The sequence below is a fragment of the Triticum urartu genome, chromosome 3 (assembly GCF_003073215.2).
Source record: "Triticum urartu cultivar G1812 chromosome 3, Tu2.1, whole genome shotgun sequence".
Taxonomy (NCBI): domain Eukaryota; kingdom Viridiplantae; phylum Streptophyta; class Magnoliopsida; order Poales; family Poaceae; genus Triticum; species Triticum urartu.
In genome coordinates, this window is record NC_053024.1 from 130489449 (window position 1) to 130561049 (window position 71601).

Here is a 71601-nt window from a genome sequence, read left to right on the forward strand (position 1 = left end):
GTCAATATCTCTCCGTTTTGAAATATTTAGAAAAATAGAAAAATAAGTAGCGGTCCGGCAAGGACACGAGGGCCCCACGAGGGTGGTGGGTGCGCCCTACCCCCCTGGGCGCGCCCCCTACCTCGTGAGCACCTCGTGTGCCTTCCGGACTCCGTTTTCTTGCATGATACGTATTTTGGTCGGTAAAAATTCATTATATATTCTCCCGAAGGTTTTGACTCCCGTATCACGCAATTATTCTCTGTTCTTGTTTCGAGCTGTTTTTCTGACAGATCTAGATTATCATGACATGCCCAAGTGCTTCCAACGACAAGTTCTTCGAGAAGGTCATCAACCCTTACCTCGCGGAGGTGCTGCGACACCCTCAAACCATCGAGATGCGTGCTGGGTTGTTGCACATCTGCGATGTTGAGGGACCAAAGGGAACCAGAAGCGTGGAGACGAGGCTCGAAGCAATGGAGCAACAAGTTTTCAAGTGCCAGGGGATGGTGGAGCGTGGAATCAACGCTAGCCACACGATGCTCGTGGAGTTCACTAACAACTACAAGCCGGATGCCAAGAACACCGAGGAGGCCATCTTCAAGCTATATGAGAAGATCGAGCACCTCCAAGCCCAAATCTATGACCTGCAAAACCAAAACTGTGAGTATGAATATAGATTCAAAAGAATGAGTTTGGCTGCAGATTCGAGGATTCCGAAGTCTCGATCATCCTTCTATGATGGTGAACCTATGCCTTGGAAGATGGATGACAAGCCCGCATCATCAACAACACCTCCACCTTCTTCACCGACAAAGGAGATATAATCACATGGGTATGGGCACTCCCCTTGGCAACTGCCAAGCTTGGGGGAGGTGCCCCGGTATCGTATCACCATCACAACTCCTACCTTTACCGTTTTTCTTACTTCGATCCTATTAGTAGTATCTTGATCTAGTAGAATAAAGTTTATGGCATGATCTAGTTTTGAGTTTTGCTTTATGATCTCTCTTTGTAATCGAGTCCGTGAGCTATATATAATAAAGATTAGTGTTGAGTCAAGGGCTTGATTATTTTTCCATGATCTTGGGTGAATAAAAGAAAAGAGAAAAGGAATAAAAAGAAACAAAAATTTCATATTGATCTTATTGAGAGTAATGACTTCACATAGAAAGAGTATTGTCGTGGTTTTGTCACGGCAGATGTCCTAGAGAAAGGACTTAGTCGTGGAGCCATCGCGACGGGTTAGCTTGAAGGGGTTAAAGCGGACACAAGGACGCAAGAGAGTTTATACTAGTTCAGCCCCTTCGATGAAGGTAAAAGCCTACGTCTAGTTGTGATGGAATTGATGGGGTTTCGATGACTAAGGAGCAAACAAGCTTCGCCTATGTCTCCAGTTGTTGTCTGTTGTCCTTGAACCACCGCCGGGTCATCCCCTTATATACACGAGTGACTCTCATTGGCTTATGGAGTTCCAATACCGGCTCATAGATGTGTCCGGTTTGGTCTCTTCTTATTCCTAACTTACAATACAGGTTAACTACTAACGCCGGTTTACGGCTGCAGGCCTTGAGCCGACCATGGGCCTTGAGCCCTCCTCTGTCTTCTTGGGCTTTAACTTACTTAACTACTGACGAAGTTAACCCGGCCCAGATAGGCCGGTTTACGCCCAGTAGTAATATCCCCAACATTAGGCCCCAGATTGATTTGAACGGGTTCATGTCAATCCTTTAATAAAAGCTTCATCTTCAACATCTCCTTATAAATTGGTAAACCGCCATGATGTCATCTTCTCTGACTGTTGTAAACCAGAGTGACGTCACCTGTCATAACGAAGCTATCCATTATGCTTTTGTTTAATAGATCGGCGGAAATCGAGGCGACAGCTCCGTTTTGTGGCCCCTTGATTGTCGCGCCTGACTCATGTTCTTTCGCCTTATAAATAGGACCGAAGGGTCATTTCTTTTCTCCTTACATGCCTTCTTCATCTTCCTCGCGTCGCCAGCCTCGGGGCTCCGCCGCTGCCGTCGACCTCTGCCTCATCCTTGGCCGCTGCATCAACCTGAGCGCACCAGAACATCGCGGCAACCTTTCACATCTTCCTCAGCTTCGGTAAATCTTCTATCTTTTCCCCCGCAGATCTGACCTAGGGTTTCGCAGTTCTTCATCGTTCATCGTCTACTTCTTGCTCATACGACAGATCTTTAGCTGAATCCGCAAATCTTTACTCTGTGCAATGATAGTTGTTTGATCTTCGCCTTCACTTATGCATCTCAAAACCATAGATCTATATGAACGTTTTGCTCATTGGTTCGGTATTGCTCCTTTGAACCTCTAAGTATTTATCTCTTTTCTGAACTTGCTTCAGATCCAATGCCATAAGGAAATCTTGTAAAACCTGTTTCTGCGTACTTGTCTATCCAAAATGCTTAGATCAGGCGGTTTAACCTTATAGAATTTTTTTCCAAACCGGTATATGCCATTAGTCCCCTTGTTGAACCGCCAGATGCTTGTTGCTTCATAAAACTCCGGTTCTGATAGTTCTGCCTCCGGTTTAACAGTGCCTATACAAATGTATCTTGATCAAATGTATTTTTGAACTGGGATCTTCTACCTTGTAGATTCCATCATGGCCAAGCAAGTGTATGAGTGCAATTGGGTTCCTTCTCGCATCACAGAGGCTGAACTGGACGATTTAGTCCTGATTGGCGCTTTAGGCAGCAAAGATACCATCCATTGGAGGGTTCCTGGCAAAGAATGCCCTCCCACACCTCGAGAAGGAGAGGTTGTTGTTTTCGTAGATCACTTAGCCCGGGGCTTTAAGCCGCCCGGTTCTAAATTTTACCGGGATGTTTTAGCCGATTTCCAGCTCCATCCACAAGATACTGGCCCCAACTCTGTTACAAATATGTGTCACTTCCAAGTGCTCTGTGAAGCGTTCTTTCAAGAGGAGCCCACAGTGGAATTGTTCAGAGACCTTTTCCATCTAAACCGTCGTACTGAGTTTACTGACGGCTCCAATACGGAGTTGGGTGGCGTGGCGATTCAGAAAAGGAAAGAGGTCACATACCCTCACGCCAAACTGCATAGCCACCCCAAAGAATGGAATCAAACATGGTTCTACTGCAAAGACACCTCCCTTGCTGGTGAGAATCCCTTGCCTGGCTTTCGACCGGAGCGGCTCAGCAACACACACCCTTTTCCACAAAGATTGAATGCACAGGAGAGAAGTAAATATGCTCCTCAACTGTCAAAGCTCAGAGCCTTTATGGCCAACGGTTTAACAGGGGTTGATCTCGCTCGCTGTTGGATATCATGGAGCATACTGCCCCTTAGTCAGCGCTCCGGTTTGATGTGCGAGTATATTGACAGTGTTGATGACCCACTGCGACATTCAAAACTCCAGCTCTCCGATGAAGAAATCACAAAGGCTGTGCATAAGATACTGAATGAACCGGAACACGTCTGCGCTAGAACCGGCCTGCTTCCCTTCTGTGCCACCAACAAACCGCCAGCTGTAAGACTTTGATTTTTCTCTTTGATGAATCTGTTATTGATATGTCTGGTCATTGTTTTTAATATCAGTGTCTGCATAATCAGGGCAATGATTCGTTTTGGAGTAAAAAACTGCCGCAGGAGAAACCAGAAAAACCAGACAAACCGGAAAGAGCAACCCGGCAAAAGACTAAAGCTGTGAAGAAGACTGCCCACATGAAAAGAACCACTACATCTTCTAATCCGTCCGCTGATGATGATGTGGATAATCCAGACTTTGAGGTAGAGCTTGACCCACTTGGTTTATTTTTCATGCGTCTTATTGATGATGATATTTGTCAGGATGATGCCGAAGCCAGCCACGCGGATGTTGCAGAGGTAATTATTCTCTCTTCCGATTCAGAAACTTTGCCTTCACAAAAAATCCTCCAGGCAAACCAGAAAGTTAAATTTTCTCATCCTCTTGCTTATTTGGATCCTAAATTTCTTATGAAGACCCAACAACACGAAGCTCGTCGCACAACCCGGCACAACGGCTAGGTAGTTACCTCCGCCGGTTTACCGAATAGTCTGGTTCGGAAACGCCATTTAGAGGTCTCTAATTTGCTTATCAGTGCTTGTCCTAAAGCCGGCTGCTTTCGTCAACCTCTTAATCCGTCTGACTCCGATTACCAGGTTACTTCCCACTCATCTTCTGGCGAGTCCTTGGCTACTCAGCTCCCACCGCTTAAAACGGTGCTTGGGTAAGCTATACTTATTGTGATGTTTGCAGTACATCGCCTTAGAACATATGTTGTATTTGATTTTATTATTCTTCTCAGGGCCAAACCTAGGCCAAGCAAGAAAGCCCGCCTGGACAAAGCGGCCGAAGAAGATGTCGTTCTTGAAGCAGACAAGACACCCAATGCTGAAGCGGCTATTCCTGAGGATATTCCCAACGATCCACCGCAGCAAGATGATGATCTTATTGCTGAAGAGAGACCTACTGATACCTTAGGTCCTATCTATCAGCCCACAGGTTCCATCCGGATTGAAAGCTCCACCGGTCCAGCAAAACCTACTGACAAGCCAACAGCTCCAGTGCAAACCGGCGGTACCAAGGATGATGAGGTTGTCATTACTGGCACTGGCCATACCGAGCCAAGCAATCCTGTCGCTTTATCCAAACATTCTGCCAAGGAAGAATTTGCTGCCTTTGGCAAAGGCAAGTGGAACGCTGATCTGACGACTTACGCTGCTCTGAACGCCCAAGATATCCATTCCGGCTATCTGAACCGGCTGTATACCAGCCGTGACTACGAAGCTGGTCTGGTTAATATGATGAAAGATAAATATGAGGTAACTTCCATATGCTCCTTCCTGCTTGTATGCTTCCATCCTTGCTGACTCTCCTAGCCCCCAAGGGCCGGTTTGAAATATTCTTTCAAACCGGGACTTAATAATATAAATCTTGATGCTTTGAAATTTGCTGATGTAGCCCCCAAGGGCTGGTTCAACTTAGCGTAGTTAAACCGGTACTTTAAGTAATTGAAACTGCCGCATCAGAGTATATATGATCAAATAGCCATTAGCCCCCAAGTGCCAAGTTGAATACTTGTATTGATCTTGGGACTTTGTAAGCAATTGAAAGATGAAGATCGAATATGCATTAGCCCCCAAGTGCTAAGCGCATAACTTGTTATGTGGTTGGTACTTGAATCCTTCTACCGATTTGTTGAAACATATATCTGTATGCATGCAGGCGGAGCTGAAGACGAAAGAAAACCAAGTCATCGATCTTCAAGAAAACCTGAAAACCCAACAGGCTGAAACCTCCAAAGCAAAAGAGGAATTGGCCAGTGCTTTAAGCGCCATGGAACAACTTAAGGAGAACTTCAAGAAGAAACAGGCGGATTGGGCCACTGAAAAGTCTGCTTTGATCAAACGAGCAGAGGATGCCGAGGCTGCACTAAATCCAGTGATGGATGCACTGACCAGCATAAAGCGGCACGTTCATGCCATGACAATTGCTATCTTTGGTAAGCCAGCTTGCCTTCTGAATTGGCTCTGCCTTCTTACAGAGTCGCCGGTTTATTAACCCTTTATGGTATTTTAGGGACACGCATTGGTCACTTGGGGTCAGATGTGCGGAAGAAATTGAAAGCCGCCTATACATTGGTTGAACAATTGTATACTGGTGCCCAGCGGATCATCTGTACCGCGTCTCATAACAAACCGGCGCCCACTTTGATTCAAGATACTCTGATGAAACTGTCAGTGCTTCCTGCCCGGGTTGAAGAGCTGAAGAAATCTGCTGCTCGAACCGGTGCAATCAATGACTTAATCCGGGAAAAAGCCTGGGTGCCGGATTTTGATCCTATTGAAGCGGCTCAGGGCTATCCCAGCTTGAAGGAAGACGGGTCAGAATTTGGTGAAGCCGATATGCGAGCAATAAACCGGGAGGTACGTCCACTAGCTTGTCAGTTGGCTGAGGAAGCAGACTTGTCTCATTATCAAGCGCAATATGACAGTCAGAACAAGCGAATAGCTGCACCAGTCCATGAATCGGAAAATCTGATCCCTCCAATCCGTAAGCATACTTACGCTCCCGATATTGACCCGTCATTGCTGATCCATGATGAAGCTGTTTTTCGAGCATTAATGGGAATCGACTGGACAACTGTGGATTTCCAGCCACTGGGTAGAGAAACGGAAGCTGAAGCGGCGCAGGATGACCCACAACCATCAGGCCAGGCTGGTGACCAAGCTTGAACCGGAAGCCGGTTTTAAAACTGCCTCTCCTTTGTGAAAAACAATTATATTATTATGAGCACCATGTTGCCTTGTAATAGGCTAGCTGATACCTTTGATGTTGATATGCCTTCATGCACAACTTGTTCTTCCTGTGGTAATGAACTTTCCAAAACACTTTCTGAAATGAGAAATTTGTCAAGTGCCACCGCGGTTGTACCGTCAGGCGGAATATGATGTCTGTATATATGAAATCAAAACATCCAAAACAAAATTTTAAGTATATGATCAAATTTTTGAGATACATAATACCTGCCATCGTTGAGTGTGAAGTTGGCTTGGCCAATCTTGAAGCGGAGTTTTGCAAACCCACACTGTTGGAGGAGATAACAACTCATGTATATATATATGACGCTGGTTTACCATGTAAACCATGCCGGGTTATAATAAACACCGTGTTACTCCATAAGAGGATGTTAACAACAAGGATCAAACCGGACAAATAGTCTCCGGATTGACGTGAACTGTGTTCTGTCAATTGATTGGTTAAAAAACTTTGTCGGTTTAAAAAACACAATGAAAAGCAAAAACCCCCCTTCAAAGAAAAGTGTGAAGCAAAAGCAACGACAAAACCATTTGCCAAAAAAGGTTTATTTAAGCTGATCAAATGGCGTTACCATGGCCAAACACGACCAAGCTCCCGTTAGGTGTAACTATGGTTCTAGTCAGCTAGGTCCCCAAATGAAACCGTGGCATTTATGCCGACCAAATGGCATGGTCATGGTTCGGGTTTGACCAAGCCCCCAAGTGATTATGTGGCCTTAGGCCGATCAAGAGGCATGACTGGTTCAGACATGACCAAGTCCCCAAGTGATCTGGTGGCTCTCGCCTATCAAGAGGCATGGTATTGGTTCGGACACGACCAATCCTCCAAGTGATATAACACGATGCTTTTAGCAAAGCGAACTCAAGGGGTAAACTAGAGGCCGCTTTAGAGCAACTCCATGTAACCTCACATGATGTAAAAGAACAGATACCCCGCTTTAGCTGAGGTTCCGGTTTATTATATTTAATCATAATATATACATTGTCGTAATATGTACATAAGTATAGCCAATGGCTCAGGTATAGTAAGGCCGAAGATGAGCTATATTCCACGGCCTGTTAGTCTCCTCCTCTGATGTACATGAGTCCTTATGCTCTCGAATATCGATCAGATAGTACGACCCGTTGTGCAGATTCTTGCTGACCGCGAAAGGCCCCTCCCAAGGTGGGGATAACTTATGCATATCAGTCTGATCTTGGATGAGCCGAAGCACCAAATCTCCTTCCTGAAAGGTTCTGGTTCTGACCCGGCGACTGTGATAACGACGAACTGGTAAATCGCCGATCGGGCGGCTGCGATGTCACGCTCTTCATCCAACCGGTCCAAAGCATCTTGCCGTGCTGTCTCGTTGTCCGCTTCAATATAAGCCGTGACACGAGGTGAATCATGACGGATATCACTGGGGAGAACCGCCTCCGCTCCATAAACCATGAAGAACGGTGTGTATCCTATTGATCTATTGGGTGTTGTATTGATGCTCCATAACACAGATGGTAATTCTTCTACCCAACAACCCGGCGTTCTCTGCAAAGGAACCATGAGCCGGGGCTTGATGCCTCTCAAGATCTCTTGATTAGCTCTTTCTGCTTGACCATCGGACTGTGGATGTGCCACTGATGAAACGTCGAGCCGGATGTGCTCCCGTTCGCAGAACTCCTTCATAGCACCTTTGGACAAATTGGTACCATTATCTGTGATAATACTGTGCGGAAAGCCAAACCGGAAAATCATCTTTTTGATGAACTGAACCGTCGTGGCCGCATCACACTTGTTAACAGGTTCTGCCTCCACCCACTTTGTAAACTTGTCAACCGCCACCAGGAGGTGGGTCTTCTTATCTTTGGACCTTTTGAAAGGCCCAACCATATCCAGCCCCCAAGTCGCAAATGGCCAAGTAATTGGAATCATTCTCAATTCTTGAGCCGGTACATGAGCACGCCTTGAAAACCTTTGGCAACCATCACATCATCTGACCAGATCCTCCGCATCAGCATGAGCAGTTAACCAATAAAAACCATGGCGAAATGCTTTAGCCACCAGAGACTTTGAACCGGCGTGGTGACCACAATCTCCTTCAGGAGACACGCAGCGTTGAAAAGCTCCTGATATACTGCAATGATGCAACTCGCCGTTGATGATAGCCATGCACTTGGATCGCCGGATTATCTGCCGAGCTAGAATCTCATCCTCTGGCAACTCACCCCGGTTCTTGTACGCCAGGCAAGGAAGCGCCCAATCTAGAATAACATGAAGAGCCGCCACCAATTGAGCCTCCGGATCAGGAATAGCCAAATCCTCTTCACCCGGGATCTTGACCGACGGGTTGTGCAGCACATCCAGAAAAACCTTGGGTGGGACCGATTTGCGCTGAGAGCCCAGCCGGCTTAAAGCGTCTGTCGCTTCATTTTTCCGCTGATCCACGTGGTCCACCTGATAGCCTTTGAAATAACCTGTGACAGTATCCACCTCACGACGATATGCTGCCATGAGTGGGTCCTTGGAGTCCCAAGTGCCAAACACTTGCTGAGCCACAAGGTCCGAGTCACCGAAGCACTTAACTCGACTTAGATTCATCTCCTTAGCCATCCGGAGACCATGGAGCAAGGCTTCATACTTAGCTGCATTGTTAGTACAAGGGAACATTAAACGGAGAACATAACAAAACTTATCACCTCGTGGGGAATTTAATACGACTCCAGCCCCCGAGCCTTCCAACTGCCTGGATCCGTCAAAATGGATGGTCCAATACGTATGATCCGACTTTTCTTCAGGTGCTTGCATTTCCGTCCAATCATTGATGAAATCAACAAGTGCTTGAGACTTAACCGCTGTCCGAGGCACATACTTCAAACCGTACGGCCCCAGCTCTATGGCCCACTTTGCAATCCGGCCAGTTGCTTCCCGGTTCTGGATGATATCTCCCAAAGGAGCAGAACTGACCACCGTAATTGAGTGCCCTTGGAAATATTGTTTAAGCTTCTGGCTTGCCATAAAAACTCCATACACCAGCTTCTGCCAATGCGGATACCTTTGCTTGGACTCAATGAGCACCTCGCTGATATAATAGACCGGACATTGAACCGGATGCTCCTTACCTGCCTCCTTTCGCTCCACCACAATAGCTACGCTGACCGCCCAAGATATCCATTTTGGCTATCTGAACCGGCTGTATACCAGCCGTGACTACGAAGCCGGTCTGGTTAATATGATGAAAGATAAATATGAGGTAACTTCCATATGCTCCTTCCTGCTTGTATGCTTCCTGGCCGCCCGAACATTAGCAGCAACATATAGCAGTAACGGCTCCTTGTCAATGGGAGCGGTGAGCACAGGCGGATTGGCCAATTGCCGCTTTAAGTCCTCAAATGCTTCATCAGCAGCAGAATTCCAGACAAACTGATCCGTCTTTTTCAACATCTGATACAAAGGGATTGCCTTCTCACCCAGGCGACTAATAAACCGGCTTAGCGCAGCAATCCGGCCTGTCAGGCGTTGAACATCGTTGATACACTTCGGTTTAGCCAGGGAGGTGATAGCCATGATCTTCTCCGGATTAGCCTCAATTCCCCTGTTGGACACTAGAAAACCCAATAGCTTGCCCGCCGGTACACCAAAGACACACTTGTCCGGATTAAGCATCATCTTGTATGTTCTCAGGTTATCAAAGGTTTCCTTCAAATCATCAATCAGAGTCTCCTTCTCCCCAGATTTAACCACGATATCATCCATGTAAGCATGTACATTACGGCCAATCTGCTTGTGAAGACAATTTTGTACACACCGTTGGTAAGTTGCCTGGGCACTCTTGAGCCCGAAGGGCATAGACACATAGCAGAAGGCTCCAAAGGGAGTTATAAATGGTGTCTTCTCCTGGTCCTTAACTGCCATTTTGATCTGATGATAGCCAGAATACGCATCCAAAAAACTTAAAAGCTCACAACCCGCTGTAGCATCAATAATTTGATCAAATAGGGGGTTGGGCAAAAGGATCTGCTGGACAAGCTTTATTAAGATCTGTGTAATCCACACACATGCACCAGGTGCCGTTTTTCTTGAGGACCAGCACCGGATTGGCAAGCCACTCAGGGTGAAAAACTTCAACAATAAAGCCAGCTGCTAAGAGCCTGGCTACCTCTTCTCCAATCGCCTTGCGTCTTTCTTCGTTAAACCGGCGGAGGAACTATTTCACCGGTTTATATTTAGGATCCACATTAAGTGTGTGCTCAGCGAGTTGCCTCGATACACCTGGCATGTCGGAGGGCTTCCATGCGAAAATGTCCCGATTCTCACGGATGAACTCGATGAGCGCGCTTTCCTATTTCGGATCCAAGTTGGCACTGATGCTGAACTGCTTGGACGAATCGCCAGGTACGAAGTCAACAAGCTTAGTTTCTGCTGCCGATTTGAACTTCAGGGCCGGATCATGCTCCGTAGTTGGCTTCTTCAATGGAGTCATGTCCGCCGGATCAACATTGTCTTTATAGTACTTCAACTCCTCGGTGGCACAAACCGACTCTGCATAAGCCGCATCTCCTTCCTCGCATTCCAAAGCGATTTTGCGGCTTCCGTGAACCGTTATTGTCCCCTTGTGACCCGGCATCTTGAGCTGCAAATACACATAACAGGGCCGAGCCATAAACTTGGCATAGGCCGATCGCCCAAACAGGGCATGATATGGACTTTGGATTTTCACCACTTCAAACGTCAATGTCTCCGACCTGGAATCATGATCATCCCCAAAGGCCACTTCCAGAGCTATCTTACCAACGGGATATGCTGATCTGCCAGGCACTACACCGTGGAATACTGTATTAGACGGTTTGAGATTCTTATCTGTTAGTCCCATACGACGGAAGGTCTCATAGTACAGGATGTTAATGCTGCTCCCTCCATCCATGAGCACCTTGGTGAACTTATAACCTCCCACCTGAAGCGCCACCACCAGAGCCAACTGACCCGGATTATCGACCTGGGGTGGGTGATCCTCTCTGCTCCATATGATTGGCTGTTCAGACCAACGTAGATAACGGGGTATGGCCGGTTCAACAGAGTTGATTGCCCACCTCTGAACCTTCCGGTCTCACTTGTCCAAGCTAGTGGTGAAGACATGGTACTGCCCACTACTCAACTGCTTTGGGTTGCTCTGGTAACCTGACTGTTGCTGCTGTTGGTTGTAACCACCCTGGTTGTTCTGACTATTTTGACCATTATGTCCGCCCAGATTACCATTAAATCCTGAACCGGAACTTCCTGCACCGTAACCCGGCCCGGATCCTGAGCCACCGCCAGATTCATGATCATACCAGAAATTATTAGAATTCTTGAACTCCTGCATAATAAAGCAATCCTTCCAAAGGTGGTTTGCTGGCGCCTCCTTCGTCCCATGTCTTGGACAGGGCTGGCTTAGCAGATAGTTTAGGCGGTTTGGGTTAGGGTTGGGTGCTCCATTATGATTTTTTGGCCTACCCTTGCGTCGCTGGCCATTGTCCTGTGTGTTGGTATTAGCCACAAAGTCCATGTTACCATCCGCTTTACGCTTGCCTCCTCCGCCATTGCCTACCCAGTGATTCTACTGACCTTTGGAGCTACTGTTCTTCTTCCCTTTCCCTGTCTTGTCATCATCAGATTCGGGATCCTTGGTACTATCAGAATCAGCATATTTCACCAAAGCGGCCATGAGGGTCCCCATGTCGGTGCAATGACACTTCATCCGTCCCAATTTCAACTTCAGGGGCCCAAACCGGCAGTTGCCTTCTAGGGTTAATACTGCGGTGTCAGCGTTGATGCGGTCTGAGGAGTGCAACACTTGTGAAACCCGGCGCACCCAATGAGTCATTGATTCTCCTTCCTCCTGGACGCATGCAGCTAAGTCCACTATCGACATAGGCTGTTTACAGGTATCCTTGAAATTGCTGATAAACCGGGCTCGTAATTGGGCCCATGAACTGATAGAATTAGCTGGCAAGCTTTTTAACCAAGTACGGGCCGTTCCTTCAAGCATCATGGTGAAGTATTTCGCACACGCCGTGTCATCCATATCAAGCATCTCCATGGCCATCTCATAGCTCTCCACCCATGTCTCTGGAGGTTGATCCGCCATGTAATTTGGTACCTTGCGCGGGCCTTTGAAATCCTTGGGCAGGCGCACGTTGCGTAAAGCGGGGATAAGGAAAGGCACCCCCAAAGAACTAGAAGTAACACCAGGTTCGATCGAGATGGTTGGACGAACCGGCATGAGCTGCCGAGCCTGATGCTATGCGGCTAACTTGGCCTCCCTGCGCGCTCGGGCCCGGTCCACCACTTCCTGAGTGTCATCAGCACCACCCGTCGGGTTGTTGCCACGGGGTGCTCCACGTCGTTCATTACTCGACACTGCTGGTTCATCCATATGTCTGCTATAGCTCCGGCTTGGACGGGGGGTCGAGTGGATCCGGTCGCGGCTGTACGAGTACGCTTCCTGTTGGGCCAAAGCTGTCCTTAGAAGTTCCTTGACCCGTCGCGTCTCTACTGCCTGCGGCGAGTCACCTTCAATTGGAATGGCCTCCAGCCGTGCAGCAGCGGCAACAAGATTGTCCATTGGGTTGGAGTAGTGACCCAGAGGTGTTAAAGCATCCTGAGGTATAATGGTGTTTTAACGAGGCGGGTCCATCTGACGAGGCTGAACCGGTGCACCGGTCCCAGGGGCTTCTGCCCGGTTCCCCTCCAGCGGATTGCCGGCTCTTGGTCCTGGAGTGTTGAAAAGGTCTCTGGCCTCGAAAACCGGAGGTAAGCGGGATCGGTGCTTCCTCCTCATGACTTCATGCGACGCGCTCTGGTCCAACATAAGCCTGTAGGCCTGTGCGTCTAAAGCGGCCCGCTCTGCGGCCATCCTGGTGTCCTCAGCCGCCAGATCCGCCTTGGCCTGGGTGATCTGTTCCTTTACCTTTGCAATCTCCGTGTTGTGAATGTCCTGATCTGGCGGATTAACTTCCGCCATAAGCACAACCAACGCATCAAATAGTTCTGATAGAACCTGAGCCGGCGGGCGCATAGGGCCTCCTGCCCCGGCAGCCGTCGCCGCTGCTGAACCGGAGATCGTTGCCGCAACTGTCGAAGAATGAAGCGCTGCTTGTGTTCCGGCCATGAATATTCCAACCCGGTTGGGCAGATCAGAGGGGTCCGGAATACTGTCGCCATCGGAACAGCTCCCAATCCGGCCATCTTGTAGCTGATAAAGAGATTCGGTTTCTCCGGTCGAAGATTCGTCACCGGAACAAACGACAGTCGCCCCGAGAAATTCCGATCCATCCTCATAACTTCCTCCATGGATGACTCCCACGAAGGCACGCTTCATGGCCGGTTTAACCTGGGCGGATTGCGCACGCTGAGCCTTCTCGACGAGGTCGGTGCAGATGTCCAGCTTAGGGCCCGGTCCACCGATCTTGCCAATGAAAACGTGAATGCTACCAAAGGGGACCCGGTACCCGTACTCAATTGAGCCGGCCTCGGGGCCCCAGCCTGTGTCGTCGATGTAGAGCTTGCCGCGACGACTCTTAGTCATCCGGCCTACAGCGTAGCCCTCGAGTCCTTCAAAGCGGCCCTCCAAGAACCGGAAACCATCGTGCGATAGCCCCACGGTGGGTGCCAACTGTCGTGGTTTTGTCACGGCAGATGTCCTAGAGAAAGGATTTAGTCATGGAGCCATCGCGACGGGTTAGCTTGAAGGGGTTAAAGCGGACACAAGGACGCAAGAGAGTTTATACTAGTTCGGCCCCTTCGACGAAGGTAAAAGCCTACGTCTAGTTATGATGGAATTGATGGGGTTTCGATGACTAGGGAGCAAACAAGCTTCGCCTATGTCTCCAGTTGTTGTCTGTTGTCCTTGAATCGCCGCCGGGTCGTCCCCTTATATACACGGGTGACTCTCGTCGGCTTACGGAGTCCCAATACCGGCTCATAGATGTGTCCGGTTTGGTCTCTTCTTATTCCTAACTTACAATACAGGTTAACTACTAACGCCGGTTTACGGCTGCAGGCCTTGAGCCGACCATGGGCCTTGAGCCCTCCTCTGTCTTCTTGGGCTTTAACTTACTTAACTACTGACGAAGTTAACCCGGCCCAGATAGGCCGGTTTACGCCCAATAGTAATATCCCCAACAAGTATGATGATCAAAAGTTGTTGGGAGTTGGCAGACATAGCTTTGGTCATTGTTGCAATTAATAGGAAGTAATAAGGAAAGAGAGGTTTTCACATATAGATATATTATCATTGACATCTTTTATGATTGGGAGCACTCATTAAAATATGACATGCTAAAGAGTTGATGTTGGACAAGGAAGACAACGTAATGAGTTATGTCTTTCTTATATCTGAGATAAAGTATGTTGTCATGGATCCTCTAACTTGTTGAGCTTGCCTTTCCCCCTCACGCTAGCCAAATTCTTAGCACCAAGTAGAAATACTACTTGTGCTTCCAAATACCCTTAAACCAGTTTTGCATGAGAGTCCACCATATCTACCTATGGATCGAGTAAGATCCTTCAAGTAAGTTGTCATCGGTGCAAAGCAATAAAAATTGCTCTGAATGTGTATGATTGATTGGTGTGGGATAAATAATCTTTATACGATCTTGTGATGTGGAAGTAATAAGAGCGACAGACTGCATAATAAAGGTTCATATCACAAGGGGTAATATAAAGTGACGCTCTTTCGCATTGAGATTTTATGCATCCAACCATAAAAGCGCATGGAAACCTCTGCTTCCCTCTACGAAGCGCCTATCCTTTATTGTTATCTTCTACCTTATGCAAGAGTCATGGTGATCTTCACCTTTTCTTTTTCATTTTATCCTTTGGCAAGCTCAGCATGTTGGAAAGGACATGATATATATATATAATTGGATGTAGGGGAGCATGAACCATTATGGTTGACATTACCCTTGAGGTAAAAGGTTGTGGGGCACAACTATAAGCCCATATATTTCTCTGTGTCCGATTAAAACTCCGTAACCACAAGTATTGCGTGAGTGTTAGCAATTATGGAAGACTAAATGATAGTTGAGTATGTGGACTTGCTTTTTAGCTCTCACATAGACTCTTTCCGATGTCATGATAAATTGCAATTGCTTCAATGACTGAGATTATAGTTTGTTGGAGCCCAATAAGGTTTATGATTTATACTTTTGCATTGTGAATAGATCATCACTTGAACATAAGTAATCATATGACAAAATCTATATATGTTGCTGTTATGAGAATAATCATGATGCCTTCATGTCCGTATTTTATTTTTATCGACGCCTCTACCACTAAACATGAGGACATATTTATTGTTATCGGCTTTTCGCTTGAGGACAAGCAAGGTCTAAGCTTGGGGGAGTTGATACGTCCATTTTGCATCATGCTTTTATATCGATATTTATTGCATTATGGACTGTTATTTCACTTTATGTCACAATACTTAACGGCTATTCTCTCTTATTTTACAAGGTTCACATAAGGAGGGAGAATGCCGGCAGCTGGAATTCTAGGATGGAAAAGGACCAAATGTTAGAGACCTATTCTGCGCAACTCCAAAAGTCCTGAAACTCCACGGAACATCTTAAAATAAATAAAGAAAAATCCTCGCCAAAGATGAAGGCCAGGGGGCCCACACCCTTCTCGCGAGGGTGGGGGCGCGCCCCCCCTACCTTGTGGGCCCCCTGGTGGCTCTCCGACGTCCATCTTCTCCTATATGAAGTCTTTCGATGAGAAAAAAATCAAAAGGAACTTTTCGGGACGAGACTCCGCCGCCACGAGGCGGAACCTTGGCGGAACCAATCTAGAGCTCCGGCAGAGCTATTCGGCTGGGGATACTTCCCTCCGGGAGGGGGAAATCATCACCATCGTCACCACCAACGCTCCTCTCATCGGGAGAGGGCAATCTCCATCAACATCTTCACCAGCACCATCTCATCTCCAAACCCTAGTTCATCTCTTGTATCCAATTCTTGTCTCAAAGTCCGGGATTGGTACTAGTAGGTTGCTAGTAGTGTTGATTACTCCTTGTAGTTGATGCTAGTTGGTTTATTTGGTGGAAGATCATATGTTCAGATCCTATATGCCATATTATTAACCCCTCTGATTATGACATGAAATATGTTTTTTGTGAGTAATTACGTTTTGTTCCTGAGGACAAGGGAGAAGTTCTTGCCTATTAGTAATCATGTGAATTTGGTATTCGATTGATATTTTGATAAGAATGATGTTGTCTAGCCTCTAGTGGTTATGTGAAACGTCGACTTACATAACACTTCACCATTATTTGGCCTAGAGGAAGGCATTGGGAAGTAATAAGTAGATGATGGGTGGCTAGAGTGACAGAAGCTTAAACCTAGTTTATGCGTTGCTTCGTAAGGGGCTGATTTGGATCCATATGTTTCATGCTATGGTTAGGTTTTACCTTAATACTTTTGTTGTAGTTGGCGGATGCTTGCAAATAGAGGTTAATCCATAAGTGGGATGCTTGTTCAAGTAAGAACAGCACCCAAGCACCGTCCCACCCACATATAAAATTAATCAAGTATCGAACCGCGAATCATATGACGTGAATGAAAACTAGCTTGACGATATCCCCATGTGTCCTCGGGAGCGCTTTTCTATTATAAGAGTTTGTTCCGGCTTGTCTTTGCTACAAAAGGATTGGCCACTTGCTGCACTTTATTTTACTTTTGTTACTTGTTGCTCGTTACAATTTTATCTTATCAAAACTATCTGTTATCAACTTACTTCAATACTTGCAGAGAATACCTTGCTGAAAACCGCCTTATCATTTCCTTCTGCTCCTCGTTGGGTTCGACACTCTTAACTTATCGAAGGACCTATGAATAGAATCCCCTATACTTTGTGGGTCATCAATATGTTCCTGTAGCATGTTGTTATCTTGCTCCTAAACATTGCTTCCTGATGTTATCCTGACATGTTGTATTTCACTAAGCTCTTGAACCTGATATTTTTTTGCACTTTTGCCCATGCTTGTTTGAAACCGGCTATTGTGTGATTTAGCCGTAGCTCAGTGTTCATATTTTGTCCAAGCATCTGAGTGGAATCACTGCCATGTGCTTTGTTGTTATCTTAGAGTGCAGTAGCTAGTTTCTTGTTTGCATTTTAGATGGCATCGTGCTGTTATCGCAGAATAGTGGCCATTATTGTTTTGCTTTGCCATTTGCAAACCGTGCATCGATTCCGGTGATCTTTATATCGATTTCGACTGAAATCACTCATCTTTCGAGGCGGCGCACTTGGTTTGCCAAGTTGAGGCCTGGTTTCAATTCTTTTCCTTCCGGAGCACGCATATGCATTGCATTTTACATCCCACATATCATGCCATGTTTTGCATCATGTTGCTTGCGCATTGCGTGGTTGATTGTGTTTGCCTTTGCTTGTTGTTCTTTCCTTGGGTAGAGCCGGGAGACGAGTACATTCGAGGAACCCGTTGAGTACGCTTACGAGGCAAGCTTACGTCAATTCGAAGAACTTTGCAGGCGATGACCATACTCGAAATCACTTCTACCTTTGCTTGCTAGTTGCTCGCTCTATTGCTATGCCTATGCTGTGATACCTAACTTGCTATCATGCCTCCCATATTGCCATGTCAAACCTCTAACCCACCTTGTCCTAGCAAATCGTTGTTTGGCTATGTTACCGCTTTGCTCAGCCTATTATAGCGTTGAGTTGCCGGTGAAGATTGGAGTTTGTTCCTTATTGGCATTTAGTTGGGAGATCATTATTATATCTTGTTTACTTTAGCATCTATATATTTGGTAAGTGGAAGGCTCGGCCTTATGCCTTGTTTTGTTCCACTCTTGTCGTCCTAGTCTGTCATACCTGTTATGTTCCTTGATTTTGCGTTCCTTACACAGTTGGGTTATTGGGAACCCCTTGACTTTGCCTTGAATAAAACTCCTCCAGCAAGGCCCCTTGGTTTTACATTTTCCTAACAACCTATAATTCCCTTGGGTTTTCGCGAGCCCGAGGGTCATCTTTATTTTACCCCCCCCCCCCCCCCCGGCCAGTGCTCCTCTGAGTGTTGGTCCGAAACGAGTAGACTGCGGGGCCACCTCGAGGCAACTTGAGGGTTGGTTTTACTCGTAGGATGTCTCATCTGGTGTGCCCTGAGAACGAGATACGTGCGACTCCTATCGGGATTTGTCGGCACATCGGGCGGCTTTGCTGGTCTTGTTTTACCATTGTCGAAATGTCTTGTAATCAGGATTCCGAGTCTGATCGGGTCGTCCTGGGAGAAGGAATATCCTTCGTTGACCGTGAGAGCTTGTGATCGGCTAAGTTGGGACACCCCTGCAGGGTTTTGAACTTTTGAAAGCCGTGCCCGCGGTTATGGGCAGATGGGAATTTGTTAATATCTGGTTGTAGAGAACTTGAAACTTAACCTAATTAAAATGAATCAACAGCGTGTGTAACCGTGATGGTCTCTTTTCGGCGGAGTCCGGAAAGAGAACACGGTCTCGTGTTATGCTTGAACGTAAGTAGTTTTATGATCACTTCTTGATCTTTGTAGCTTCTCGACCGTGATTTGCCTCCTCTTCTCGCTCTCATTTGCGTATGTTAGCCACCATATATGCTAGTGCTTGCTGCAGCTCCACCTCACTACCTTTTCCTTCCCATAAGCTTAAATAGTCTTGATCGCGAGGGTGTGAGATTGCTGAGTCCCCGTGACTCACATATTACTTCAAAAACCAGATGCAGGTGCCGATGATGCCACTCCAGGGGATGCGATTGAACTCAAGTGGGAGTTCGATGAGGACTCAGGACATTACTATGTTTCCTTTCCAGACGATCAGTAGTGGAGCCCAGTTGAGGCGATCGGGGATCTTATGCATTTGGGGTTGTCTTTATTGTGGTTCCGTAGTCGGACCTTGATTGTATCTGGATGATGTAATGCTATATCTATGTATTGTGTGAAGTGGCGATTGTAATCCAACTCTGTACCTCTTTCTTATTCAGTACATGGGATGTGTAAAGATTACCCCTCTTGCGACATGCCTACAATGCGGTTATGCCTCTAAGTCGTGCTCCGACACGTGGGAGATATAGCCGCATCATGGGCGTTACAAGTTGGTAATCAGAGCCAGCCCCGACTTAGGAGCCCCCTGCTTGATCGAATCGCTAGCGTTGTTGAGTCTAGAAAAATGTTTTGAGTCTTATAGGATTATATATATCGGAGAGTAGGATTCTTTTTACTCCTCAGTCCCTTCGTCGCTCTGGTGAGGCATCCTGGCGTAGAGTTTTGACTCTTCTCTTCTCAAATTTCACTAAAAAAAATTAGGATCACGCGGGTATCTTGGAATCGTTCCGATGGTTTTGTGACGAGAACATTGTTCTTGGTGCCTCCTGACATTTAGGGGTTGTGGCAGTGTCCTGGGGAGTTGAGCTCCGAGGTGTTGTCATCACAATTTTATCGTTGCAGTTCTGGAATACTTGAGTTTCGCCGACATCGAAAATCTCCTTTATGCAGTTGTTGGTGAGATAACCTCGACGCCACCCAGTACTGGGGTGGGAGTTCGGGAGTATTGCCATAACTCGTATAATGGATGCTTTTCGAAGGTTGAGGTAAATGATGTTCGAAGGTTTCTTGGTTATGTGTTGAAGGATGGATACAGCTGGATGTAGGATTTGCTAGTTTTGGGTGAGATATTATGCTTCCCCTGTATCCCCAACACCTGATTGCATAGCCAGAAAGTTTCGGGAGTTTCATAGGTGGGAATTCATGTAGCTCTAGTATTTCTTCCGCAGATATTTGGTTCGTGATTGGGTAATCCTTACCAAGTATTTGTTCATATCCATACCTTGTTGTTTTATTCATCTACCTCTATCTAAGTGGCTTCTCAATTTATGGAAGTGTGATCATTTAATTTGGAATTCATTCGTTCATTCTTGTTCGAATGTTAAGGCTATATGTTGCAATTTCGATCCATTGATTCAGCTTGAATATATGTCTTTCAAGATGCTAACGGATGTCACCCTCTTCAGGATGGCTCCTCCAACGCGTCTGAATCCGGAACCACCGCCACCATCTCCACCTCCGGAGGCATGGCAAGCTGTGATGGCCGCTACCAACGCCAACACGCAGTTGATTATGCAACTCTTGCAAGAGCGCAACCAAGAAAATCAAGGCCATGGCAACAATCAAACTCAGTTTGCTACCCTCAACCAGTTTCTTGCAAACCAGCCGAAGTCTTTCAGTAACTGTGTCGAGGCCACAGACACTGACGATTGGCTCGTGGATATCTGCAAACATTTTGAGTGTAGCAACATCAAGCCTGAGGACTTTGTCAAGTTTGCTTCGTTCCAACTCAAAGACCAAGCTGCTGAGTGGTATCAAAAATACAAATATTTCAGAGGAGGTCGTGTGATTACCTGGGATGATTTCCGCCAAGACTTCAAAGCTCACCACATTCCTCACAGTGTTGTTGAGAGTAAGCGTGAGGAGTTCCGTAATCTGAAGCAAGGAAGCTTTTCTGTTTACCAATACAACATCCTGTTCCAGAGGCTCGCTCGCTTCGCCAAGCAAGACGTCCCTGACAAGAAGAGCATGATTTATCAGTTCAGAGGTGGCCTCGGAGAATATTTGCAACTAGCCCTCATGCTTTTTGAGCCGAAAAAAGTATGATGAGTTTACAATATGACTTTAAAGCAAGAGACCACTCAGCTCAAGTGCGATGCTTCCAAGAAGAGAGTCAGGGATGCAACTCCTTCTTCTTCTTCAACTCAAGTGGCAGCTAAGCAGCAAAAGTACTGGTTGCCTCCTCCTCCTCCTCCGTTCCGTCAGCCTTTTCAGCAGAAGAGCAAAGGTGGCAATGGATCTTCCCACCCACCCAACCCAGGATTTCAGAACAAAGCTTCATATCATGCTCCAAGGTCAAGTGCTCCTTATCACCATCCGCTCTCAAAGGTAACGTGCAACAAGTGTCAGCAGAAGGGTCATTATGCAAACAAATGCTTCAACCAGAGGCGTCTTCTGCCTCCTCCTCCTGTGAGATCTGCCAGCAATGAAGTGGTCAAGCATAATCCCAAGCATGCCAAGGTCAATATGATGAACGCAGCTCAGGCAGAGGACTCGTCAGAAGTGATCATGGGTAACCTTCCTGTTAATGATATTCCTGCAAGAGTTCTTTTTGATACTGGTGCATCGTATTCTTTCATGTCATTCCCTTTTGCATCGAAGCACAATGTTGACACAGAGTTTTTGTCCAAAGTCATGCAAGTTGTTTCTCCCGAAAAGCTTATGACTTCTAGTTTGGTTCCTCCCGATGTGTCTGTTCAGTTTGGAGACTATAAATTTCTGTCCTCTTCAATGGTTCTTGGTAACTCGGATGTTGATCTAATTCTCGGCATGGACTGGCTTTCTAAGCACAAAGCTCAACTTGATTGTGCTGCCAGGCAGATTCAATTGACACACTCGTCTGAGGATGTGATCGTCTTTGCCGCTCGTGATGATACCATTCGACTGTTTTCTCTCAATGAGAAGGGCGAGTTGAATGCCATCTCTCAGACTCTAGTCGTTTGTGAATATCAAGACGTCTTTCCAGAAGAGCTTCCAGGAATGCCTCCTCACCGGCCAGTTGAATTCGTCATCGATCTTGAGCCTGGCACGGAACCTGTTTGCAAATGTCCGTACAAGCTTGGACCAGAAGAGTTGAAGGAGCTGAAGAAACAACTCGATATACAAGAGCGTATGGGTCTCATCCGACCAAGTTCTTCTCCATGGGGTTGTGGTGTTCTTTTTGTCAAGAAGAAGGATGGCACGGACCGACTTTGTGTCGACTACCGTCCATTGAACAAGAAGACCATAAAGAACAAGTACCCACTTCCCAACATCAATGAGCTATTCGAACAACTCAAAGGTGCTCAAGTATTCTCCAAGCTTGACCTTCGTATGGGCTATCACCAGATTCGCATTCGTGAACAAGATATCCCCAAGACAGCATTCAGAACAAGCTATGGTTCTTATGAATACAATGTCATGTCTTTCGGCCTTGTCAACGCTCCTCCAACATTCTCTCGCATGATGAACTTCATCTTCAACCCTTACACAAATGACTTTGTCTTGGTCTATCTCGATGACATTTTGGTCTTTTCCAAGAACAAAGAGGATCATGCCAAACATTTGCGATTGGTGCTGGACAAACTCAGAGAACATCAGTTCTATGCGAAGTTTTCAAAGTGCGAGTTTTGGCTCGATGAGGTTCTCTACCTTAGGCATATCATCTCCGCCAAGGGCATAGCTGTTAATCCTGAGAAGGTGTCTGCAATTGTGAATTGGGAACCACCTCAGAATGTGAAGCAGCTCCGCGGCTTTCTTGGGCTCGCAAGCTATTGTCGAAGGTTCGTTGAGAATTTCTCTAAGATCGCGAATCCTCTTTCCAACCTTCTCCAGAAGCATGTGAAGTATGTCTGGACGCCTGATTGTGACATCGCTTTCAACACCCTCAAAGAGAAGTTAGTCACAGCTCCAGTTCTGACTACTCCTGATGAATCCAAACCATTCGAGGTTTTCTGTGATGCTTCCCTGCAAGGTCTCGGTGCTGTGTTAATGCAAGAGAAGAAAGTTGTGGCCTATACCTCTCGCCAGTTGAAGCCCGACGAAAAGAATTACCCCACTCATGACCTCGAGTTAGCGGCAGTTGTCCATGCTCTTTTAACATGGAGACATCTCTTGTTGGGAAGGAAAGTGGACATCTTCACTGATCATAAGAGTCTCAAGTACATCTTCACTCAGCCCAACCTCAACCTCAGGCAGACTCGTTGGGTCGAAATGATTCAAGAGTATAATCCGAGTATCGAATATACTCTAGGAAAGGCCAATGTAATTGCTGACGCTTTGAGCAGGAAGGCTTACTGCAACAGTTTGATTCTTAAGCCCTTCCAACCGAACCTTTGTGAAGCTTTCCGCAAACTTAATCTTCAAGTTGTTCCTCAAGGATTCCTTGCCAACCTTCAAGTCTCTCCTACTTTGGAAGATCAGATTCGTGAGGCTCAACTTCTTGATGCTATGGTGAAGAAGGTGAAGATTGGTATTGCCAAGAGCCAACCCAAATACAAGTGATATTGCCTTGATGACAAGGATACTCTATTCTTCGAGGATCGCATTGTTGTTACTAAGGGTGACCTTCGTAAAGTCATTATGAACGAGGCTCACAATTCACTCCTATCTATTCATCATGGGAGTACAAAGATGTACCATGACCTCAAGCAGTCGTATTGGTGGACTCGAATGAAGCGCGAGATTGCTCAGTTCGTGAATGAATGTGATGTCTGCAGAAGAGTGAAAGCAGAACAACAACGGCCAGCTGGTCTCCTCCAACCTCTTGCTATTCCAGAATGGAAGTTTGACCATATTGAGATGGACTTCGTGACTGGATTTCCCAAGTCCAAGCGTGGCAATGATGCTATCTTCGTTGTCATCGAAAAGCTCACTAAAGTGGCTCATTTTCTTCCTATCAAAGAATCTATCACAACAGCTCAGTTGGCAGATCTATATACCTCCAGGATTGTCTCCTTGCACGGCATTCCACATTTGATATCTTCAGATCGTGGAAGCATCTTTACCTCTAAGTTTTGGGATTCCTTCCAGAAGGCCATGGGCACCAACATTCGGTTCAACACATCCTTTCATCCTCAAACTAGTGGACAAGTCGAGCGAGTAAATCAAATTCTTGAAGATATGCTCAGGGTTTGTGTCATTTCCTTCGATATGAAGTGGGAAGATTGTCTTCCATATGCCGAGTTCTCCTACAACAACAGCTTCCAAGCGAGTCCGGGCAAGGCCCCATTCGAGATTCTCTATGGCAGAAAGTGCCGTACTCCTCTTAACTAGTCAGAGACTAGTGAACACCAACTTCTTGGCAATGACTTGATCACAGAGGCTGAAGAAATGTGCAAAGTTATTCGTGAAAATCTCAAAGCCGCGCAATCGCGCCAGAAGAGTTACTATGATAGCAAGCATCATGACTTGGCTTTCGAGATCGAAGACCATGTCTACCTCCGTGTCTCTCCAATGAAAGGTACTCGTCGCTTCGGTATCAAAGGGAAGCTTGCCCCTAGATATGTGGGTCCCTTCAAGATCATTGGAAAAAGAGGCGACCTCGCCTATCAACTTGAGCTTCCATCCAACTTTGCAAATGTGCATGACGTGTTTCACGTGTCTCAGCTTCGCAAGTGTTTCAAGACTCCTGACCGCACCATCAACTTCGAAGAGATTGATCTCCAAAAGACCTGTCTTATCATGAGCATCCCGTTGCTATTCTTGAAGAAACCGAGCGCAAGACTTGCAACAAGTCTATCAAATTCCTGAAAGTGAAGTGGTCACATCATTCCGACCGTGAAGCCACCTGGGAACGCGAGGACCACCTCCATTCCGAATATCCGGAGTTTTTCCAGTCCTAGATCTCGGGACGAGATCCTTTTGTAGTGGTGGAGTGTTGTAACGCCCCGTATGTAACTTGCCATATTTGTATTCCAACTCTTGCCATTTTCGGCTCTAAGTTATGCTATTCCCTCGTGGTTGGGTTTTGTCTTAGTTTTGCTTTTTTTCCTTGCCATGCATCTCATATCATGTCATCATGTGCATCGCATTTGCATACATGTTCGTCTCATGCATCCGAGCATTTTCCCCGTTGTTCGTTTTGCATTCCGGCACTCCTACGTCCTCTAGCGCCCCCTTTTGCCTCTTTTCATGTGCAGGTGTTAAACGTTCTCGTATTGGACCGAGATTTGACAAGCGTCCTTGGTTCACTACCGGTAGACCGCCTGTCAAGTTTCGTGTCATTTGGAGTTCGTCTGATATTCCAATGGTTAACCGAGGAACCGTAAAGGCCTCGTGTGTGTTGCAGCCCAACACCCCTCCAAAGTGGCCTAAAACCCAGCTAAACCCCCTCCATCCTCTCGGTCGTTCGATCACGATCGCGTGGCCAAAAACCTCACTCCATTTGGACTCTCCTAGCCCCCGGCCCTCTAGCTATAAATAGGTCTCCCCCGTTCAAAATCATAGACGAAACCCTACAAAATTCCCCTCCGCGCCGCCGGACACGTCCGGGAGATGCCGGACGAAATCGCGCCACCGCCCTCAGCCACTCCCATCGCGCCACATGGTCCCGACCACCGCGTGCCGCCGCCGGCCCGCTCGGGCCCGAGGACGGCCCCCGCGGCCCGCCCGCGCAGCCGCGCCGCCCCGCGCCTCCTCCGCCGACCGCGCCGCCTCACGCCTCGCTGCCTCCACCCGCCGGCCGTCTCCGGTGACCTCCGCCGCCTCATCGCAGTTCGCCTCCGCCGGTCGACGCCGCCTGCGAGCGCCGCCCGCGCGACCCCGCCTCGCCTTCCGGCCAGATCCGGGCAGGTCCGGCCTGAATCCGGCGTCCCTGCGCTCCGGCGAGCACACCCTTCTCCGACTCTAGCCGCCGCGTGTCTCCTCCGGCGAGATCCGGTGAACCTCGATCTGCGGGCTACAGTAACCCTAGATCCCGAGGTCCATTTTTTCCACTAAGTCCCCTTTTTTGCAATTATCTTAGCACTTTTCATCATGCCGTAACTCCACATCTATAGCTCCGTTTTGCGCGTGCAATATTGTTGGGGAACATAGTAATTTCAAAATTTCCAGGTCACACGCCGGTTTACGGCTGCAGGCCTTGAGCCGACCATGGGCCTTGAGCCCTCCTCTGTCTTCTTGGGCTTTAACTTACTTAACTACTGACGAAGTTAACCCGGCCCAGATAGGCCGGTTTACGCCCAGTAGTAATATCCCCAACAAGTATGATGATCAAAAGTTGTTGGGAGTTGGCAGACATAGCTTTGGTCATTGTTGCAATTAATAGGAAGTAATAAGGAAAGAGAGGTTTTCACATATAGATATATTATCATTGACATCTTTTATGATTGGGAGCACTCATTAAAATATGACATGCTAAAGAGTTGATGTTGGACAAGGAAGACAACGTAATGAGTTATGTCTTTCTTATATCTGAGATAAAGTATGTTGTCATGGATCCTCTAACTTGTTGAGCTTGCCTTTCCCCCTCACGCTAGCCAAATTCTCAGCACCAAGTAGAAATACTACTTGTGCTTCCAAATACCCTTAAACCAGTTTTACATGAGAGTCCACCATATCTACCTATGGATCGAGTAAGATCCTTCAAGTAAGTTGTCATCGGTGCAAAGCAATAAAAATTGCTCTGAATGTGTATGATTGATTGGTGTGGGAGAAATAAGCTTTATACGATCTTGTGATGTGGAAGTAATAAGAGCGACAGACTGCATAATAAAGGTTCATATCACAAGGGGCAATATAAAGTGACGTTCTTTCGCATTGAGATTTTATGCATCCAACCATAAAAGCGCATGGAAACCTCTGCTTCCCTCTACGAAGCGCCTATCCTTTATTGTTATCTTCTACCTTATGCAAGAGTCATGGTGATCTTCACCTTTTCTTTTTCATTTTATCCTTTGGCAAGCTCAGCATGTTGGAAAGGACATGATATATATATATATATATAATTGGATGTAGGGGAGCATGAACCATTATGGTTGACATTACCCTTGAGGTAAAAGGTTGTGGGGCACAACTATAAGCCCCTATATTTCTCTGTGTCCGATTAAAACTCCGTAACCACAAGTATTGCGTGAGTGTTAGCAATTATGGAAGACTAAATGATAGTTGAGTATGTGGACTTGCTTTTTAGCTCTGACATAGACTCTTTCCGATGTCATGATAAATTGCAATTGCTTCAATGACTGAGATTATAGTTTGTTGGAGCCCAATAAGGTTTATGATTTATACTTTTGCATTGTGAATAGATCATCACTTGAACATAAGTAATCATATGACAAAATCTATATATGTTGCTGTTATGAGAATAATCATGATGCCTTCATGTCCATATTTTATTTTTATCGATGCCTCTACCTCTAAACATGAGGACATATTTATTGTTATCGGCTTTTCGCTTGAGGACAAGCAAGGTCTAAGCTTGGGGGAGTTGATACGTCCATTTTGCATCATGCTTTTATATCGATATTTATTGCATTATGGACTGTTATTTCACTTTATGTCACAATACTTACGGCTATTCTCTCTTATTTTACAAGGTTCACATAAGGAGGGAGAATGCCGGCAGCTGGAATTCTAGGATGGAAAAGGACCAAATGTTAGAGACCTATTCTGCGCAACTCCAAAAGTCCTGAAACTCCACGGAACATCTTAAAATAAATAAAGAAAAATCCTCGCCAAAGATGAAGGCCAGGGGGCCCACACCCTTCTCGCGAGGGTGGGGGCGCGCCCCCCCTACCTTGTGGGCCCCCTGGTGGCTCTCCGACGTCCATCTTCTCCTATATGAAGTCTTTCGATGAGAAAAAAATCAAAAGGAACTTTTCGGGACGAGACTCCGCCGCCACGAGGCGGAACCTTGGCGGAACCAATCTAGAGCTCCGGCAGAGCTATTCGGCTGGGGATACTTCCCTCCGGGAGGGGGAAATCATCACCATCGTCACCACCAACGCTCCTCTCATCGGGAGAGGGCAATCTCCATCAACATCTTCACCAGCACCATCTCATCTCCAAACCCTAGTTCATCTCTTGTATCCAATTCTTGTCTCAAAGTCCGGGATTGGTACTAGTAGGTTGCTAGTAGTGTTGATTACTCCTTGTAGTTGATGCTAGTTGGTTTATTTGGTGGAAGATCATATGTTCAGATCCTATATGCATATTATTACCCCTCTGATTATGAACATGAATATGTTTTGTGAGTAATTACGTTTGTTCCTGAGGACAAGGGAGAAGTCTTGCTATTAGTAATCATGTGAATTTGGTATTCGATTGATATTTTGATAAGATGTATGTTGTCTAGCCTCTAGTGGTGTTATGTGAACGTCGACTACATAACACTTCACCATTATTTGGGCCTAGAGGAAGGCATTGGGAAGTAATAAGTAGATGATGGGTTGCTAGAGTGACAGAAGCTTAAACCCTAGTTTATGCGTTGCTTCGTAAGGGGCTGATTTGGATCCATATGTTTCATGCTATGGTTAGGTTTACCTTAATACTTTTGTTGTAGTTGCGGATGCTTGCAATAGAGGTTAATCATAAGTGGGATGCTTGTTCAAGTAAGAACAGCACCCAAGCACCGGTCCACCCACATATCAAATTATCAAAGTATCGAACGCGAATCATATGAACGTGATGAAAACTAGCTTGACGATATTCCCATGTGTCCTCGGGAGCGCTTTTCCTATTATAAGAGTTTGTTCCGGCTTGTCCTTTGCTACAAAAAGGATTGGGCCACCTTGCTGCACTTTATTTACTTTTGTTACTTGTTGCTCGTTACAATTTATCTTATCACAAAACTATCTGTTATCACTTACTTCAATACTTGCAGAGAATACCTTGCTGAAAACCGCTTATCATTTCCTTCTGCTCCTCGTTGGGTTCGACACTCTTACTTATCGGAAGGACTATGATAGATCCCCTATACTTGTGGGTCATCAATATGTTCCTGTAGCATGTTGTTATCTTGCTCTAAACATTGCTTCCTGATGTTAAATCCTGACATGTTGTTATTTTCACTAAGTCTGTGAACCTGATATTTTTTTGCACTTTTGCCATGCTTGTTTGAACCTGCTATTGTGTGATTTAGCCGTAGCTCAGTGTTCATATTTTGTCAAGCATCTTGAGTGGATCACTGCCATGTGCTTTGTTGTTATCTTAGAGTGCAGTAGCTTAGTTTCTTGTTGCATTTTAGATGGCATCGTGCTGTTAATCGCAGAATAGTGCCATTATTGTTTTGCTTGCCATTTGCAAACCGTGCATCCGATTCCGGTGATCTTTATATCGATTTCGACTGAAATCAACTCATCTTTCGAGCGGCGCACTTGGTTTTCCAAGTTGAGGCCTGGTTCAATCTTTTCCTTCCGGAGCACGCATATGCATTGCATTTTACATCCCACATATCATGCCATGTTTTGCATCATGTTGCTTGCGCATTGCACCGTGGTTGATTGTGTTTGCCTTTGCTTGTGTTCTTTCCTTGGGTAGAGCCGGGAGACGAGTACATGTTCGAGGAACCCGTTGAGTACGCTTACGAGGATCAAGCTTACGTCAATTCGAAGAACTTTGCAGGCAAGATGACCATACCCTCGAAATCACTTCTACCTTTGCTTGCTAGTTGCTCGCTCTATTGCTATGCCTATGCTGTGATACCTACCACTTGCTATATCATGCCTCCCATATTGCCATGTCAAACCTCTAACCCACCTTGTCCTAGCAAATCGTTGTTTGGCTATGTTACCGCTTTGCTCAGCCCCTATTATAGCGTTGCTAGTTGCCGGTGAAGATTGGAGTTTGTTCCTTATTGGAACATGCTTATTGTTGGGAGATCATTATTATATCTTGTTTACTTTAATGCATCTATATATTTGGTAAGGGTGGAAGGCTCGGCCTTATGCCTGGTGTTTTGTTCCACTCTTGTCGTCCTAGTTTCTGTCATACCGGTGTTATGTTCCTTGATTTTGCGTTCCTTACACAGTTGGGTTATAATGGGAACCCCTTGACAGTTTGCCTTGAATAAAACTCCTCCAGCAAGGCCCAACCTTGGTTTTACATTTTCCTAACAACCTATAACCTTCCCTTGGGTTTTCGCGAGCCCGAGGGTCATCTTTATTTTAACCCCCCCCCCCCCCCCCCCCCCCCCCCCCCCCCCCCCCCCCGGCCAGTGCTCCTCTGAGTGTTGGTCCGAAACGAGTAGACTGCGGGGCCACCTCGAGGCAACTTGAGGGTTGGTTTTACTCGTAGGATGTCTCATCTGGTGTGCCCTGAGAACGAGATACGTGCGACTCCTATCGGGATTTGTCGGCACATCGGGCGGCTTTGCTGGTCTTGTTTTACCATTGTCGAAATGTCTTGTAATCAGGATTCCGAGTCTGATCGGGTCGTCCTGAGAGAAGGAATATCCTTCGTTGACCGTGAGAGCTTGTGATGGGCTAAGTTGGGACACCCCTACAGGGTTTTGAACTTTTGAAAGTCGTGCCCGCGATTATGGGCAGATGGGAATTTGTTAATATCCGGTTGTAGAGAACTTGAAACTTAACTTAATTAAAATGAATCAACAGCGTGTGTAACCGTGATGGTCTCTTTTCGGCGGAGTCCGGGAAGAGAACACGGTCTCGTGTTATGCTTGAACGTAAGTAGTTTTATGATCACTTCTTGATCTTTGTAGCTTCTCGACCGTGCTTTGCCTCCTCTTCTCGCTCTCATTTGCGTATGTTAGCCACCATATATGCTAGTGCTTGCTGTAGCTCCACCTCACTACCTTTTCCTTCCCATAAGCTTAAATAGTCTTGATCGCGAGGGTGTGAGATTGCTGAGTCCCCGTGACTCACAGATTACTTCAAAAACAAGATGCAGGTGTCGATGATGCCACTCCAGGGGATGCGACTGAACTCAAATGGGAGTTCGATGAGGATTCAGGACGTTACTACGTTTCCTTTCCAGTCGATCAGTATTGGAGCCCAGTTGGGGCGATCGGGGATCTTATGCATTTGGGGTTGTCTTTATTTTGGTTCCGTAGTCGAACCTTGATTGTATCTGGATGATGTAATGCTATATTTATGTATTGTGTGAAGTGGTGATTGTAAGCCAACTATGTACCTCTTTCTTATTCAGTACATGGGATGTGTAAAGATTGCCCCTCTTGCGACATGCCTACAATGCGGTTATGCCTCTAAGTCGTGCTCCGACACGTGGGAGATATAGCCGCATCATGGGCGTTACACCGACCACGCCCACGTCCCGCACATCATGGATCACTGATGTCGTCGGCGCCGTGAAAAACACCCCGACACGATCAAACAGGGGTAAAGCCGCCAGGCAGGCAACAACCTGAGGCATGCGCCGGTCAGACGACATGGAGGGCAGGCACGAGTGAAGATGCCTCATGAGGCACATACTTTAGCACCCTTTTAGAGGAGTAATGTGAACTTGATTGTAATCCCTAAGTTTTGAGTAATATACAAGATTTTTTTTTGCAAAAGAAAATACTCCCTCCATTCCTTTACATGAGGTGTATCTGTTTTTTCATAAAACTTCAAAATGTAAGGTGCATTTCTTTGAATTGCTCATGATTTCTTTTTTAGCCTTCCAGAAAAAAGCAAAGTATCTCCCTCCCGATTGCACACATCCCTCCTTGTAGGAAAAATATGAAAAGTATCTCTTTCCCGATTGCATGTATCTTTTTTTTCTAAAATAATTGATTTACTTGTCGTAAACCAACAAATTAGCCAAGGGTAATTTCATCCTAAATTCTTTACAATTCCGTGCCTTGGTCACTGTGCCGATAAAAATACACATTAGATAAAAGAACAGAGGGAGTATGATATAAAATTTACACTCATATCTTGCTTTTCTTATATGAATTTTTATCTAGTGAATCAATATGAATGTAATTATTCTCGTGTACCAAAATTCAAAATAGCATCAATATGAATATACACCCGCAGGCAACAAAACCTTACTCTCGCGGCATATATCTCAAATGCTTAGCACCGGCCCACACCAATTTTTGGCCACCCTTTTAATTTTGGCAATGACGATTTGAGGCATTAAAGAGTGATTCCGAAAAATCCTTACACTTCTTACATTCCATATCTCCTGAGAAACAAGCATGGCCCTACTCCGGCCGACATGAATAAACGAAGGCCAAACCCTAAACATAAATTAAATCTGCCCAACCATAGAATTAATTGCGCCAACCCAAACCATGGGCCAAAAGTGAATGAAAAATTGGCACTTAAAGAGAATGTGGGAGGTGATCTCCGGTTCCTGCCCGCACAGCTTGCAAAGACCACTATTTGGCCAACCTTTTCTTTGTAGGCGATCACCATCCACACTCTATTTTGATAGTTTAACTACACAGAGAAATTGCATTCCTAAGTTATTCCAAATGATATGTCTCATGACCGTCGAAGTGATACCTTCGAACTACGTATGGTAAGCCGAGGATGCCAAGTAGTTGCTGGAACTTCCAAGTGATAGTGTCGGCCATCCTCCCTTCGTATAGGGTCACATGCTAAAGCATAGTCCAAAGGGAGAGAACTCTTACACATGATTCATATTAATACCTCCTGAGGTGTTGATGTTGCTCTTGCTTAATCCAGGCATCACCCACGAAGGCCTTCTTCGCATTACCATTGGTGGCTTTGGAGATTGCAAAACTGGAAGGGACAATGTCTTCCGGTTTTCGCCTCAAGCCATGGAGCATGCCAAAAATCTTGCCGTTGGACCATCACCGACGCTAATCAACGTGAACATGGATTTTGCAAACTAACCCATGCTCCTGCGAGTTCAGTTCGGGTCATTGTTGTTGCTCTTCCTTTCGCTTTCGCTTTCGCTTTCCTGTTTTGCACTAAGAAGTACTACCTTTACATAAATATAAATATGCAGTTTTGTGTGTGAATCGGCAGTTGAGCAGCATCTCCAAAAGAGGCACTGGTACCACAGCGGAAACCGCATCAGAGATCAGACAACCACTTTTCTTAGAAACATGCATCCTAGTGATTTACATAGGATGGTTGCCATCCCCCAAAACTAACTTTAGCATGCCCTAACTGCATCAGAAGAAACGAGAACTGAACGTATATATACACAAAAATGAGAGGGACAGGCTTGAGCATGCAAAACATTACAACGGCCACACAAAGGTCACCATCTGGAGTTAGCATTACCATTCAGGGAAAGTAGGGGTCCTCCTTGTTCTGATATATCGCAAAAAGCTGTTTTGAGTAATGCCTAGCGATCTTCTGACAGAACTTGAGAGCATATTTGTCGTATTTTTCCAAATCATCGACAGTTTTCCTAGGTGGTCCAAGAGCATCACCATCCAGAAGAAACTCTGCTATGTGAGATCCCCTAAACAAAGAAAACAATTTGCATCATGAGACAAACAGAAACTCTTATTGAATTCTAGCACTTGATCTTCTCTTATGATTGGAGCGATACGTTGAAAAATGAAGACAGAAGTAAATACTACATATACTTGATGTGTATTATTATTATTCAATCGTTACAAAGGAAATCATGTTAGGTATTTGTTAATCCACTACACCAAATACACCAAAAATTAAATTTGAGAACCAGAATAAATACACCACCAATGAGCACTAGTTAGGACATCCTGTACACCTGATTACGAGGATCCTTAACAGTAATCAAGGTAGCTCAATTTTGACACCAATGTAGTCTGACAAGGCCCTACAATGCACATGAAAACCAAGGCACTTTCCAAATACAACTGAACATCAAAATCAGTGTAAGGCATGATCAACACATCAGCCGGCATGAGGGATGTTTGTTAATCCACTCAGGGAATTTCTTCTTACCTACAACTCTACTTTTGGAATTGATAAGATGTAGATGCAAGTTAATAAGTTATCATTACAAATAAGGCAAATCTCCTTCTGAAGTCTACATTTTGCAGGCAATTAGCGGCGCAAATTATGTTGAGGTAAAGCTAAATCGCAAATGAAGCATGAAAAATTGTAAAATGGAGATAGAGCTGTTAGTAACAGTTTATAATAGCGCTGCATACACGCAAATTAACTGCACCAAGGCATACCTAACAGCATCCATCTGGCTAAATCCTTGTCCGTTATGCACCATGCTGGCTTTTATTGACTGTTCTTCCTCAGTTTGCTTTCGGTAGAGAGCGCATACGGCTTTCAAGCAAAGTTCATCCTGTTCAGCAAATGCTGAGAGCATCTCTGCCTCGTTGTCCCACCCCTTACCATTAGCATTCCTTTTGCGACGTATCGCATCCATAACATCTTTATAGTTCATGTCACCGTCAGACTCTTCTGGCTCAACAGGCTCTTCATTATAATTTTCTGAACAATCCTCATCATCTATAAATCCATCCATACTACTGGCTTCTGCTGAATCATCCTCACTCTCCACATACTCTTCACCCAATTCACCATCATCTCTACTGCCCCTCTCGTCCTTCGTCGTCTGAACCACTTCACGAATGACGATTCTATCATCCCCGTCCTCGTCCTCCTCATCTTCAATCCCTGTCTCAGCTGCACATGGCACATGCTCTGGCCTAACCACACAAACATCCTCAGCATCATCTTCATCATCACTGAGTCCACTTAACAAACGCTTTCCACCGGGTGTAACACCCAACCCCTCCTGCACTTTACCATCCTTGTCATTCCAGTCCTCGTCGTCGCTATCGCTGGCAATCATCGCTTTACGCTTGTTGCCTCGTGGCATAATCGGAACATCATCGTCTTCAAGACCCACATCAGCATCCTCGATCTCGTCTTCGCCGCCGCTCTCGCCAATCACCGGCGGCACTGTGCGCTCCCAAGGAGCCGGGACAGCAAGAAGGCTCTCCTCCGTGCTACTCCTAATGGCGACGCCAACAGCCATCCCCTCTGGCCCGCGGTCACTGACCTCTGTAGAACCATTTACCAGATGGCCTCCCGCTGAGTTTTGCTTGTTTCCGCCGAAACCCTCGTCCAATCGGCCGAAGGTTGGGCCCTGGTCGCCTGAATGATCCATTGCCTGTACATTGGGCGCGGCCTTCCTGAAGCGCGTGTTCTCGGCTTCGAGGAGGGAGACCCTAGCCTCCAGGTCAGAGATGCGGGAGGCCTTGGCGGCGAGCGCGGCCTCGAGGGCGCGGACCTTCTCCGCGATCTCCGCGGCGTCCATCTCTGGCGGCCGCGGCGCCGGTGGGCCGTGGCGGCAGAACCCTAGCGTCGGATTGGCTGTGGAGGATAGTCGGCTGCTCGTCCTAAAAGGTGCGGGAGGGGTCTCGGAGAAATGAGGAGAGGATTTGCACGGAATCTTGGGAACTCCCCGCTCGTTGGCTCGTTGCAAAAATTTTGTTACGTGATTCCCTCTGTTTTTGCCAAATCTAAGTATCTGTAGGGGACACCTTATGTCGCCGACCTAAAAGGTGTGTTTATAGTTAACAGTCATCCTGTGCGTTCGGTTTATTCGGTTTACATAGTTCGATTTATACGATTTTTCAGTTTGTACGGTATTAATACGTCGGTAAATATGGTATGAAATTAAAATACGGTTCGGTTTCGATATATACCAAATTATTTCGGTATGGTTCGGTATATACCATAAAAACCAAAGTTGACGCGAATTTGGAAATGACGTAATAATAATTAGCAAATTTATGACTCAAAACATATACTATTCTACACAAATAGTATATGACTATATATATAAGTACATATGCATGCATTGATTCATCTGTTGATGATTATGGACGTGCTTAGCATTTTAAAAATAGAAAAATGACTATGTTACAAGAAAAAATTGCGTGCTTAGTAGTGCATTTAACGCATGTACAAGAAAAATAACAACTTGTATGATTGTTCATTTCAAGAAATATAAATTTATATTTTTACTTCGGTTTATTCGGTTAACCGTTCGATTTTCCGGTATATACCATAAAAACCAAGTTCAAATCGATATGAAAAGTTCATATCATACCGAAACCAGAAACCATAAAAACCATAAAATTGGTTCGGTTCGGTTTATTTTCGGTATGGTTTTTCGGTTCGGTTTTTAAATGCACAGAGTGAGTTAACAGCAATGCCTCGGATACGGACGGAAAACAGCTGCGGCAAAACAGAAACTTTAAAATAAATCTGTAAATTTTGAAACCAAAACTTGGCGTGAGAAATCGAACTACTCCAGCAGGACTACTAGCATTCATAGTTAATTGATCATCATACAAAAGTCATACATGGTCATTTTTTACAAACTAGATCGGAGGCGTAACGGCCACCCTAACCCTAATGCCAAAATTTGGCTCAGCGAAGCCATCCGGGTGCGGCAGCGGAGGAGCTCAATCCTCATCGTTGGAGCCGAGGTTGATGTAGATGTTGTCCTGCGCCTTGGCTTCGCGGTACCATCCTGCCAAGTTGTCGTCGAACTCCTGCGCCTTAGAGAGCCCCTGCTCGAGGAGTACTTTGTCGAGGTCGGCGTCTCGTCGACGGCGCTGCTCCGCCTCCTCCTCCCACGCACTGCTCGCGAGGATGGCGGCCTTGAAGGCGTCTGCCTCCGCCTGGGGAGGAAATCCTCCGGCTCGACGACGCCACCGCCCCGCCGCTCCGGCTCAGGCTCCGGCTCTGTTTTCACCGGCGTGGGCGCCGTACGGGAGCTCGACGCATCGGCAGAGGAGCTGCCCACTCGGGGTCGTCGCCACCACGGGCGCCGCGGTCCGAGGACCACATCCCGCGCCACATGGTGGAGTTGGGCGGCGGATTGGAGTCGTTGGCGGCGAGAAAATCGAGAGGGGAGAGGAGGGATTGCGGCGGCGCAGGGATAGGGTTCGGCCCGTATATCAGCCGCAGACCCTTAGTTATACTGCACAAGGGGGCGGTTTCCGGGCCACTGTAAAAGATTTACGGGCCGAGGCGACTATACAAGCTCTGGCTTGGCCCAAAAAAGGGCCAAACCTGTATTAGTCGCCGAAATTTTACGGCCCGCGTGGTTTTAAGGGGTCTGCTATCATTCGATTTAAACCTAAACATGAACATAGAACTAAAAACTAATCATAAAATTTAAACCAAAACTAAACATCATCGTCATCGTCACCCTTGTAGAGGGCAAGCCAATCCACCCGCGACATCCCACCGCCCATGGGCCCGGCCATGTGTCGTCGTAGCTGGGAGTCGGGGAAGATGCGTCGCCACTCTTCAACGTCAAACTGCTCCTCGTTCTTGCCACCGTCATCGACGCCGTGCTCCTTGTCGTCGGAGAGGACGATGACCTCCTTGTCGACCGCACACTTTGAGAAGATCGACCGCTCTGCCTCCACAAGCTCAGGGGACTGACAACAGAGGTCTGCCATGTACTCCTCGTCAGCGGCTTCGATGAACTCACTCGCCTCCCAGTCCTCCCTAGCCATCGCCACACTCACCATCCTCGGCAGCGGCGGCAGGACGAGCTCGATGGGTGTCATCCCCCACGGGGAGTTGAGGCGTGCCGCCGCGCCGTGCAACCGGACCTGCTACCGATCGTATCTCTAGGTATACGAAAAACACAGGAGCAGACACTTAGATGATCGGTGCCTTGCCTACCGTAAGCGGAGACATGTCCGCAGATTTTTTTGCCTTGCCTACCTGCATGCTAAATTGCTGGTCTTGTAGGACCCCGCAGCTCTCGAGACATGTGGCTATTTTGGGAAGCTTTTTTTGGTCTTCGTTGCTGTTGTTTTTCCTGTTTTGTTCCATTTGTTGCTGTGCTGCTTGCCGTGCAGTGCATCCTCAAAGCCACATTTGCGATGAGCTGATGGTAGGGCTATGCCACTACTGCTGCTGGATTATTCCATGTTTTGTTGAGAACAATTGGACCCACCAATGCTATTGCTTTAAAGAAGAAAATAAAATAATGATCGCACATATGCATAATACAGTAACATTCTGGTATAATCATCAGAACAATAAGAGTGATGATGCCCAAACCTAACAAAGAGAAATCCTACAAAAGAGTACCATCTAGTGGGCCAGTTATTGGTTGGATGTGCATGAGAGTTTATCAGTTATCAGATGACATTCTAATTGCGGCATCCATACAACACAACTATTCGATGTCCCAAGCATGCTTCGGCCCAATAACATTAACATCACATAAATTTCTCCAAGTGGGCACTTTGAAAACAAACGAACTTTATTGCACTTTCCTGGCTTCTGCTGGGGGCTTCCAAAGACCAAGGCGGTACTTGTGGGCAAAACTCAAAATCAACTTCCTCTGCACCATGGCAAAGAAACGAAGTTAGTAATTTAATTCGCATAATTTAATCATAAATTAACCGCCTGGGAAAGAAAGGAAATTAAACAGAAGAAACATATCACGGTAAACGTTGATGATGGAAATTAGCGGCTAGCAAGCTGTGAACTATCTTTAAAATTTGTGTGGATTAGCAACCTGGATATGTGGAATATCTGAAATGCTTCTCATGCACTGCTGTTATTTAGAACACCGCTCACGGTATTTTACAAGCAATTGGAACATCCACCAAATGTTACCCACACATTTACAAGCCACCTACTTCCTAGGAAATATCACAATCGACTAAGTAACACTTCACACATGTTAGTATGCTAGCCGTTAATTGACAGAAGAAATTACCTCAAATGCATTCACATTCAGAAATTATAGATACTGTAGTTCTATCAAAATTTGCAGCCTCAATGAAGTTATTGAACTGCAAATGCATTCAACTCAAAATTTTCCAAGTCCAAATCAGATTTCAACATATGCCAGCCTCCTCCTCCTCCGCCGGGCCACCACAGCACCACAACGTGCCTTCACCAGCCCACCATATGGCACAACTTATATTTTGTGGGTGTCATGTCCTCCGACCAAGCCTCCACTGACGTCCAACCTTTGTCCGTTGGTGCTGCCATTTCATGTTGACTATAGTAACTAGGTGAAACAAACAAGTACAAACTTGCTACCTGAATGTTAGTGCACTCGAATCTTCCTTCCTGGTTACCATTTTTACCTACAGATTCCATTCTACCAGATTATCGGGAATTCATGGAGCACGTTTGATAAATCTGTTGGAATTTGGTAGTGTCCTCTGTATTGGCCTGAATAACCCATATGCTAAAATAGTGCCTGTTGTACTCCTGGTCCGGCAGTGACATTACTGTAAACTATGCTTTTGTCAAATGTGGAGAAATGAAACCAATGGAAGGATCCTGTAATTTTATCAGTCCATGGCACACCTACTATATTGTCAGTTATAACTCTGTATGCTATAACAAATATGTAGCTCTGTATGCTATTAATCCACGTGATGATAATGTTAATACAGTTGCTAAACTGTCTGCCCAAATCAAAAGTATGCTCTCTTCTGAAGTTTATAGACAGGATCATGCTATAAGGACAAATTGTTGCTGTCTATGGTGGTGCACTATGTGCGCTTGGTTCTTTTGATTGCTCAGAACTGAAGGTTCGAAAAGGGTACACCAGGACATGGTTGGGGGGGGGGGGGGGGGGGGGGGGGGGGGGGACCTTCTATATGGTTACAAATGGATGAAAATCTCATACTTAAAAGCCAAGAGAAAACCCATCATTTGTTACAGAGCAAAGTTACTGTCTTACTGATAGCTACAATTTCCGCAATTTTCTTGAGTCCGTGCCTGAAGTAAGGGTGCTGATAAATGATTATTTAGACAAGTAGGATGGAAGCTACAATTATTTGGTTCCTTCAGTACTTATTTAGCATGCATTTGCATTCAGTGATCTATGTGAGCTTAGTTTTAGTTCTTTTCCCTCCAGTTTATACTTACATTTGTTTAGAAGAATAAACAGTCTGGAAACAGCCTCTTGCAGAAATGTACGGAAAGGCTGCGTACTATAGACCCAAAGTGGTCGGACCCTTCCCTGGACCCTGCGCAAGCGGGAGCTACGTGCACCGGGCTGCCCTTCAATAAACAGTCTGTACTCTAGGATGCGGTCATTTGGATTTCAAATTAGTAGAAGTTGGGTGTTATGGTTTTTAAATGAATAAACATGGTCAATTATAGCTTGACAAGAAAAGCTATAGTTCAGCAAATGCTCTGTTTTTCTTACTAATGGCAACTGCTCTGGTTGTATGCTTGTATAAAAAAATGCTGTCTAGATAACATGTACATTGTCTAAGGGTTTATTTGTACAGATTCAGGGAGTTTTCGCAGTTCTTGCTATGTGGAGCCTGCAATTTTTATTTAATGCCAAGTAATTAAGTTCTTGATCAGAGCCGTTCAATGCATTTATACTGATAGATGTAGTGAGTGGGCACGATCTGAACCCAGGGGCATCTGCACCCACTTTTCAAAATATGCATTTTAAGCACGTTTTAAAAGCATACATGTTCACAAATGTGTGTGCGCGGCGCAAAGTTTTGTGAAAAAATGTCTTTTCGTTTTGTCTCCGCAAAAAAGACAAATTTCAGTGCTTCTAAATAGCATTTCACAACACAATTTTTTGTCTTTTTTGCACAGGCCACAAAAAAGTTATTTTTCCGTGAAACTTTATGCACGCACATAGAACATGAAGACGTACCCATGCCACGTTTTTCGGATTTTTTTAGCATTTAGAAATGTGTTTTTCAAAGTGGGTTCATATGTACCCAGGTTCATCCATGCACTTCCCTAGATGTAGTAGTATGAACAATTGTTTTCGAGATATGATACTTATTTTCTCAAAATATTAGAATCATTGAGCCATTCTGCAGCTTAAGAATAATAATACACAATGAAACAAGTAGTTTCCTCCTCATCTTAGCCTATCAGGTTTCTGCTCCTAAAGATGTTCTCAGAATTTCTTTATAAACTTGTTTCATGTTATGGGACAATGTGCTCAGCTTAGATACTCAACTGAATCAGCAACCATTTCTTTTCCATTCAAACTTTTGCATATGGTTGATTTAACATTCCATACTTGGTAAATCTTTATGCTTACCTATTGTTGTAATTAGCGTGTGGATGAACATATCAACTAGGCTATTTCTCAAAGCTTTGGAAGCAAACTGGACCTCACTAAATAGAGCTGGGATGTTTCTATTAGATGTCTGGTTTAATAAAATGCTATCAAAAGCTGAATACGATATTCAGATTAATTTCGTTTAGTTTACTTCTGCATTTCCTTCAGTTATCACATTTCTGTAGGGTCGTCTTTGAATCACCTTTTTCTCAGTCTTAAGTTAACAAAGAATTTTCACAAAGTTTTTCCTAATTTTGTGGCAATTGTTCATAAATGCTGGTTATTAGGACATCGCTATAGGATATGTCATTTGCGAGGGACTTCTGTTATGATAACTCTGATTTTAAACCCCGGAGAGGTCTTACCTGGTGGAAACGTCTTCCAAGGACCCATCACATGCTAATGAGTTCCACACAGGTATGACACTGAGTCAACAATGTGATGTCGAACCTCGGTTTACTCTGGCATTTGTATGCTATCCTAAATCATGCTATTGAACATCTTAATTGGTTCTTTCTGGATATGTGTGTGCCAATTTATATGCAATCATATGCCTAGAACATTCGACAGGTCAAGACATTTTGAACAAATTTGCCAGACTTCCTCAAATTACTTCATCAAGAAGGGTGGGGCCTTTGTGTTCCTGCACATGAACCATCTAATACCAAACTAACCCGATGGCTCTTATCCAAGCATCACAACATTGGAGAACAAAACCTATCCAAACTATACATTTACACAACGAAAATGCCCGAAGAAACCGGGCGCAGCCAGCAAAACCACATCAAGCCTTCTGTGAAACTACAAAGGACACAATAAACTAAATCAAAGGAATGTCTTGAACAGGGAGGACACATACATGCTTGCAGGGGACGCCGAGCTTCTTGAGCCGTAGCGTGCGGGTCTCGAGCAGCCTCTGGAGATCGCCTCCTACGGCCTCCTCCAGCTTCGCGGCGTGCGTCTCCACCCCCTTCCCGACCCCATTCAAGAACTCCACCACGCCTACCTTGGCTGCGCACAGGAATCCCAATCCACTTCACCGCAACGAACGGCGAAGAAAGAACCACAAAGTTTACGGATCAGGAGGGAAGTAACTAAGCGGGTGTACCTTGGTAGGGCTGGGCGTAGAAGGATCTCGCCGGAGCTCCGGCGCCGGGGTGGAGGAGGAGGCGGCGCACATTAGATGCACAGGCCAAGGCCGCCATAGGGGAGACTGAGGGCTGGATCCTTTTTTTTTTTTTACAATCTACTGAGGGGTGGATAGCCACGCGTATCGCGCATTCGCGCTGGATACTCCTCAAACGCGCACCCTCCAGCGGCGCTTGCGAATGCCTATTAGGCCGGCCTAGTTATGCCGATCTTTTTTTTCCGTTTTTTCATCCAGTTTCTCCTGACTTTATTTTTTCTCTTTTATTTATATATTTACGATTATTTTTCTAATTCGCGAGAATTTTTCTAATTCACAAACCTTTTTGAATAAATGATTTTTTCAAATTTACGAAATTTTTAGAAAAATACGAACATTTTTGAATTAACGAACATTTTTTCAAATCATGAACATTTTTCCATATCAGAACATTTTTTAAGTTAGTGAACATTTTATGAATTCATAAAACATTTTAAATGACATGAAACTTTTACAAATCTGCAAAAAAAATCATGTTTTTCCAAATTCGTAATTTTTGTTTCACAATTGCAAATATTTTAAAATTCACGTTGATTATAAATTCATGATTCTTTTTGAATTTGAAAATTTTTAGTATTGCATTTGTTTTCAAATTTGCGACCATTTCCCAAAATCATGATTATTATTTCAAAAAAATTAACATTTTTTGAACTCATGAATATTTTAAATTACATTTTTTATCTTTGTGAATATTTCTTCAAATTTCAAAACATAGTTTTGAATTTTGTTAAGAATGAAAAATGAAGGAAATTTTAAAAAAACTGAGAAGGGAAATGTATCTGTACCAATATAAAAAGACTCAAAGGGACAGATCCAAACCATCTCGACCGTCAAATCATGTTATCTAGCGGTTCAAATCGTTCCAATGTTGAGCACCAAACACGTTTAACGCTCTAGTTACCCATCACTGTCATTGGTTATAAACACGTTTTGACTCAACGCTATCCCATGAAATCTGCCATGTAATTAATATCCTACTATTCCCGCAAAAAATTAATTCATATCTTATCAAATACCAACATGCAACAGATATATCTTACCTAATATAACATGCAACTAATATCTTACCTAATATAAACGTGCATTGCACGTACATTATTACTAGTCAACGAAAAAAAGGCTCACGCCCCTGCATTAGGCCGACCCATCAGAAATGGGGTACGCCTTTGCTAGCTTCCCATCCTGCAATGTGGGGATCGTGATTGATATGTATCGCTCGCTGTGATACTCATCGTTGCACTCGCCCCCTATGTAGAACTAGGTAATTTCCCCGCGCGTTGTTGTGGGAATATAAGAATTAATTACAAATAAATTATGTATGAAGAAAAATATATAAATCAAAAGCTAATATTTTTAATGTAGAAATATTCCATACTTGCACTATATGTGAGTAAAGAGGTATGCATGTACAGTTGCAACAATTAAATTGGGGCATTTCACAATCTTTGAAAACTAAACAAATTAAATAATTGTCTGATGTACTACATATATCTAGTAACAAAAAATAAACATGTCGATATGGTTTGCATGGGCTGAAAAATAATGTTAGTGGAGGGAGATGTGGCATGCTTAGTGAGAGGCTTGCATGTTGAGAGAACTAGATATGATTCCCCGCGCGTTGCTACGGAAACTATTGCCTAAAATTGATGTTTTACTCCACAAACCAGCTGTCTCTTAAAAAGGATTAGCAGAATAATAAATAAACGATTTTCTTTTGACGCCATACATTAGAATGTGGTCCAGATAGACATGTGTTTGGCGTCAAAAGAGAATCGTTTATTTATTATTCTGTCTAGACTAATGACATTTACTTTGACTCATCTCAAAAAGTAGGTAAACAAATGTCATTAGTCCAGATAGAATCATAAGGTTCCTGCTTCTAAACATATCTGAGGTTTCAACTTCTAAACATATCTATAGTATTATGGACTAGAACTATGCAGAAAAATAAACATCCAGTCATCTTGCATTACCTTCATAAAAAATGACATAATTAAGGTGACTTCAGTACCCCTTTTTGTGTATACATCAAGATTTCTAACAAAAAATGATCGAAAACATAGAGGTTACTTACAGATCATGCCATAGGAGGGCACATCCTAGTTAAAAACAAATGCGAATACAGTGTTTCTTGTTAACCTGGGACATATGTAACAATGGATGCATGCACAATGTAATAGAATCAGTCAAATCTAGCAGCTGCATAACATTTTAGCACATCAAAAGAGCATAATACAGGAAAAACGCCATAATTGTCAGTTCTTGTTTAATCTCAGCGGGGCATAATGTCACAATTATTACATAGAGATATATTGATCCTAAATAAGAGTACATGGAGCAGTATTGCCATAATCTAGCTCCAGATAGCCCCTTATAGGACATGATCCATTAAAAAATGTAGTAGTACAGATCTGACACTTTCAACCAACTATGTGTAGATGGAAGATCATAAACATAGCTATCTGAATTTATATAAAACCTGACAGACGTGGCCGATCAAGAATGAGCTATTTCAGATAGCGAGGAGGTGCCATGACGGTGCAGTGGCGACCGAGAGGACCTTGAAATTCCACCAATGTTCGATACATGTAATACGAGCAGGATACACATGGACGCGATGATTTTTAGCCGGAATGACAATCTCGAGAAGGACAACGAACAGCTTGATGTGGTGAGGAGAAGGGAATGGAGAAGATGAGGAGGAGGGACTCAATCAGGGGCGTTGGCACCAAATACCTTAGATGACGGCCAATGGGAGCGGAGCTGCTCCACTTCTCAACGGGGATAGCGATATGCCTACTCTTCTGTGGCGTAGATGGGCGGATCCGCATGCTTCTGGGTAACCGGGCGGTGGTGGCAGCCGCTCTTGAGGAGGTCGCCGAGGTTGAGCGCGTCGTGGCTGCCGGGCTTACAACCTCCTTGCGGCGGATCTGACCGGCACCTGGATCCGTGGAGAGCAAACAAAGAGCTCAAATCCTTGTCCGTCGGAGGCGGCGGTGTTTATGCACAACATCTGGCTGGGGCGCCGTCCGGTGGTGCGGGTTGAGGGCGTCGCCTGCTCTACCAAGATGGAAAAGTATATAGATACGGGAGATGGGCCGATGGGCTTATTTTATCAGTTTTTACACCAATTCAGCGGCAATGGAAGACAAAACATGCCCGCTTCGACTAATTACCAGAGTTCCCCTAAAAAAAACTAATTACCAGAGTTTGATCACATGATTTGTGAGAAAAATTGCTGAGGTGGCATGCTGTTGATGTGGATAGTATGCATGTCAAGAGAAATAAGGTAGTGGGGATGAGCTATTTAGGTATTATAGATTAGAAGTATGAGATACGGTTTGCATGGGCTAAAAAATAATGTTAGTGGATGTTGACGTGGCATACTTGATGAGGCGGAATGCTTGGATGTTAAGAGAATTCAAGGTAGTGACGATCAACTATTTAGGTATACTAGATAAAATGAACCGGCTCATCACAAAATCGTGAAGTGTTATGTGATGGAAACGTTCTAGGAACCTTCCACGCTGGTGTGAAGCTTCCGTATGGTTTTTTCAAGGTGTTTTCCGGTTTTCTTTTCTTTTTATTTTTCTCTTTGTATTTTCACTGTTTTTTTGTTTTTTCTTCATATTTTTATGTTTCTTAGTGTCTTCCATTTTTCCAGGTTTATTTTTTATTTTATTTTTTATTTGACCTTTTCACTGGTTGGTGAGGTGAGGTGCATGAGCGTGGAAAATTTTACTCGGCGACCGAGAGGTCGAGTATATTTACTCCTCACGGCCGCTCGAAGTAAAATTTGTACTCACCTAACGGTTATATGAGTTCGGCTAGTTCCAGTTTAAAGAAGTAAACCACAAATTTTACTTCTCTAACTGGTTATAGGAGGGCTGGTTAGAGTTGCTCTTAGGACTCGATATGGGTGAGGCATAGCTCGCACCCGATGGGAAGGATTGTTCGCATATGTTGCCTCCGTGAGTGGACGTCAACTCTATATTGGCATCCTCTTTTACAACTAAAACTCCCTCTTTTATTGATATGTGATAGTAGTTACATCTTTTAGTAGCAAAGAGGAAGTAAAACAATCGGGGCATCATCAATTCACTCATTACGAAAACTAAATCTAGCCGCACGGGCTAGTTCATGGGCAACACCATTTACTTTTCTAGGGCAGGACTCAAACCGAATTGAACTGAAATCACATGCCGAATGGTAGCAATCGTTAATGATGGCGGCTGCATTATTTGCATAGTGTCCCCCTTGTTCATAATCTCTACTCCTAATGGACGATTTGGTTGAATAGTCCCATCACTTTCGTCTGGTTTTTTTTCGTCCGGTTTATTTTCATTTCACCTCCCACCACCACTCCCACGTTAATTTTTTCTTCTTCACACTTAAAACCGAATCGTGTCTGATACTTCTTCCATTTATTCATGCTTGCTTTGGCAGGTGTCGATTCAATCAATCATGTAAATATTTGGTAATTAAGAATTCATAAATAATACCATATACAGGAGATCACTTTCCAAACAAATCACCTCCCTCTCCGATTTATTTCTCCCATTGATCTCCTTCCATCCTAATAAAGCACGCATTACATTCCTAATTAAGAAAGAAAATAAAAAAAGAACCTCCACCCGCACGACCCCTCCCACGCCTCCAGTGCGCCGCCACCCGCCACCACGTTGCTGCGTGCCACCCCCACCTCCAGTGCGCCGCCTCCAGTGCCCCGCCACCCACCGCCACGCTGTTGCGTGCCGCCGGGCGCGGCGGCGGCGATCTCCGGCCAGATCCGGCTGAGGATCTTCACCTGCAACTAACAACGCTATAAGAGGGGCTGAGCAAAGCGGTAACAAGCTCCAATCTTCACCTGCAACTAACAACGCTATAAGAGGGGCTGAGCAAAGCGGTAACATAGCCAAACAACGGTTTGCTAGGACAAGGTGGGTTAGAGGCTTGGTTTAACAACATGGGAGGCATGATAAGCAAGTGGTAGGTATCGCAGCATAGGCATAGCAAAAGAGATAGCAACTAGCAAGCAAAGATAGAAGTGATTTCGAGGGTATGGTCATCTTGCCTAAAATTCTGCAAGGAGGAAGAACGAGTCCATGAAGAAGACAAACGGACGTAGTCGAACGGGTCCTCACAAACGCGACGTTACCGGAACCAACCCGAAGAAGCAACACCGGAAAGAAGCACACAACATAGTAAACAAACCACACATGAACATGGTATGATATGCGGGATGCGGTATGTGATGCATATGCATGATTTGGAAAGGAATGATTGAACCTGGCCTCAACTTGGAAATCCAAGAGTGCCACTGAAAAGGTGAGGTGATTTATAGAATTAAGCATAGTTATGAGAATATCTAGGTATGATCATGTGTATAGGCATCACGTCCGAGACAAGTAGACCGACTCCTGCCTGCATCTACTACTATTACTCCACTCATCGACCGCTATCCAGCATGCATCTAGAGTATTAAGTTCATGAAAACAGAGTAATGCCTTAAGCAAGATAACATGATGTAGAGGGATAAATTCATGCAATATGATAAAAACCCATCTTGTTATCCTCGATGGCAACAATACAATACGTGCCTTACTGCCCCTACTGTCACTGGGAAAGGACACCGCAAGATTGAACCCAAAGCTAAGCACTTCTCCCATTGCAAGAAAGATCAATCTAGTAGGCCAAATCAAACTGATAATTCGAAGAGACTTGCAAAGATAACCAATCATACATAAAAGAACTCAGAGAAGATTCAAATATTGTTCATAGATAATCTTGATCATAAACCTACAATTCATCGGTCTCAACAAACACACCGCAAAAAGAAGATTACATCGAATAGATCTCCACAAGAGAGGGGGAGAACATTGTATTGAGATCCAAAAAGAGAGAAGAAGCCATCTAGCTAATAACTATGAACCCGAAGGTCTGAAGTAAACTACTCACACTTCATCGGAGAGGCTATGGTGTTGATGTAGAAGCTCTCCGTGATGGATGCCCCCTCCGGCGGAGCTCCGGAACAAGCCCCAAGATGGGATCTCGTGGATACAGAAGGTTGCGGCAGTGGAATTAGGTTTTTGGCTCCGTTTCTAATCGTTTGGGGGTACGTAGGTATATATAAGAGGAAGGAGTATGTCGGTCGAGCAACAGGGGGCCCATGAGGGTGGAGGGCGTGCCTAGGGGGGTAGGCGCGCCTCCTACCTCGTGGCTTCCCTGTTGGTTGCTTGACATAGGGTCCAAGTCTCCTGGATCTTGTTTGTTTCAAAAATCACGTTCCCAAAGGTTTCATTCCGTTTGGACTCCGTTTGATATTCTTTTTCTTCGAAACCCTAAAATAGGCAAAAACAACAATTCTGGGCTGGGCCTCCGGTTAATAGGTTAGTCCCAAAAATAATATAAAAGTGGATAATAAAGACCAATAATGTCCAAGACAGTAAATAATATATCATGGAGCAATCAAAAATTATAGATACGTTGGAGATGTATCAAGCATCCCCAAGCTTAATTCTTGCTCGTCCTCGAGTAGGTAAATGATAAAAAAGATGATTTTTGATGTAAAGTGCTACTTGGCATAATTTTAAAGTAATTTTTCTTAATTGTGGTATGAATATTAAGATCCGAAAGATTCAAGATAAAAGCTTAATATTGACATAAAAATAATAATACTTCAAGCATACTAACAAAGCAATCATGTCTTCTCAAAATAACATGGCCAAAGAAAGTTATCCCTATAAAATCATATAGTCTGGCTATGCTCTATCTTCACCACACAAAGTATTTAAATCATGCACAACCCCGATGACAAGCCAATCAATTGTTTCATACTTTTGACATTCTCAAACTTTTTCAATCTTCATGCAATACATGAGCGTGAGCCATGGATATAGCACTATAGGTGGAATAGAATGGTGGTTGTGGACAAGACAAAAAGGGAGAAGATAGTCTCACATCAACTAGGCGTATCAACGGGCTATGGAGATGCCCATTAATAGATATCAATGTGAGTGAGTATAGATTGCCATGCAACGGATGCACTAGAGCTATAAGTATATGAAAGTTTAAAAAGAAACTAAGTGGGTGTGCATCCAACTCGGTTGCTCATGAAGACCTAGGGCAATTTGAGGAAGCCCATCATTGGAATATACTTATAGCATTTACTTTGACTCATCTCAAAAAGTAGGTAAATAAATGTCATTAGTCCAGATAGAATCATAAGGTTCCTGCTTCTAAACATATCTGAGGTTTCAACTTCTAAACATATCTATAGTATTATGGACTAGAACTATGCAGAAAAATAAACATCCAGTCATCTTGCATTACCTTCATAAAAAATGACATAATTAAGGTGACTTCAGTACCCCTTTTTGTGTATACATCAAGATTTCTAACAAAAAATGATCGAAAACATAGAGGTTACTTACAGATCATGCCATAGGAGGGCACATCCTAGTTAAAAACAAATGCGAATACAGTGTTTCTTGTTAACCTGGGACATATGTAACAATGGATGCATGCACAATGTAATAGAATCAGTCAAATCTAGCAGCTGCATAACATTTTAGCACATCAAAAGAGCATAATACAGGAAAAACGCCATAATTATCAGTTCTTGTTTAATCTCAGCGGGGCATAATGTCACAATTATTACATAGAGATATATTGATCCTAAATAAGAGTACATGGAGCAGTATTGCCATAATCTAGCTCCAGATAGCCCCTTATAGGACATGATCCATTAAAAAAATGTAGTAGTACAGATCTGACACTTTCAACCAACTATGTGTAGATGGAAGATCATAAACATAGCTATCTGAATTTATATAAAACCTGACAGAGGTGGCCGATCAAGATGAGCTAATTTCAGATTAGCCGAGCAGGTGGCCATGACGGTGCAGTGGCGACTGAGAGGACTTGAAATTCACCATGTTCGATACATGTAATACGAGCAGGAGATACACATGGACGGCGATGATTTTTAGGGCCGGAAATGAACAAATCTCGAGAAGGACACGAACAGCTTGATGTGGTGAGGATGAAGGGAATGGAGAAGATGAGGAGGAGGGAAACTCAATCAGGGGCGTTGGCACCAAATACCTTAGATGACGGCCAATGGGAGCGGAGCTGCTCCACTTCTCAACGGGGATAGCGATATGCCTACTCTTCTGTGGCGTAGATGGGCGGATCCGCATGCTTCTGGGTAACCGGGCGGTGGTGGCAGCCGCTCTTGAGGAGGTCGCCGAGGTTGAGCGCGTCGTGGCTGCCGGGCTACACCTCCTGGCGGCGGATCTGACCGGGCACCTGGATCCGTGGAGAGCAAACAAAGAAGCTCAATCCTTGTCCGTCGGAGGCGGCGGTGTTCATGCACAACATTTGGCTGGGGCGCCGTCCGGTGGTGCGGGTTGAGGGCGTCGCCTGCTCTACCAAGATGGAAAAGTATATAGATACGGGAGATGGGCCGATGGGCTTATTTTATCAATTTTTACACCAATTCAGCGGCAATGGAAGACAAAACATGCCCACTTCGACTAATTACCAGAGTTGCCCTAAAAAAAGACTAATTACCAGAGTTTGATCACATGATTTGTGAGAAAAAATGCTGAGGTGGCATGCTGTTAATGTGGATAGTATGCATGTCAAGAGAAATAAGGTAGTGGGGATGAGCTATTTAGGTATTATAGATTAGAAGTATGAGATACGGTTTGCATGGGCTAAAAAATAATGTTAGTGGATGTTGACGTGGCATACTTGATGAGGCGGAATGCTTGGATGTTAAGAGAATTCAAGGTAGTGACGATCAACTATTTAGGTATACTAGATAAAATGAACCGGCTCATCACAAAATCGTGAAGTGTTATGTGATGGAAACGTTCTAGGAACCTTCCACGCTGGTGTGAAGCTTCCGTATGGTTTTTTCAAGGTGTTTTCTGGTTTTCTTTTCTTTTTATTTTTCTCTTTGTATTTTCACTATTTTTTTGTTTTTTCTTCATATTTTTATGTTTCTTAGTGTCTTCCATTTTTCCAGGTTTATTTTATTTTTTATTTTTTATTTGACCTTTTCACTGGTTGGTGAGGTGAGGTGCATGGGCGTGAAAAATTTTACTCGGCAACCGATAGGTCAAGTATATTTACTCCTCACGGCCGCTCGAAGTAAAATTTGTACTCACCTAACGGTTATATGAGTTCGGCTAGTTCCGGTTTAAAGAAGTAAACCACAAATTTTACTTCTCTAACCGGTTATAGGGGGGCCGGTTAGAGTTGCTCTTAGGACTCGATATGAGTGAGGCATAGCTCGCACCCGATGGGAAGGATTGTTCGCACATGTTGCCTCCGTAAGTGGACGTCAACTCTATATCGGCATCCTCTTTTACAACTAAAACTCCCTCTTTTATTGATATGTGATAGCAGTTACATTTTTTAGTAGCAAAGAGGAAGTAAAACAATCGGGGCATCATCAATCCACTCATTACGAAAACTAAATCTAGCCGCACGGGCTAGTTCATGGGCAGCACCATTTACTTTTCTAGGGCAGATCTCAAACCGAATTGAACTGAAATCACATGCCGAATGGTAGCAATCGTTAATGATGGCGGCTGCATTATTTGCATAGTGTCCCCCTTGTTCATAATCTCTACTTCTAATGGACGAGTTGATTGAATAGTCCCACCACTTTCGTCTGGTTTTTTTTCGTCTCACCTCCCACCACCATTCCCATGTTAATTTTTTCTTCTTCACACTTAAAACCGAATCGTGTCTGATACTTCTTCCATTTATTCATGCTTGCTTTGGCAGGTGTCGATTCAATCAATCATGTAAATATTTGGTAATTAAGAATTCATAAATAATACTATATACAGGAGATCTCTTTCCAAACAAATCACCTCCCTCTCCGATTTATTTCTCCCATTGATCTCCTTCCATCCTAATAAAGCACGCATTACATTCCTAATTAAGAAAGAAAATAAAAAAAGAACCTCCACCCGCACGACCCCTCCCACGCCTCCAGTGCGCCGCCACCCGCCACCACGTTGCTGCGTGCCACCCCCACCTCCAGTGCGCCGCCTCCAGTGCCCCGCCACCCACCGCCACGCTGCTGCGTGCCGCCGGGCGCGGCGGCGGCGATCTCCGGCCAGATCCGGCTGAGGAGGCAAGTAGGGGTCGGATCCTGTTCTGGGGACGGTGTGGAGACGATCTAGGAGGCACGGGAGGAGGTCCAGCGGCGGGGTTTTGAACTCCAAGTTCATGGCGGCGGCGTTCCTCGCCGGTTCCGAGCGAGCGAGCTCCGACAGATTCTGCGTCTTGCGGCGATGATCATGTTATCTCTGCAGCGGCAGCGGCGACACACAGCTGGCGCCGCGCTCCGTAGGTCAGCTTCTCTCATCCCTCACCCTGGGATACCCTGATATATATATCTCTCTCTCTCTTTCTCTGTGTGTGTGCGCGCGCGCGCGTGCGTGCAAGGGATCTTAAATTAATTGTTTGCTTGGAGTTTAGGATCCAAGTACGCCCCTCTCCGTGGTGTTCACTGATTTCTTGGAGCAACAACGTGTTGTTGGAGTTGCGGAAGCATTAGGTCGAAGGAAAGATGACGATGAAGGACACACAGAGGAGTGTGAGCGGTGATGGCAGCAAGGTTACCGGCAGGTATGCATGCAGGAACTGACTGTACAGTGTTCCTGTGTGATGCTACTGGTTTTAACGTTTGTACTGTGATGCCACTGGCAGTTTAAATAAATCTGCTATCATTTGGGATGTGAGTTGTCACAACTTGCTGTGCTCTGGTGTTTGGCTCAAAATTGCTTTTGGGAATGATTCCTCTGAATAGACTACTTATGCTTGACATTTTACTTTCATTATTTTTATTTGTAACTCAATTTTGGTATCCTCTCAAATTAACAATACTTTTTCTGGATATGGTAGTTGAGAATAGTTATGGTATATAGCGGAGTTAGCCCATCCTCACCAATGACTCTTCCTCATGGATTTGCTGAACTAGAGTTAGTAATGGGGGTATTTTAGACTGTTTTGAATTATGGGGGTATTGCAAACTTTAGAAGCTGAATTAAATTTTTGTGCAATTGAAAAAGGTGTATACAACTTGAATTTATTAGGTAGTATAGGAGAGATATGAAATTTTTAAAGTGTCAGTCAGATTTGTGTGTTGTTTTGGGTAGTATTCAGTTTTGTTCCATCTTAGAGGCCAATAATGCACATGTGATATTATCTACATTATTCAGTTTATACGGCTTCCCATATTCCAATGGTTGTATTTTGCTAAATTGCCCATCTACTTACTGGAATTCTCACAAATAGAAGTGCAGTCAGAAGGTAAAAAGGATGGTATGGTATGTCTCCATTCACATGGTACTGAACTGTTAGTGATGCTTTGTGTTATTCTGCAGACTTGAATTTAGTTTCTATGGTTTTCTTTTTCTGTTCATAGACGAGAGTATAGTCTGAAGGGGAAAAATGGTATGCTCTCAAGGGTGTGCAAGAACAGTGAGATTTATATTACTGAACATATTGTTAACAATTTGTTATTTTGCAGACTTGCTCTCAGTTTTTATTCTTGGTAGGTGATTCTTCATGACAATTTTTCATAGAGGAACATTTTTGGTAAGCGTATTGTAATATTGACTCCCACCTTTTTATTTACATGCAAAGATAACCAATTGTAAATTTTAAATGTACATTTAACTTATTTTGTGAAATAACATCATGTCGTTCAGATAATTTGATTTCCCTCTATGATATTCTTTGGCTTTAGTATATCTTAGGACAAATTGTTAGAAGTTCTATGCTTCATAACCAAAACATAATCTTCTTTTTGTTATGTGATTTGCATCATGATGTGTTCCCATATGTTCCCCTGTCGCTTAAAAAAATCAACGCCCGATGCAACGCACGAGCATATACCCATCATGACAAATAAACCTCATCATGAAAGCATTTATGTACCTATTTAATTTGCGGTGGCAGGGTGGCGTCAGAAACGGGGATCGGTGGTGCTGGTGTCGACGGTGCGGTGCGGTACAAGGTCAAGATGCGGGACGGGACGGCTATCCATGTGAGGCACTCGGCGGTGAGAGTTTGTGGCATCAAGAGGAGCGCCCGCAGCACCTCCAGATTTAAGGTGTTGGCCCGAGACCATCAAAGAGGGAGGAGATGAGGTTAGTATTTCCAGAGGAAAAAAACAAGAGAAGAAGAACAAGAACGACGCTCATCTCGGGTTCCAGGTACGATGGAGCCGGCGGCGAAGCGCATGGCGCTTGCAAACATGATACTGTGATAGTGGATGACGCCGATACCCTCAACTGCGGCATCTGCTACCTCCCTCTCAAGCACCAGTCTTCCAAGTGCAGACGCTCGTCGTCCATGCTAGGCCGATCCATCACAAGTTTGTGTACCAATAACACTGGAACGTCATTTCTGCTCGGGTGCAGTGTGACTTCGGTCATACCATATGCTCGCGGTGCCGCGACAAGATGATGGCGGCAAGGAGGTGCCATGTGTGTCATGTCCGGTTGACCGGCGGCTATCGCCGGAACATCGCATTGGAAAGGCTAATGGAGTCCATCCGGGTGCCGTGCGCCCACTGTTGCCCGTGCTACTGCCCGTAGGCGGACTGCGGTTTCGCTCGCTCCACGGCGGCGCTCCTGGACCACTTCGCCGACGCGCAAGGGTGGCCGTGCACGACTGAGCTTCGGGCCTGGGTGTGCGTCGAGGTCCAGCTCTGTGACGGCTTCAAAGCCTTCTCGACCCGTGCCCAAGGCCGGCAGTACCTGTTCCCGCTGAACGTGGTGTTGAACCCGTTTGGCCGAGCGGTCTCCGTGCTCTCACTGCATCCTTGGGTGTTGTCGACGGCGCCATGTTCTTTGAAGTTCGAGGTCAGACTCAGGTACTGCTGCAACATCGACCACCGTGGCGACATGTGCCTCGGCCATAACCACGAAACTACGTTTAAAGTAGGGTGCACTGATCTCTCTGGTGGGCTATCGAGCTCTGAGTACTCTTCCCGGTTATTCCTGCACAAATACGTCCATCCACATGACATCCGTACTATCATGGCCAGTTTCGACGTAGTACCTGTTTCCTTGAAACTATCATTATGTTGTACTGTATTAACAAATCTGACTTTCTTTCTTTTTCATATTGTGCAGGATTCAGATTTATGACAAGGACACAAGAAAATTTATAGCATCCGTTGTGATGATACAAGGGAAGTAAGCATAGATGCGTATTTTGTTCAATGTGATGATACACGGGAGAGCTCGGCCTATGCTGCCAACTGATCTGCGGCGGCGCAGAAGGAAATTTCAAAAGCAGGGCAAGCGAGAGTGACTGTTCTATTGATGGTCAGAGGGAGGGCTTGGCAAGAGAGATTGAGGGAGCTCTACTACCTCGATCTTGGCATAGAACCTGATGGCATCATGCCCAGGTAAGATTCTTCTATGTTCCAATTCTGGCACTCGTTGGTCTTTTACTATCGGAGCTTACAAAATCTTAGATGCTGCCTACAAAAGACTGAGACACAATATTTTGATTGCAGATTGTATATTCGTCAGTAATATGCAAAGACTAAGTGAGAGACACAATGTTTTGATTGCAGTCTTGCAGACAACATCTTGTTCAGCAAGTAGATGCCTTCCTATGCATGTATATCCCGACTGGATTGTAAGCCATTATCAAAATTTACTGGTATTGAAACAGAAGGGCATATGCTCTTAATCTCACCTTTAATCTCAAAATCTACCAGTAGGTTATAACATAAATCTTAGAGATTTTAATGATATGTATTGACCTGCAAGTCTTAACTTTTAATGATATTTTTTAGTACATTGTTCACCTTTTAGTCAACTTCCTTATGGATGTATTTCAAATACAACTTTCCCATGTAGTCAACCTTGAATATTAATTTATTGGAACCATTTAGATTAATTACAAGAAGTAGTCATTATATTTCTACATGGGTTGAAGTGAAGCAAATAAATAATTATCCTGTTTAATTCATGTAAAGTTCATATCTGTCATTACTAATGGAGGTGGCACCTTCAAACATGAGAAATTATGCAGTATATCCATTTTATTTTGTATCTAGCATTGTTGCTTACAGTGTAGGCTTTTTTGGGTCTTATTTGGGTGTATGATTTATTGCAGTATAATAAACATAACTGGATGTGTGATTTATATTCACTTTTCTTCCTTCATGCTTTGCTTTTCTTCTCTCTCTATGTGTGTGCGCGCGCGCTTGTGTGTGTGTGCGTGTGTGCTTGTGTGTGTGTGTGCGTGTTTGTGTTATGCTAGATGGCTCATCCTCATCGTTTGGATTTCTCAAATTGATGCATTATTTTGTATCTCTTAGTTCAGGGACACACCTATTTTGAAAGTACAACAGGTGAATTTAATTTTGAGGAATATCAAGAAGAAATAATACACGCTCCTGAGTTTACCCGTGCAATTTAGCATTATTTAAAACCTACAATGTCCATTTCCTCTAATTATTTCAGAGATCTTACGTGCTCTTCCTGTTGGTATGTGGCTCTGGCTCGAGGTTCGTGTTGGTATGTGGAACAAATTGGTTGCCAACCTGGGACATGAGGAAAATTGCTTTTGTAGACAGGACCAGTGAGATGGATGGCTTATTTACTGATTTTGTGCTTTAATCTGGTTTGGATTTCCTCCGCTGACTTGCTCTTCCTGTGTAGCTCAACGCTGCATCGCTCGGTTCGTTTGCTTGCTTCCTTTGCTTGGCTCAGGGAGGAGAAGGCCAGGACTAGCGACAAGGACCTAAGGGTCTTGCGTCACGGCCTTTGCCCAGAAGGCGAAGACCCAAAACTAAATTCTTTGTTTTTAACTTCCAAAAAATTACATGGTACATAACTATTAGTAGACTTTAGATCTCAACCATTATAATCTAGATCAATTGATCTTTGCCAAGCTTTTTTTGATATGTATACTACAAATTTATTTTCCAATCTAAGTACACAAAGTTTTCTTTTAAAGAGCTGAGTAAGTTATAAGAAAGAAGCAGGAGTCCGACTTCTCCTTTTGGTATTGAACATAATCACATGTATTTTGATTGGACTCTTCCTTAGGGTCTTCTTTTTTTATTTGGATTCTTTTTTTAGTCTACCATAAGATGGCTACCGAAAACCTTGTGGTTGTCGTGTTACGCAGCTAAGTTTTTTAATAGAAAGGCATTGATCTATCTATACTTTTTTTTGAGAATGATATGTGACATGTTAAACTATTTGTACATGGTAATATTTATAAGTAACGCCACATTTTTAAATCTCATCTCTTAATATATGAAATTTATGGTTCAGATATTTTAATCTACGTGGTCAAACATGATGGCTTGTTTGCCTTTTGTTTGAAGTATTTAACACTCCAAATATATGAACATGTTAAACTATTTGCTCTGTATGTAGTTTGCGTTAGAATCTCGAAAACGACTTATATTTAGGAATGGAGGGATTAGATAGCACCTGTATAAAAACGCTTTCAGGTGTCATCTATCATTTGTGATGCAGTGCAAAACTGTTCTATATTCTTAAACCACTTTCTTTTATTTTGTGCATCAGATGAGTCAGTATAGGTCATTGAATTACATTTTTTTATACATTGCAATTAAAGTGGAATTCAATTTTGTATACATGCATTATGTTTATATATGCAATAAGTAAGATTTTAAAAAAGCCCGTGGCAACGCATGGGCATTCTACTAGTATCCATAAGTTCCTGGCTGTCCGAATTGACGATAATCCTGTTACTTCCAGCCGATGCAGAAGTTGAAGACCAAATTTGAGGGCCAAGACTTCTGCAATAAGAACATTGTAAGATGACTCGATGATGCGAACCAACATGTGGTTGGATGGTTAGAGGGACAGTAATATTTCAGCCCACTAGGGTTTAAGTCCTGGTGCTCGCATTATTTTTGTATTTATTTCAGGATTTCCGGCGATGCGTTTTCAGTGGGAGGTGACGGTTCAGTGGGAGGAGACGTTTTCGTCGACGACGAGGCGCTTATGATGACTTCGTAAATACTAAGATGATATGTCAGCTCAGTCTCTCGAAGGTGCTCATAAGGGTAGGACGTGCGTGTGTGCATTCATATGGACGAGTGTACATATGCGCGTATGTATGAGTGCTTGCGTCTGTACTGTGTTAAAAAAACAGGACTCGATGATGGCGTCCTTGTAAAATCTGCAGCATGTAAGTTTAGCAAGGAAATAACGTTACCACCCGAAAAATAAAATAAAACATAACGTTACGATCGACGAGCTGACGGAGCGACACGGCGACGCGCCATGTCTACGTGCAGTCGCGCTCCACTCCGACACGGAAGAGTTTGTCCGGCTCGGCCTGCACGTAACGTAAACCGTCATGTGGTAATATAGCGAGTAAGTAGTAGGCAGATATAGGTACAGTATTCCTACCCGCCGCCGGCCGGCCTAATTCAGATCGATCGACATGCACATGACATGACCGGGCAGCTACCCGAGGACATGCTCCTGGACGTCCTGCGCCGCCCGCCTCCCTCCCTGCAGCCTCGCGGCGTGCCGCTGCGTCCGCAAGGAATGGCGCGCCACCGTCGACGGCCACCGCCTACTGCGCACGGACCTTCTCCCGCTCTCGCTCGACAGCGTCTTCCTCGAGCTGCGCGACCCGGACCTGCCCCTCGAGCGGATGGAGCACCCCATGCATGCCCGCGCTCTTCTCGCGCCACGCCACGGCGCGCCGGATCGCCGCCAGCCTCGGCTACCCGGACGCCCCCCTGCGTGTTCGACTGCGGCGTGCAGGATGTTAGTTAAACCCTGAACTGATCGTAGTTGGGCCGGTTTTCCCGGTTCTTTAGCTTTGCTTTGCATGTAATAAGGTGCATGGGCGTGGTTTGTGCGTGCAGTGCGCGACTAGGAGTAGGAGGTGACCGCGGTGAGCACGCCCTCTTCGTGAACGTGGGATGGCACGTTCGAAGGAACGGGGTTGTGGCGTGCGAATCGATCAGGTCTGTTGGTTTTCTTACTGAATAAGAGGAAGCGAGTAAACTGAAAAGTAGCAAGTTGTGCGCTGCGCAAAAATCCACTGTCTCATGTGAGTTCATCGAGAGCGAGAGCGAGAGAGAGGACACGAGCGCGGCGGCTGCCTGACAATTGGTATCAGAGCCACCGGCAACGAGGGGCCATGGCGGGCAGCAGGGAGGCCGGCACCGGCGAGGTGTCGGACACAGCTGCCCAGGGACTCGGCGGGGAGGCGACGCCAAGGGCGCACACGGAGACGCGGGGACGGAGCCGCGGACGCAATCGTGTCAGGAGAAACCAGGGCGAGGTGATCGTCCACGAGCGTGTGATCCGGGAGGCAACCGGGCACGGCGGCGCGATCGTCTACCCCACGCTGACACCAACCAACTACATCGAGTGGGCCCGGATCATGCAGATCAACCTGCGCGCACAGGGCCTATGGGAGGCCATGCTCGACGAGAGCATGGTCACCGATCGGGAGGACATGGCGGCGCTCGCCGCGCTCATCCGCGCCGTGCCTCCTGAGATGCACGGCATCCTCGCCGTCAAGAACTCCGCGTACGAAGCCTGGGAGGTCGTGCGTACGATGCGGCTAGGAGCGACCCGTGTCAGGGAGGCGACGGCCCAACGCCTCCACAGCGACTTCGAGCAGATCACGTTCAGGGATGGCGAAACCTTGGACGCCTTCGCCATGCGCATCACCGGTCTCGCCAACAACCTCCGATCGCTGGGCGACAACGTGGAGGAGGTCCGCGTGGTCCGGAAGATTCTGCGCGTGGTGCCGGCGCGTTATGCGCAGACCGCCTGCGCCATCGAGACGCTCCTTGACCTGTCGACTCTGACGGTAGAGGAGCTAGTTGGTCGCCTCCGATCCGCGGAGGAACGTTACGCCAGCGACACGAAGAACCAGAGCGGCCAACTTCTGTTCACAGAGTAGGAGTGGGAGGCGCGCAGGAACCAGCGCGAACTCGGGCAAGGCTCTGGCTCAAATGGTGGCGGAAGCAGCAACGGCGGGCAACGGCAAGGCAAGCCGCCCGGCAACAGCGGGCAGCGGCACGACCGTGACATGACAAAGGTGAAGTGTTATAACTGCAATAAACCAAGGCACTTCTCCAGGGACTGCAAGGAGCCACGCCGTGAACGGCGAGGACAAGGACAGGGCGCGCCGGGCCAGCTGCCGGCGGCCCAGCCCCAGCAAAGGGCCAATCTGGCCCGGATCGACGACGACGAGGCTGGCCTCCTGCTGGCGCAGTCTTGTACTCTCCACGAGTGGGAGCCCGCGCTCCTGATGGCCACGGTTCCCCTGTCCAGCACCCACAAGGAGGAGGAGGGCGCCGCCATGGCGCACGGGCCTGCCATCGGCGCGCCCACCCACGTTGAGCTGGTCGAGGACCAGGTGCACCTGTCCAAGGAGGGATGTGGCGACAACGTCTGGTTCCTCGACACAGGAGCCAGCAACCACATGACTGGCGTGAGGGGAGTCTTCGCCGAGCTCGACACCGGCGTCACGGGCACGGTCAAGTTCGGGGACGGCTCGTTGGTGGAAATCTAGGGGCGTGGCACGATTCTCTTCGCCTACCGCAATGGTGAGCACCGCGCTCTGACTAATGTTTACTACATTCCTCGGCTACGCAGCAACATTGTCAGTCTCGGGCAGCTCAACGAAACAGGCTGTCAGACTCTCATCGAGCATGGCGTCCTCCGCCTGCGTGACCAGCAGCGACAGCTCCTAGTCAAGGTGGAGCGCACCAGGAACCGACTGTACGTGGTCACGCTGGCTGTCACGCAGCCGGTGTGCCTCGCCGCGCACGCGGGTGAGGTGGCCTGGACATGGCATGATCGCTATGGGCACCTGAACTTCGACGCACTCCGGAAGCTCGCACGCCACGGCATGGTGCGCGGACTCCCAACGATCGAGCACGCACAACAGCTCTGCGAGAGCTGCCTGGTGGGCAAGCAGAGGCGGGCGCCGTTCCCGCAGGCTGCCACGCGCCGCGCGGAGGGGCTCCTGGACCTCGTGCACGGTGACCTCTGCGGGCCGATCGCTCCGGCCACTGCGGGAGGGAGGTGGTACTTCCTCCTCCTTGTCGATGATCTGAGCCGCTACATGTGGATGAGGCTGCTCACTACGAAGGATGAGGCGGCCGCGGAGATAAGGCGCTTCAAGGCCGGCGTCGAGGTCGAGACCGGCCGCAAGCTTCGCCTTCTTCGCACGGATCGCGGTGGAGAGTTCACGCCGCCACGTTCGCCACCTACTGCGCCGATGAGGGGGTGGGGCGCCAGCTAATGGCACCCTATTCCCCACAACAGAACGGCGTCGTGGAACGACGCAACCAAACCATCGTCGCGGCGGCGAGGTGCCTTATGAAGGCGAAGGGGGTGCCGGCAAGATTCTGGGGGGGGGGAGGCGGTGGCGACCGCCATCTATCTCCTCAACCGATCACCTACGAAGAGCGTGGACGGCAAGACCCCCTACGAGGTATGGCATGGGCATAAACCTAGTGTGGATCACCTGCGCGTGTTCGGCTGTGTGGCGCATGTCAAGGTGGTGAAACCGCATACCGCCAAGCTCGACGACCGGAGCACTCCCATGGTGTTCCTGGGATATGAGCCTGGAACGACGGGGTATCGAGTCTACGACCCAGTCCGTAATCGTGTACAGGTGTCTCGCGACGTCGTCTTCGACGAGGCCGCACGATGGGACTGGGAGAGCAATGCAGCAGCTCCGGTGGCCGTGGAGTTCACCGTTGACTCCTACTCCTACACGGTGACACGACCGGCGGCACCGTCTTCACCAAGCACAGGCGCCCCAACCGCGGCGAACGCGCGCGGCGAAAGCGCTGCCCCTGGGACGACCTCGCCAGGGCAAGCGGAAACGCCGCCACCGAGCCCAGGGGCCGCCTCGGAGCAGGGAGAGGCCACTGGCACCTCCCACGCCAACGACGACGAGGCTCCACGTCCACGGCATCCTATGACGACACGTGCACGGGACGGAGTTGTACAGCCAAACCGGCAGTACGAGGACTACGTCATGCTCGCCCACGACGACGAGTTGTACCTTGGTGAGATCGACGAGCCCAAGACGTTCGCTGAAGCCAAGGGGGAGGGAACCTGGCGCCGCGCCATGGATGAGATGGCCTCGATCGTCTCCAACAACACTTGGCGCCTCGTTGATCTCCCCCCAGGCCACAAGGCGATCGGGCTCAAATGGGTGTACAAGCTCAAGCGCGATGCGAACGGCGACATCCAGAAACACAAGGCGCGTCTGGTGGCTAAGGGCTGCGTCCAGAGGCAAGGAGTCGACTTCGAGGAAGTGTTCGCCCCCGTGGCGAGGCTTGAATCTGTGCGGCTGTTGATCGCTCTGGCCGCGTACGAGGGGTGGCAAGTCCACCACATGGACGTCAAAAGCGCCTTCCTCAACGGCGATCTGAAGGAGGAGGTCTACGTCGCGCAGCCGCCGGGTTACGTCGTCGAGGGCCAGGAGCACAAGGTGCTACGCCTCGACAAGTCCCTCTACGGACTGCGGCAAGCGCCGCGCGCGTGGAACACGAAGCTCGACCGCTGCCTGGTGGATCTTGGTTTCAGCAGAAGCCCAGCGGAGCACGCCGTCTACGGACGGGGAACGAGTGCGACGCGCCTGCTCGTCGGCGTGTACGTGGATGACCTGATCATCACCGGCAACGACCACGTCGAGATCGGCAAGTTCAAGATGGAGATGCAGAAGCTCTTTCGCATGAGCGATCTGGGTCTGCTAAGCTTCTATCTCGGCATTGAAGTGAAGTAGACGGCGAACGACATCTCCCTCAACCAGGCAGCGTATGCTGGCAAAATCATCGAGAAGGTCGGCCTGCTAGGCTGCAATTCGTGTCACACTCCTATGGAGCCACGATTCAAGCTTAGCAGGGTGAGCACAGCTCCGGCCACAGACGAGACGGAGTACAGGAGCGTCATGGGCACATTGCGCTACCTGCTGCACACGCGCCCGGACCTGGCCTACTTCGTGGGCTACGTGAGCCGGTTTATGGAGGCGCCGCCGATGGAGCATCTTGCAGCTGTCAAGCAGATTATCAGGTATGTGGCCGGAACGTAGCATCACGGCTGCTACTACGCAAGGGGAGTGACTGGGGCATCCCTGGTCGGGTTCAGCGACAGCGACATGGCCGGTGACATCGACACTCGCAAGAGCACGACCGGCGTCCTCTTCTTCTTCGAGAGGAGCCTGATCAGCTGGCAGTCACACAAGCAACGGGTGGTGGCCCTGTCCACCTGTGAGGCAGAGTACATCGCCGCCACAACGGCGGTTCAAATCCAGTAGTGGTTCAGGGTTTAGGGAGGCAATGTTAGTTAAACCCTGAACTGATCGTAGTTGGGCCGGTTTCCCCGGTTCTTTAGCTTTGCTTTGCATGTAATAAGGTGCATGGCCGTGGTTTGTGCGTGCAGTGCGCGACTAGGAGTAGGAGGCGACCGCGGTGAGCACGCCCTCTTCGTGAACGTGGGATGACACGTTTGAAGGAACGGGGTTGTGGCGTGCGAATCGGTCAGGTCTGTTGGTTTTCTTATTGAATAAGAGGAAGCGAGTAAACTGAAAAGCAGCAAGTTGTGCGCTGCGCAAAAATCCACTGTCTCCTGTGAGTTCATTGAGAGCGAGAGAGAGGACACGAGCACGGCGGCTGCCTGACACAGGATTGCCGCAACGGCCTCCTCCTGCTGCTCCGAGGCCACGTGGTCAATCCCCACGCTGCAGTGTGTTGGACTGTACTGTACTGCTATATCGTAGTTGTGTAGATATTAGGTGTAGCGTGTGTGTATATGATCGTGGCGCACACATGTAGTGATTGTGGCGCACGATCCGAGGTAGTGGATCACCCCATGATCTCCCTAGCTGGCCCTGTAACCTGTACATAAGACCCAGCCGAGAGCTTAATCAAAGTGTGGTGAATCATTCCTCCTAATCCTTTTCTTCTACATGGTATCAGACTCCCCCGACCTGCTCAATCCCTTCGCGCAGGTCGTCGGTCCTGCTTCCGCCTCCATGGACGACAACCCCGTCGTGTCCCCTCGCTCCTCGCAGCACGGCGCCGACGACCTCCTCACACTGTCCCCCTAGCCAACGCACCGCTGGCTGCAGCACCTGTCGCGCCCGCGGTGCCCGTCGTCCCACCTCCTGCTCCTCCCGCCTCGGTCGCCTCCTCGATCCTGCAGACGGCGCCACGTGTGGGGCATGGCTGACCACGTCATCGTCCACTGGCTCTACACCACCATATCGCCGGAGCTGCTCGACGCCGTCATGCAGCCGAACGACACTGCTCTGGCCGTCTGGACTATGGTCGATGGAATCTTCCACGACAACCACCTTGCTCGCGCTGTCTACCTCGACGCCGGGTACCACGCCATCGTTCAGGGCGACATGTCGATCATGGTGTACTGCACCAAGCTCAAGTCGTTCATTGACCAACTCCGCGACCTCGGGCAGCCGATGACCGACTCGCGGCAGGTCTTCAACCTGCTCCGCGGCCTGAACCGGCAGTTCCACTCCGCCATCCCCCACATCACCTCGCAGGTTCCGCTCCCCTCGTTCCTGCAGGTGCGCTCCTTCCTTCTGCTTAAGGAACACCGAGCAGAGCAGTCCGCTCGCCAGCAGTCCGCGCACGCGCTCGTCACCGGGCGTGGTGGCTCTCCTACACCACCCACACCCCCGCCCAGCAACACCAACCAGGGGCGTGGGCGCGGACGCCGCCGCGGGCGTGGCAACGGCAGTGGTGGCCCGCACGCACCGTCCTCCTCGGCTCCCCGCCCTTCCCCGGCGTACCCCACCGCTGCACCCGGCACCAACGCATGGACCGGCATGGTCCAGGCTTGGCCGATGCCTTGGCGCGCGCCTGGAGCTGGAGTGCTCGGCCCCCGCCCAGGTACGCCGCACCAGCAGGCCATGTTCGCCGCCCCGTCGCCGGCTGCGCCCCCAAGATACGGCTACAACACTCCCCTCCCCGGCTACGGCGTCCCTCCACCTGTCTCCGGGGTTCTGTCAGGCTACGGCCACCCCGGTGCCAGCTCGTCGACTACAACCCACCAACCGTGGGACATGGCCTCGCTCCAGGCCGCCCTCCACAGCGCCTCGGCCGGCCCTTCCTCTTCTAGAAGCGCACCGGAGTGGTACCTCGACTCCGGCGCCGCGGCGCACATGACATCCTCCCCTGGTAATCTCCTCTCCACTCGCTCGTCCTCTACTGCTGCATCTATCATCGTAGGCAGTGGTGAGCGCCTGCCCATCACCCATGTTGGCACGGGCGCGCTGATCACCAGCACTTCCCCCATTCCTCTCCGCAACGTTCTCGTCTCTCCCTCGCTAGTCAAAAACCTTCTTTCAGTTCGCCAGCTTTGCCGTTCCTACCCATTTCTGTTGAATTTGACGCTCGTGGTTTCTTTGTCAAGAACCTACGAACCAGGGTGGTCATTCTCCGCTGTGACTCCGACGGCGATCTTTATCCCGTGATGCGGTCGTCTCTCCATTCCCCGAGCACCTTCGTCGGCGCCGCCACGACCGACCTGTGGCATCAACGTCTCGGCCACCCAGGGGCTGCCGCACTCCGTACCGTTGCTGCCGATCAGTCCTTGGAGTTCTGCCGTGATCCGCCTGTCGTGTTGGCAAACACACCCGGCTCCCGTTTCAGACATCCACCACTGCTAGTTTCTTTCCTTTCCAGCTTTTACATCTTGATGTATGGACTGCTCCCGTTGTAAGCATATCCGGCTATCAGTTTTACTTCATTGTGCTTGATGATTTCAGTCACTATGTTTGGACTTTCCCTCTGAAACACAAGTATGAAGTTCTTCCCATACTTGTTGATTTCTTTGCCTATGTCCAGACTCAGTTTCAGTTACCCATACTTGCACTGCAAACGGATAATGGTCGTGAATTTGACAGAGTACCCGTGCGCTCCCTGCTTGCTCGCCACAACACACACTTTCATCTCACCTGCCCATACACCAGTCAGCAGAACGGCAAGGCCGAGCGAGTTATCCGCACGATCAACGATGGCGTTCGTGCGCTTCTCTATCATGCGCACATGCCCGCTCGCTTCTGGGCATAGGCCCTCAACACCTCGACCTACCTGCTCAATCGCCGGCCCTGCCATGCCTCGGCGCCCTGCATTCCGCATGAACTTTTGCTCGGCGTCGCCCCAGATTACTCGCAGCTCCGCGTCTTTGGATGCCTCTGCTACCCGAAAGTCACCGCCACCACCCGCCATAAGCTCGAGCCACGTTCTGTCGCCTGCGTCTTCCTCGGGTACCCTCCCAATCATCGTGGTTTTCGCTGCTTTGACCTAGCCTCTCGCCGTGTCCTCACGTCTCGCCACGTCCTCTTCCACGAACACGTTTTCCCGTTCGCATCCTATTCTCCGTCGCCTACGACGCCCGTCGTACCTGTTGGGGAACGTAGCAGAAATTCAAAATTTTCCTACGTGTCACCAAGATCTATCTATGGAGAAACCAGCAACGAGGGGAGGGAGAGTGCATCTACATACCCTTGTAGATCGCTAAGCGGAAGCGTTCAAGAGAACGGGGTTGATGGAGTCGTACTCGTCGTGATCCAAATCATCGATGATCCTAGTGCCGAACGGACGGCACCTCCGCGTTCAACACACGTACAGCCCAACGATGTCTCCCACGCCTTGATCCAGCAAGGAGAGAGGGAGAGGTTGAGGAAGACTCCATCCAGCAGCAGCACAACGGCGTGGTGGTGGTGGAGGAGTGTGGCAATCTTGCAGGGCTTCGCCAAGCACCACGGGATATGAGGAGAAAGAGAGGGAGGGCTGCACCAACGAGAGAGATCAAATCGCGTGTATTGGGCAGCCCCTAGGCCTCATATATATAGGGGAAGGGGAGGAGGGTGCGCCCCCTCTAGGGTTCCCACCCCTAGAGGGGCGGCAGCCCTAGATGGGTCTTGGGGTGGCGGCCAAGAGGGGGAGAGGGGGGGCGCCCCCTAGGATGGGCCTTAGGGCCCATCTAAGCCTAGGGTTTCCCCTTCTCCTCCTTTGCTGCGCCTTGGGCCTTGTGGGAGGCGCACCAGCCCACTCAAGGGCTGGTCCCTCACCACTCTTGGCCCACGCAAGCCTTCGGGACTGGTGGCCCCACTTGGTGGACCCCCGGGACCCTCCCGGTGGTCCCGGTACGTCACCGATAAACCCCGAAACTTTTCCGGTGACCAAAACAGGACTTCCCATATATAAATCTTTACCTCCGGACCATTCCGAAACTCCTCGTGACGTCCGAGATCTCATCCGGAACTCCGAACAACATTCGGTAACCACATACAAACTTCCTTTATAACCCTAGCGTCATCGAACCTTAAGTGTGTAGACCCTACGGGTTCGGGAGACATGCAGACATGACCGAGACGTTCTCTGGTCAATAACCAACAGCGGGATCTGGATACCCATGTTGGCTCCCACATGTTCCACGATGATCTCATCGGATGAACCACGATGTCAAGGACTTAATCAGTCCTGTATACAATTCCCTTTGTCTATCGGTACGATACTTGCCCGAGATTCGATCGTCGGTATCCCGATACCTTGTTCAATCTCGTTACCGGCAAGTCTCTTTACTCGTTCCGTAACACATCATCCCGTGATCAACTCCTTGATCACATTGTGCACATTATGATGATGTCCTACCGAGTGGGCCCAGAGATACCTCTCCGTCACACGGAGTGACAAATCCCATTCTTGATTCGTGCCAACCCAACAGACACTTTCGGAGATACCCGTAGTGCACCTTTATAGTCACCCAGTTACGTTGTGACGTTTGGCACATCCAAAGCACTCCTACGGTATCCGGGAGTTGCACAATCTCATGGTCTAAGGAAATGATACTTGACATTAGAAAAGCTTTAGCGAACGAACTACACGATCTTTGTGCTAGGCTTAGGATTGGGTCTTGTCCATCACATCATTCTCCTAATGATGTGATCCCATTATCAACGACATCCAATGTCCATGGTCAGGAAACCGTAACCATCTATTGATCAACGAGCTAGTCAACTAGAGGCTTACTAGGGACATGGTGTTGTCTATGTATCCACACATGTATCTGAGTTTCCTATCAATACAATTCTAGCATGGATAATAAACGATTATCATGAACAAGGAAATATAATAATAACTAATTTATTATTGCCTCTAGGTCATATTTCCAACAGTCTCCCACTTTCACTAGAGTCAATAATCTAGTTCACATCGCCATGTTGTAAGTGCATCTAGTGCCACCCCTAGTTGGTTTTGGAGTATTGACGACAAACCTAGCTGAGGGACTAATGTGTTTGTGAGAATTGCAGGAAAACACAGGTAGAAGTCCCTCATTGATTCGGTTTTACTACCAGAGATGACCCCTAAAAATGTACGAAGACATTGAAGACAATGGTGGTTTATGAAGATATTCATATTGAAGACAATGACATGAGAAGACTCCCTATGAAGCTTTTGGAACTCGAAGACCTAGATCCTTCGTAGTTTTATTTCATTCATGTTGTGTCATAGGAACCACCGTACTGTTAAGTGGGGTCGAAGAGAACCAGTCAGAATGACTGAAGTGATGCCTAATTCAAATCCTATGTCTTCGAGCGAAGACTTTGAGAGAAAATCTTGTCCAGAGTCACACAAGTCAGCTTTACTTGTCACCCAAGTAAAGTTGCCGTGTGAGTTCAAAATTCGACCGTTGGTACACGTGTCAGTTCCTTAGTGACCCAGGGTCATTTCGGACAGATCAGGTCGGGTTGCCAAGTGGCTATAAATAGTCCACCCCCCACAACCATAAACGGTTGGCTGCTCAGATTTCAGTGCACGGCTTTTGTCGTTTGAGAGCAACCCACCTCGAAGCCTTTGAAAGAAAAATTCCCAGTGAGGAGAAAAGCCCTAACCACCCAGAGCCAGAGTAAATTGGGCATCACTTAAGTCTTCGTGTCTGTGTGATTTGAAGACTTATTACGCTTGAGGACTGTGCATCCTCCAGACGGTTAGGCGTCGTGTTCTGAGCATCCAAGAGAAATTGTGGATTGTCAGTGAACGAAGTCTGTGAAGGTTTGGGAGTCTACCTTGAAGACTTACCTGAGTGATTGGGCGAGGTCTATGTGACCTTAGCTCAAGGAGAAAACGGTGAGGACTGGGTGTCTTGGACTAAGTGTCCTTGACTGGGTGTCCGGGACTGTGTGTCCTTTGGTTTAAATACCTAGCCGCTCCAACCAGACGTACAGTTGTCACAGCAACTGGAACTGGTCCAACAAATCATTGTCTTCAACGTGTCACTGGTTTCATCTTCACTTCCTTTCACTTACAGTTATTCATTGTGAAGCCATTGCATGCTTGCTTTATCTTTTGTCTTCACAACATGAATGTATGATCTGTTCGGCTTCATAACTTCTTCCTACCTGATCCTTATTACACTGAAGCTGTTTGTCATTGCGCTTTCACTCTATTGAATACATGACCATGGCTGGCCTAGTGTAATCTAACTTCCGCTGCATAGTAATAGGCATGATCTTGATTGTTTGTCTTCACAACTCTCACGTTTTGAAGACTTTCATAAAAATCGCCTATTCACCCCCCTCTAGTCGATATAACGCACTTTAAATTGGTATCAGAGCTTGGTGCTCCCTTGTTCTGTGTGATTCGGTTTAACCACCTGGAGTTTTAGCTATGTCGACTGCAGGGATAATCAAAGTCTCCGCTGCTTGTCCCGTCTTCGATGGAACTGAATATCCCTACTGGAAGAATAAGATGCGCATGCATCTTGAAGCCATTGACGTCGACCTATGGTATGTCGTCGAAAACGGCGTTCCCAAGGCTGGAGAAGGTGTCACTGCTGCTGATGTCAAGAAGTTCGTTCAACTGGACTCTACTGCCAAGAATATCATCTGTGGTCATCTGACCAAAGGACAGTATGGCCGTGTGAGTGCCTTGAAGACATCCAAACTGGTCTGGGATTGGCTCTCCAAAGTTAATGAAGGCATATCAACCCAGAGAGATAAAAGAATCAGTGTCCTTCGCAATCTCTTCAACCGCTTCAAACGAAATGACAATGAGAATGTCCAGCACACCTTTGATCGGCTCACTGACATCACAAATGAGCTTCAAGCCCTCGGCGCTACTGAGATCACCAAACATGAAATCGTCAAGACGTTGCTGAGATCACTTGATAGTTCGTTTGACATTCTGGCCCTGATGATTCAAGAACGTCCTGATTTCAAGACACTCGATCCGTCTGACATACTTGAGAGGCTCAACACACATGATTTTCAGCTTTCTGAGAAAAGAGATATCTACGGTCCAAACTATGGGCGAACTCGTGCCTTGAAGGCAAAAGCTGTCTCCTCATCTGAAGAAGAATCTGACTACAGTTCTGATGATCCTGAAGACATTGGAAGAGAACTTGCAATGCTAGTGAAGAAGTTTCAAAAATTCACCAAGAAGAAAGGCTTTAGAAAATCTTCACGATCAAGCTCAAGGAATGATGAAGCCTCTGCTCATGACTACAAGAAGAAAACATGTCACAAGTGCAAGAAAACTGGGCACTTCATCTCTGAGTGTCCACAGTGGGACAATGAGAACAGAAGGAAGAAGAAGAGCAAGGAATATGATTCTGACGACAAGAAGAAGAAGAAACACTCAAAGTCTTCTTCCAAGTCTTCATCAAAGTCTTCATCACACAAGAAGAGCTCATCTGGCAAGGCACGTGCGTTTGTAGGCAAGGAGATGGATTCAGAGGAGGAATCCGCATCTGAGGAGGCAGAGGTGGAATCTGAGGAGGAGTCTGATTCTGGCACTGCGAGTCTGGCTACAGCATACGTCGCCAAGTCCATCTTCAACACTGAAGTCAATAATTGCATCACCGACATCGACGCAAATGACAAGAACGATTCCACTCCTACCTACTGCTTCATGGCACGCGGTGCCAAGGTAAACACACGCACCACTCGCTATGAAACATCCAGTGACGATGACTCTGAATGTGATTCAAAACCTAGCTACAAAACACTTGCTAAAATTGCAACTGAACAACAGAAAGCTATGGAACATATTCAAAAAATGCTAGACAGAAGCGATGATCTGTTGGGTGCTGAAATGACTCGATCTGAATCCTTAATTGAAGACATAAAAAACCTTCACATTAAGTATCAGGAACTTGAAGATCGTCATGATACTCTCTCAACAACTCATGAAAAGCTTTCCTATGACTATCTTCAAAGGAAGCAAGAACTCGAGAAATTGAGGGTGGCTCATGAAGATCTTCAAAAGGAAAACGAGTCACTTCGCACCGAACAGATCAGTCCCGCTCAGCAAGGATTTGAACCACCATGTCTTAAATGCATTGAGCGTAATAATGCTAATTCTGTTGCTGAACGTTCCACTGCTACTACTGTTCCAATATCTTCAACTGTTGATGTGGCAACTAACCCCTCTGCTGAGGATACCACTGCTATTGCTGATGAGAATGCTAGGTTGAAGACATTGCTTGAAACAGGGATGTACAGAAGTCTGAAAGGGCATCAAACATTATG

General features: G+C 46.7%; 2 protein-coding genes across 2 annotated transcripts; both read right to left on the minus strand.

Annotated features, from left to right (window-relative positions):
• Positions 1 to 32708: 32708 nt before the first annotated feature.
• On the minus strand, positions 32709 to 35186 carry LOC125543276. The gene is made up of 2 exons (XM_048706574.1): positions 33943 to 35186; positions 32709 to 33236 (listed from the first exon to the last, which is right to left on the minus strand). Exons 1-2 carry the CDS (start codon positions 35040 to 35042, stop codon positions 33056 to 33058), a joined length of 1281 nt encoding a protein of 426 aa, XP_048562531.1. The 5' UTR covers positions 35043 to 35186; the 3' UTR covers positions 32709 to 33055.
• Positions 35187 to 37724: 2538 nt separating this feature from the next.
• LOC125543277 lies at positions 37725 to 42110 on the minus strand. Its single transcript, XM_048706575.1, has 3 exons — positions 41938 to 42110; positions 41689 to 41840; positions 37725 to 38105 (listed from the first exon to the last, which is right to left on the minus strand). Exons 1-3 carry the CDS (start codon positions 42032 to 42034, stop codon positions 38025 to 38027), a joined length of 330 nt encoding a protein of 109 aa, XP_048562532.1. The 5' UTR covers positions 42035 to 42110; the 3' UTR covers positions 37725 to 38024.
• Between the last annotated feature and the right edge of the window lie 29491 nt (positions 42111 to 71601).

Coding starts and splice junctions, on each gene's coding strand:
- LOC125543276 (XM_048706574.1), bottom strand. CDS start 35,042: ATGGACGCCGCGGAGATCGCGGAGAAGGTCCGCGCCCTCGAGGCCGCG. Junction 33,237..33,942: donor AGCCAGATGGATGCTGTTAG/GTATGCCTTGGT, acceptor TTCTTTGTTTAG/GGGATCTCACATAGCAGAGT.
- LOC125543277 (XM_048706575.1), bottom strand. CDS start 42,034: ATGGCGGCCTTGGCCTGTGCATCTAATGTGCGCCGCCTCCTCCTCCAC. Junction 41,841..41,937: donor CTACGCCCAGCCCTACCAAG/GTACACCCGCTT, acceptor TCCTGTGCGCAG/CCAAGGTAGGCGTGGTGGAG. Junction 38,106..41,688: donor TCGGCGTCCCCTGCAAGCAT/GTATGTGTCCTC, acceptor GCCATGGTGCAG/AGGAAGTTGATTTTGAGTTT.